The 69,390-nt window shown below is 41.8% G+C and overlaps 7 protein-coding genes across 7 annotated transcripts; 4 read left to right on the top strand and 3 right to left on the bottom strand.

Annotated features, from left to right (window-relative positions):
- Positions 1 to 7,105: 7,105 nt before the first annotated feature.
- On the top strand, positions 7,106 to 10,621 carry LOC148099950 (collagen alpha-1(XX) chain-like). Its single transcript, XM_087849736.1, has 5 exons — positions 7,106 to 7,214; positions 8,356 to 8,501; positions 8,647 to 8,776; positions 9,200 to 9,323; positions 10,366 to 10,621. The coding sequence occupies exons 1-5, from the start codon at positions 7,106 to 7,108 to the stop codon at positions 10,619 to 10,621; spliced, it is 765 nt and encodes a 254-aa protein (XP_087705862.1).
- Positions 10,622 to 22,238: 11,617 nt separating this feature from the next.
- On the top strand, positions 22,239 to 23,972 carry LOC148099949 (collagen alpha-1(XII) chain-like). Its single transcript, XM_087850290.1, has 3 exons — positions 22,239 to 22,347; positions 23,499 to 23,644; positions 23,790 to 23,972. Exons 1-3 carry the CDS (start codon positions 22,239 to 22,241, stop codon positions 23,970 to 23,972), a joined length of 438 nt encoding a protein of 145 aa, XP_087706416.1.
- A 1,942-nt stretch (positions 23,973 to 25,914) lies between these two features.
- LOC148099948 (filamin-A-like) lies at positions 25,915 to 26,804 on the bottom strand. Its single transcript, XM_087850291.1, has 4 exons — positions 26,621 to 26,804; positions 26,415 to 26,517; positions 26,285 to 26,380; positions 25,915 to 26,084 (listed from the first exon to the last, which is right to left on the bottom strand). The coding sequence occupies exons 1-4, from the start codon at positions 26,663 to 26,665 to the stop codon at positions 25,915 to 25,917; spliced, it is 414 nt and encodes a 137-aa protein (XP_087706417.1). The 5' UTR covers positions 26,666 to 26,804.
- A 12,331-nt stretch (positions 26,805 to 39,135) lies between these two features.
- On the top strand, positions 39,136 to 40,867 carry LOC148099947 (collagen alpha-1(XX) chain-like). Its single transcript, XM_087849735.1, has 3 exons — positions 39,136 to 39,244; positions 40,394 to 40,539; positions 40,685 to 40,867. The coding sequence occupies exons 1-3, from the start codon at positions 39,136 to 39,138 to the stop codon at positions 40,865 to 40,867; spliced, it is 438 nt and encodes a 145-aa protein (XP_087705861.1).
- Positions 40,868 to 42,339: 1,472 nt separating this feature from the next.
- Positions 42,340 to 45,422, bottom strand: LOC148099946 (uncharacterized). The gene is made up of 5 exons (XM_087850508.1): positions 45,392 to 45,422; positions 44,056 to 44,591; positions 43,564 to 43,797; positions 42,631 to 42,939; positions 42,340 to 42,408 (listed from the first exon to the last, which is right to left on the bottom strand). The coding sequence occupies exons 1-5, from the start codon at positions 45,420 to 45,422 to the stop codon at positions 42,340 to 42,342; spliced, it is 1,179 nt and encodes a 392-aa protein (XP_087706634.1).
- Positions 45,423 to 46,204: 782 nt separating this feature from the next.
- Positions 46,205 to 46,951, bottom strand: LOC148099945 (filamin-A-like). Its single transcript, XM_087849734.1, has 4 exons — positions 46,907 to 46,951; positions 46,705 to 46,807; positions 46,575 to 46,670; positions 46,205 to 46,374 (listed from the first exon to the last, which is right to left on the bottom strand). Exons 1-4 carry the CDS (start codon positions 46,949 to 46,951, stop codon positions 46,205 to 46,207), a joined length of 414 nt encoding a protein of 137 aa, XP_087705860.1.
- An 18,909-nt stretch (positions 46,952 to 65,860) lies between these two features.
- On the top strand, positions 65,861 to 67,595 carry LOC148099944 (collagen alpha-1(XII) chain-like). The gene is made up of 3 exons (XM_087849732.1): positions 65,861 to 65,969; positions 67,122 to 67,267; positions 67,413 to 67,595. The coding sequence occupies exons 1-3, from the start codon at positions 65,861 to 65,863 to the stop codon at positions 67,593 to 67,595; spliced, it is 438 nt and encodes a 145-aa protein (XP_087705858.1).
- Positions 67,596 to 69,390: the final 1,795 nt, after the last annotated feature.

Genomic DNA, 69,390 nt, shown 5'->3' with positions numbered 1-69,390 from the left:
AGCTGCTGCCAAGATTGAATGATGCTCTGCCTCTGTGGTCAAGTTCAGACATAGGCTTTAAGCAACCATGAGCCACTGATAAGCATGATAGATTAATAAGCATGTATAAAGTGGGCTTGTTAAACAGTCTGATAGGAGAAAGTCAATGAGCACGCAATAAAGTGGACTTGTTAGGGACAGTTTACCATCAAACTTGATAAAGTTTAACTTCATTTGTATTGAAAGACAGACTTTAAAGAAGATTCTTATTTGAAACTGGTGATAAAATCCAGGTCAGATACAGTTACATACAAGCATACAGTACAGACTACTGCTCAAAGGTCAGAGGTCAGTTAGAAAAGTCCCTGATTTTAATAGAAAATTGGCTTTAATGTAACATCACATGAAGTTTATCAATAATGTTTCACAGCTTTAATCAAATCCTTCATCATCCATAAGTTGTGATGGAAAAATGTCTGCAAGCGTGCAGGAGCCCATTTTTAAAAACAATCACTCCTGTGTTATAATGTTCATTGAAGTTTATCAGGTCAGACGACCAACAGATGATAAGAAATATAATCTTACTAATTATTAGAGCTGAAAAGTACTTTGCTAAGCAAAATTCAATGAGGTCAGGCTGGAGCTTGAGACGTTAACATAAAAGGTTCAGTTGGTGATGCATGAAAGAAAATAATTTTCTTCTACAAATCTATTGGAGAATTCTGATTGTAAGAAATGAAAAATATTCAAAGACTGAAAGAGTTGCACACAGTAGAAATTTTGTATTCATCGTTTATCTTGGTTTTCTTCTGATTTTAGTATCTATTTGTGAGTGTAGTTTTTATTTGCATGATTTTATTCTGTTTGTATCGCATGTTTTTAGTGTGTCATTCTACGTTGTTTTAATCCACTGTGGATTAGCTGGGCATTGGAAAAATTAGCTGATAGTGATCACATGTTGAGGTATGGGTGTGTCCAGAGGTGTCCTTTCAGCTGTTTTATAGGTCGTATTAAAAGGAAGCAAGCTGAGCACTGGAAGGAGAGAGGCCCTAGATTGGAAGAGGAACGCATGAAGTCCAGGTGGAAAAGAGGGAGCCGCTGCGTGATCGTGGGGGGTGCGACGCCTCGTCTGGAGACCGGTCAGCGTGATGTGGTGACCCAGTCCCGACAGCAGGAACGGCGACAGTAGGAGTGTGTGATTGACATCAGGGCAGATGTATACCACTGCCTGCATTTGTCAGCAGCGTCTCACTGTTGTTCACTGGGTGACTGGGTGGAATTTCTGTGCATGAAGAGAATTGTATTTTGACCAGTTTTAGAATAATCTTATCCAGTCTCAGTGGGAATTTTAGCATATCGAGAAAGTTTCATTGTATACTTTATTTCTTAGTATCTGGTTTGTTTTATTCCTGCTGTCCACCTCGTGGAATAAACATGAATGAAACAATACTTTCCTGTCAAAAACAATATTTTAGTCAAGGCTAGCGGAAAGTTTCATATATATCATGAACATCTTTCCTCTTTGTCTTCCTATAGTTTAGTTTCATTTTCTTACCCCAACCGGTGGAGGCAGATGGCCCCTCCCTGATTCTGGTTCTGCCGAAAATGGAGTTTTTCCTTCCCACTGTTGCCAAGTTCTTGCTCATAGGGGGTCATTTGATTGTTGGGGCTTTCTCTGTATTATTGCACAACCTTTATCTTACCATATATTTCAAGTTTATATGTTGTGAATTGGCTTGATTTAAATCAAATTGAACTCATTCAATTAAAACCAAATATAACTTGTAATCCAATCTATTCAAATGTAAAGTCATCTCACTCAATGTGGACTAGCACTGAAAAATACACTGACATCTTCTGTTTCCCAATTAGCAGATCAGAGGTTGATGTTTTATTCATGACTCAATACTTGAATGGTTTTATCCTGTTTATAAATAAACATTTAAAAAGGACATTGCTTCATTGTCTGATTCATTCTTTGTCTGTGTCAGTCCTTAATACACACACATGTATACAATAATTCTAGTTGCCACAGTCTCCGGAGATCCTATGCTCTGTTTTCTTATACTTTTCTTCACTGTTTACCTCATTTTGCCCAATAAAATGTACATTTTTGTAAACAATGACTTGTTTTGGCCTATTAAAAAAACTGTCTCCATATGAGGACGTACTTGAAGAGAAAAAGTCACCACTTTGTATTTTACAAATCAAGTAAACAAACACGGGGCTGTTTATCATATAACTAACTTTTAGGTCTGTGGGATGGAAGGATGGGAGCTTTAAATGTTGTGCCTCCATAATTATTCTAGAGTCTTTACAATGTTCAGCGACTGCTGTGATTTGGTGCTACATACATAAACTTGAAATGAATTAATCCACCTGTTCACAGGAGATCACAGGAAGATGACACCAAACATCAGACGATCTTATTGTGCGCCACAGTAAAAGGGTGGTTTCTTGGGGCTAAAAGCACATAATAAACTACAGCAGAAGCTCAAATAAAGCAGGAAATAAGCAGGCAGCACTTGATCTGCTAATGCACGTTTCCCACTTTTATTGTTGCCTCATTCACTAACAGTTCAATGGTGCAAGATTACCATACACAGAATTAGGATATCTGCATGACACATCTATGCTGTACAGCGAATGGATTATAATTATTACAAATACAGTAAACATATTTACATTTTAGTTCAAGCTCCATACAACATAGATATTTACAAAGTATGAAAATGAAACCGGTCTGACAAATAATAAACAGCGTTAATGACGTTTTTTTTTTTCTTTTCTTTTGGTGAACAAATCTGAAAGGGGGCGGGGTTAACTGATATTAATTGTCTGAGGTGGAAAATATCATGGCTAGTTTTGTTTGAAAGGCATCAACAGAAAAACACACACAGATGTATATGAGGTAGATTTGAGACTTGATCTGTGCATAGGTGCATCTTTGATGTGCAGCTCAGAGATCCACAATCCAACACGTTTCTGTTTCTCTGACCGTCAGGCTGGCTGACCCGAGGTCACGTCAGAGCTTTATTTTTCATCTATATGTAACAGACAGTTGGTACCTCTCCTACCACGCATTTCATACGACACAGCAGACAGACTGCTGGTTGGTTGACCAGAGTTTTTCAATACCTTTCTGCATTAACACATCTCGAGAGGCGTAGGCGCCAAAAAGTGAATCCGAAGCCAAATGTAGCAGCTGCAGCACGGCACACAGAGCAAATATTTTCATGGGGTAGTATCAGAAATAAGACCTTTGAATATGTAGTCCCTTTAACTTCTTTCCTTCTATTAAACCATTCATTCATTCTTTTTCCTTACGTCCTTCTAACCTTTTCACTGTGTTTTCTTTGCGTCTTTACAACAAGAGTGTAAAGTTAATAGCAGTAAATGTCAAGGCTTTCTGATTCTCAGTGAGATAGAGCGAGCTAGAGGAGCAGAGAGGGATGTGTTAAATGAGGTTTAACTACCACACTCATCCCAGAACAGACTAACCCTGTTAGTGAGTCAGTATTTTACTGACTCACTAACTGACACTGGCACTATCGGGGGTTTAGAGGCGGCGTATGTACACAGATTGAGGAGGATCTAAGTATGACGTGGATGACAGAGGAAATCGGGCGTGGCCCTCCTGTCAAAGTTCCATAAAGCCTTTGAATGAAAACAAACGTCGTTGTGACAGTGATGTACACTGTCTTGTTGGTACATATGTATCAATCTAATAAACTTAAACCTACACCATCCTCCCTATTCTGGTATTCTAAACAGTACTTAGCCGAAACCCAAAGACTGCTTGAGTTAACTTCCTGAACGATCTACAACATATGGTGGAAACCTGAAATTAAGACAGAGAAGACTAGAGGTGAGACATGACCATTACTGAATATTAAAAATAATAAATGACAGATTTAGTGATATTTTCATAAACTATTTATTTACCACATCAATAAACAGCATGGCAGGGCAAAATATGTTTTTCTAACATGGCAACCTTTGGCACCGTGGCAGCACGGTGGTTAGCACTGTTGCCGCACAGCAAGAAGCTCCTGAGTTCAATTCCAACATCAGGCCGGGGTCTTTCTGTGTGGAGTTTGCATGTTCTCCCCGTGTTTGCGTGGGTTCCCTCCGGGTACTCCGGCTTCCTCCCACCGTCCAAAGACATGCAGCTTGTGGGGATAGGTTAATTGGATAATCCAAATTGTCACTAGGTGTGAGTGCGAATGATTGTTTGTTCCTGTGTGTTGGCCCTGCGACAGACTGGCGACCTGTCCAGGGTGTACCCTGCCTCTCGCCCTATGATAGCTGGGATAGGCTCCAGCGACCCTGGAAAGGATAAGCGGAAGTGAATGAATGGATGGCAACCTTTTAAAAGTGAAAGGAGACAGAAAGACAGGTGAGAAAGAATAAAACTTAACTGACTTTTTGATGGCATTTTACACAAAGTACTAGTACAGTATCTAGAAAATGTGGGAAAATACTGGCATCATGTACAGTACTTTCTTCTGAAGAAATTATGTTGGGACCCTGAAAAAAACTTACTATGTACAATAATGGATTTCTATACATTTGACATCAGATGAAAACTTTGGTTGTAAGATTTGGATAATTATTTATTAAAAGCTAGAAATTTTAAATGAGAATAAGAAAGAAAAGTATTTCTTTGTGCCCCCCTTTCCCTGTTAATGCTCTACCTGGCCTTTTTATGTTTCCCTCTCACCAGATAACCAGCAGCTTTTATGGCTCCAACAAACATCAGCTGATACTAGAAAGTAATATTAAATCAATTCTAACAACAGCTTATCAAGTTTAAAGGCGCTTCTGCTGTTTAACACGACCTCCGCTAGTTTCCTCTTTCTGGCGCAAAGCGGGAGATAAACAAGCAAGAAAGACGGGACTTGCGGCAGAAACGCTGATCAGCTGATCATTGATCAGTTTCATGATTGAAGTAGCAGCAGGAGAGGGAGGGGGGAGAATGAGAGCAGAAGAGGCAGCTGACAGCGTAAAGACACAGAATAACTCCAGCTTTTTGTCTTTTTTTTAATTGTAGCTGAAGTATGGGACAAATCCGTGTATTTTCAGCTCAATACGAAACATGTAATATTAACTCTGAATACCAGAGGATTCCGTTTTTTACAGGATGGTAGGCAACTCTACTAACTAACCATATGAATAAAATAAAGTTCACCAGTAACATATAGCACCCACCCAACTGTATAGAAACTCCATCATGCTAGCTAGTACACAGTACGAGTTATTGTAACTGACTGTAAAAAGTTAGCACAACGAAAATAAACTACACCTAAACTTGGTTTGACCCAGATAGACTGCAGGTCATAACTTCTTACCTGAAGCTCATTTCACCTGACAGTCGGACCCGCGGCCGCCTTGGGTCTCTCCACCTCCGCCTCCCCTTTCCCCCATCCACCTGCTGGCTTCCACCACTTGCTAATTTTACTGAAGCTGTGAAAGCTCCACCACAGCCACTACCAAACAATTGAGTTATTTTTACACGTCTGCCAGCATCTGTCCAATCCGCCACCTTTCACTGTTTACACGGTTAAGAAAAAAAGACAACAACAACAAAACATCGGCCCATTTAAAACGAAAAATTACCATCGGCCCACCCGGCAAATACCCAGTATGCCCGATGGCCAGTCCAGCTATGCCCCACAGACAGACTGAGGCCCCGCAGCTATTTTTCGGTAAGTTAAATGTGTTTGTGGCCACTGTCCTTAGCTAGGTCCTGAAATCTAGGCAGCTAAGATGAGAAGTGGGCTCTTCGGGGAAACTTGTTTTGAAAAGTTGGTTTCGCTAATCCGTAGAGGCGAATGACTTGAGCGTGACTAAAGAAATGATGAGAAAAGCACTGTGTTGCTCTTTTGTCCAGTCATTGATGCTAGCTAAGAGGATGTAATAAATATGTAATAAAGGCAAGATAACAGAGATGAAAAAGGAGTGGTTGTTGAGAAATAAGTGGTGTGCAGGCAAAAAAAAAACCAGGTGTGAGTGTGTAAAATTTGGTGAGTATTTGAGTGCAAAAATGTGTGGTCTCCAACTAATGGAAAAGGCTGGTCACGGGATGTGCACGTAGTGTTCTTTAAATAGAAGAACTTTTCCCGTTTTCATAGCCCGTCATGTGGCGACATGTGGCGGGCTAGCAGGTTAGTAACATACAGGCCCGGGTTCGAGCCCTCGGTTCACCTGGCTCTGTATGTTCACCTGCTAGAGGGAGGTCCAGGCAGGTGATCTTGGAGTGAAAACTCTAAGGGATGAACCTTGTTCAGCCTGGGCTTCCCCTGACTTTTTTCTTTTCTTTCTTTTTTTTCTTTTACCTGCCACAAACAAACAGACCTCCTTGTTGTCATGGCTACCAAGGACCACTCTTCTTGTGCCAACAAGTCATTGCCTCACAAAACATTATTTCCTATGTTTCCCTGCGTTTTTTTTTTTTTTTTTTTATCTCTTGTGTTTTAGACAACAAAAAGAAAAGAAAAAGATCTACAGATTCAGGCTTTTCTTTACCTGTGGTAGTCGTTTAGAATGACGTCACTGACACTGGTTTAATATGAAAACAAACTTTCTCAAACAAAAAAAAAAAAAGAAGAAGTGGGTCGGCGTGTCATCTTTACCGAGCACCATACATGTTTTGCCTTACATTAAAATTATTATTTTTCCTTTTCAAAAGTAATTCAGAGAGAAAAAAACAGAGAAGTCAAATATATCAAATTTGCACTAATTCTACAGCCCGGCAGGTGGCGCAGAGCACTTGTCGGCCCCTGGCAGGTTGAAGCACAAACAGGCGCCAGTTCGATTCTCACTCAATCAGCTAGGGGGATTCCTGGTCTGCGCAGGGAATCCCGATGTTTTTTTCTTTTTTGGGGTGTTGGGGCCTTTATTTATAAAGCTGGGACTATCTCCGTTGTCATGGCTACCAAGAACAACGCCAGCTTGGGGGAGAGCGGAGAGCGATAAGCACAGACTCATTCATCCTTTCTCCACTTTCTTTTCACAGCTGCTGCGGTGGGAAACGCTGGGACTTGTGTGGCTATGCAGTTTTTGCGTTGTTGGGAGCTTTTAAGGACCAGCCTTGAATTTTACACATTTGATAAGTGAAGACTGGATGTTTAGTGACGAGAGCTGGGATAATCTGGACAGAATCTGCAGGCTGCATCTCCAAATCAGAAATGGCTTTAGATCTGATGCTAGCAGACAGGCATGCATGTCTCAGGGTGATTACACACTAACACATTGTGATTAATCACACACATTTGTATACATTTTATTCACAAGATAAAAAAAAAAACACTGTACAAAATGTGTTTTTGCTGCTAGTAACAAAGTGCTTAAAGATTTAAAATTGGTTCTTTCCCAAGTTTTCTGTTATGTGCACACACATTCCTCGACTTAGGTGCTTTTTAGTTGTCCAATAATGGTCAGTGCAAAGTGTTTACACAAACAAAAAACAAACAAACAAAAACATTACTCAGAAAATGGTCAGGTACAAGAACTGGACTAAAAAGGAGTGGAAAAACCAGATAATGTCCAAAGAAATACTTTAGCGTGTGGCTCACGACTTTTGCACAGTACTGTAAATGTTATTAATAATGAAAGATGTCAAAATGTAGCTTTGTCATTTTTAAAAAATTCCCGTACACATTATTCTTTTCTTCTAGTGAAGGTGCCTCCTCCTTCTGACCTTAGGGTAAGTAATTTCTCAGACAGTCAATGCTAATGTGCTAAGTCACATTAGCAGCAGTGTTCAGCCTAAAAAATACACAAGTTAAAAGTCATGCATTTGAGTCATGCATCCATATTATTTGTTTATTTATTAAATTATTTTTGAGACACTGTTAGTTGTTAGAAGCCAGTGTTTTAATGATAGGACATATATGACAGTAATGAGACAACCTAAGATATCCAAGATTACCACAAAAACACAAATAGAATCACAGAAAGCTTGTTTGTCTCCTGTTAGTCTTTAGGCCCAGTTAGCTTTTACTTTTCTGTGGTCAGTAGCCCTTCATGTCATATTCTGTCTCTATGTACAATATAGCATTACTAATACAATAACCTGTACATAAATGAACTTGATTGCGTAATTGATGGCAGTTGTCAAAGTACTAGTCACTTAAAGGTTAAATTTCACATCTAAATTCTCATCTTTGAATAACTAGAACTCTGAGCTATGAAATAAATGTAGTGAGGTTAAAGTATCAAATCAAAGTATCAAATTCTCTGTTATACTTTACATTTATTTTCTATAAAAACACTTTGCTCTGCTGCCAAAATAATTTCCTTCTTTAAAGGAACAAAGTGAGGGTTAAGTGTCATTAGCTGTGGTACTTTATCTCTTCTATGATGTTGCTGCAGTGTCTGGTGGAGGCCCAACCAGCCTCACGGTTTCTGATGAGACTGCCGTCAGCATGGTGATCAGCTGGGTACCTCCCAATGCTCATGTCCTCCAGTATCACATGTCCTACATGGCTTTAACTGGAGCTGATAGCCAGGATCACACTGTGAGTGGGTCGTAGTCATTACATCTTCACCTCTTCTGGGCTTCAGCCGGCTGTCATGTGTCAGAATTCCAGAAATTCCATAAGTCCCAAAACTTTAAATGAGTTCTGACTGTGTTGGGATGATAGTGTTGTTTGTTGTCTGCAGGTGCTGGTCCCTGGTGGAGAGAAGCAGGTGATGCTGGAGTCATTGCAGCCAGATACACGTTACAACATGTTGGTCACCGCTGAGTACCACAACAGAGAAGGAGGCAGCGATTCAGCTCAGGGCAAAACTGGTGAGTCAAACAAGGAAAGATGCCAAGACAGCTCAAGTGCAACTTCCAGTTAAGACCAACAGGCTTACATGCAAAAAGTGCAAATGTCCCATTACTTTACCCTTACAGGAGGACATGCATACTTGAAGGTTTCCACATATAGAAACATCAAGGTTTTTGGGCAGTATTGTTTCTACAGCACTACACGTACAGTCATTTTGGTCCAGAGACACAGATTCCTTTCTCTGCATAATGATGGGCTCTCTGAACAATGAGACAGCAGCCAGTACCGGTACAATGACAGTACTGCTCTTGATACTTGGTTGGAAGTTCAAAAATGACTGGGTGCACTGTGTCTGCGTTTATTGTCCATGCTAGTGTGCAGATGACATTCTTTGGCTTTGTGTTTTTTGTTTGTTTTCTGGCTTTTTTCTGTCTCTCTAGACACTTTGTGGGTAAGCAGTGCGAGTGTGGTCAGGTCAGACCACTCCAGTATCTGTGTGTCATGGAGACCAGTATCTGCCGTTGATGGATATCCTATTGTAATCCAGGATGTAAAAGGTATTCTGTAATCACGTCTACAGTGATGTGAAAAGGTGTTTGCCCCCTTCCTGATTTCCTAGTGGTTTGCATATTTATCACACTTACATGTTTCAGATGATCAAACTCATTTTAATATTAGACACAGATAAGACAAGTTAATACAAAATGCAGTTTTTAAATGATGATTTCATAGATTAGGGAGAAAGATTATCCAAACCTCCCTGGTCCTGTGTAAAAACAAATTGCCCCTCTTGTTAAATCACGAGTTAACTGTGATTAACCAATTTTGGAAACCTCAGTTCAGTGTTACTAAACACACTCAGGCCTGATTAATTGCAGACTTGTGAATCAAGAAATCAGTTAAATAGAAGCTGTCTGACAAAGTGAAACAGGCTAAAAGACCTCAAAAAGCAACACATTGTGTCACCAGCCATCCTCCTGGTCCTCAGTGTTAATGCCCACTTAACTGGGTCCTTCAGTGGAAAGGCTCAAGCAGATGAAGCCTAATATAACAAGATGAGACTGACAAATATTCTATTTGAATGTTTAAAAAGAAAAATATCACAGTATCTAAGCTTTCACTGAGCATATACCTGCATCAATGATGAACTCTCAAGGCTGAAAAGTCCTGGCCTCGGTCAGCCACGGTCCACTCACACGGCTCACATCACCAATCCCTGACTGCTTGATCATAACAGCAATTGGGCTGCTGGGAACATGACGGCCGTTCTTCTTGATGTTAACAAGGTTCTCACCAATCTCTCTGGGAACAAACAAGATTCCTAAGACAGACAAAACAGATGTTAACAACGCTTATTCTTGTGTGTGCATGCAGCCCGTTTCAGTTGCTCCTGCTTCTTTCTCCACGCTTGAACTTTTATTACTTTCCCCCTCTGTCTTTTACTTAGGGGTTAATAAAGTATTTGGATTCTGATGAGTCTCACTGTTTAGCAAGCTTCTCACTTATCAGACGGACGCTCACCAATGTGAGCGTTACGCAGCATCTTCAGCAGGCAGGGCTCCTCTGAGCCTGAGGGTGTTGTAAGAGGGGCTGTCAGCTGGCTGAGGTCAAGCTCTCCTATGTCCAGTGGAAGATCTGCAGCAGAGCCCACCTTCAGTGAAGTATGTTGGCTGGAAGGCTTTGAGGCCCGTCTTTGCCACTGCAGGGTCAGAGACCTTCACCTTGTTTGGATGACAGCCTGCTCCGATATTCATCTGTGGGCACAAACACCAAAACTCAAGAGACTTTTCAGTGAGAAGAAAAGGCAAACCTTGCATGCCAGAGTGAAAGTGAGAGAGTGTGTGAGTGCATACTCACCCTGAATGGACTCTCAGGGATGTTTGATTGGTAATTGATTTGATTGGTAATTTATTTCAACATGTGAACAATATACAAGTACATTTAGAAAAGAAAATAAGAAAAAAAAATACTGTACAAATTACATACAAAAAAAATTATTAATTTACATGTTGAAAGGGAGTTGGAAGAAGTAAACACTTATTTAATCCCACCCCTTTGCTATAAATTATCAGTTAATATTTAGTCAGCTTCCTTACTGATATAATTTGTAATAAAAACAGTGAACAGATTTATGATATACTATATACTATAATATCACATCATGAGTTGTTTTGTTTTTTTTTTTTGTTTTTTTTAAATAGAGACATTCACTTAATTTCAATATTTTCCTTTTCTTTATAGTTTGAGAAGATCATATTTTTATAACTCTTTTTGAACAGTTTTATGTTTGGACATTGCTTTAATTCCATATTCAGACTGTTCCATAGTTTCACTCCATGAACAGAAACACAAAAGCCTTTTCTTGTGGTACATACCTTCATTGTTTTGAAAGTTACAAAAACCCCTTAAATTATAACTTCCTTCTTTCAAAAAAAACATACTCTGAATATTACCTGGCAGTTCTTTATTTTTTGCTTTGAATAGAATTTGTGCTGTTTGGAATTTCACTAGATCGTCAATTTTCAATATTTCAGACTGCAAAAATAGTGAGTTTGTATGTTCCCTATAACCTGCATTGTGGATGATTCGAATTGCTTTTTTTTGAAGAGTAAAAAGTGAATGTAATGTGGTTTTATAGTTATTGCCCCAGACCTCTGCACAATAGCTTAAGTATGGTGAAACCAGTGAACAGTATAGAATATGAAGTGATGTTCTGTCGAATACCTGTTTTGCCTTGTTTAGTATTGCAATGCTACGTGATACTTTGGAATGAATATATCTTAAGTGAGCTCTCCAGTTAAGTTTTTCATCTATTATTACCCCCAGAAATTTATTTTCACTGACTCTTTCAATATCAACACCATTTATTTGAATATTTGCATTTGTATTTAAACTACTATTTCCAAATAACATAAGTTTAGATTTATTCAAATTTAATTATAATTTATTTTTATCAAGCCAGAACTTCACTTTACTTATTTCATTAGTCATATCCTCCAATAAATTCTGCAGATCATCACCAGAGCAAAAAATGTTTGTATCGTCAGCAAAGAGAACCATTTTTAATACTTTGGACACTTTACAGATGTCGTTAATGTACAAGTTGAAGAATTTTGGACCCAAAACTGACCCTTGGGGTACACCACAAGCAATGTCCATACATAAGGAACAACCACCATTTATTTTCATAAACTGCTTTCTGTCACTTAAATAACTCCGGACCCAATCTAAAACTACCCCTCTGACACCATAACGTTCCAGTTTTCTTATTAATATATCATGATCTATAGTGTCAAATGCCTTTGTCAAGTCTATGAATAACCCAGCCACATATTGCTTTTTGTCTATGGAATTTGTGATGTATTCTATTGAATCTAATAGTGCCAATGATGTTGATCTGCTTGATCTGAATCCGTACTGACTCTCAGTGAGTAGTTTATGTTTATCTGTAAATTTTTCCAGTCGGTTTTTAAACAGTTTTTCAAGAACTTTTGAGAATTGAGGTAGTAAAGAGACGGGCCTGTAGTTTGTGAAATGGTGTTTGTTTCCAGATTTGTATAGAGGTATAACTTTTGCTATTTTCATTCTGTCTGGAAATCGACCAGTTTGAAATGATAAATTACAGATGTATGTAAATGGTTTTATAATAGCCTCAATGACTCTTTTAACCACTATCATATCAATATCATTACAATCCAAAGATTTCTGATTTTTACATTTTTTGACAATTTCAAAAACTTCACTTTCATCAACGGCTGTGAGAAACATAGAATATGGATTTCTGTCTATCAGTGTATCCGGTTTTTCCTGTGCTTTCCCAGGATGAGTGATTGTTCTTGCTAAATTTGGTCCAGCAGTTACAAAGAATTCATTGAGACTATTTGCCACAACATCCATATTGTATTCTTCATGGTCATTACAAATGAAATACTTGGGATAGTTCTTTTGTCCAGTCCCACGTTTTATAACACTGTTCAGGATTTCCCATAATCTTTTATTATTATTTCTATTTATATCTAATTGCTTCATATAGTATTCCTTTTTACTAAATCTAAGTATATTAGTTAACCTATTTTTATATCTTTTGTATCTGATTTCAGCATCTTTAGTTCTCGTTCTTAAGAACTCTCTATATAGAGCATTTTTCTTTATACATGCATTTTGCAGACCTTTTGTTATCCATGGACAGTCTATATATTTATGTTTCCTACTATATTGCTTTATTGGACAGTTGGTATTGTACAGTAATGTAAATATTCTAAGGAATTCATTATAAGCACAATTAACGTCCTGTTCCTGATATACTTCACCCCAGTTCTCTTTCAATAAATCTTTTTTAAATGCATTCATTCTTTCTTCTGTTCTTACTCGTCTGTACTCTTTTTTACTGTCCATTTTATTGATCTTGTACTTCCTATCATTGATTGTAAAAATTGGAAGATGGTCACTTATATCGTTAATCAGGAGTCCACTTACAGTCTTATTTTCAATGTCATTTGTAAAAATGTCGTCTATGAGAGTTGCACAATGTGATGTAATCCTGGTAGGTTTAGTAATTTTAGGGAATAGATTCATACAGTGCATTGTGTTTATAAATTCCTCAGTGGTTATATGTTTATTTGGGTTTAGCAAATCAATATTGAAGTCTCCACAAATGAAAACTTTTTTGTGAGCTAGTTCAATAAATGTTTCTTCTATCCAGTCTTTAAATGTCTCAATACTACTACCTGGAGCTCTGTATATACAGCTAATGATTACATTTTTACTTTTTTCTTTACAAATTTCAACTGTAATACATTCTAGTACATTATCAATCACCATCGTCATCTTTTCCACCACATTAAATTTCAAGAATTTGTCCACATACAAGGCCACTCCTCCTCCTCGGCAGGTGTGTTGTTGATCGGGAGGAAGCAAACAGTTTGTGACCGCTGTGCTGCTATGTTCAATCCTGGAAATAAAGAATCTGAAGGACAAGATGAGTAAGGCTGGAGTTATTGGACTGTATCAAGTTTAATAAGTTCATGCATACCAGTGACATCGCGTCACCCCCGCCAACGAACACCCCAGTGGCTTCAAGCCTAGGCTTAGCCTCTACAGGAGAGCTTTCAGCCATGAAAAGTGTGTCCATCACAAGCCCACCACCATGATCTTGAGGCAACAATCGTGAAAACTGATCTTAACTGAGAGTGTTGGATGTCCTCATTGTTGCAGAGCACATGGACAGCATACTCACCTGGTTCTGTGGGCCAGCAGCACATGTCACACCATCCATCACCCTTGTCATCACATTCAATCTTGGTCTGAGAGAAACCTGAAGAGAAATAGAGCAACTTCAGAGAAGAAACTCATGACATATATATGTATAAATATAAATATAAATATATATATATATATAAAACTAGACTTTATGTATATTATGTAAGGTGTGGATATATAAATATATGTACAACTCTGTGTATATATGTTTATGGACAGGCATGCAATGTAGTGACAAGGATTGACAAGAACTAATATTGCATAATAGTGCACATAAAAGCTACTACTAATATGGTGTATTGTAGGCTGCAGGTACTTTGTTGTGAGTCTGACAACGATTGGAAGGACAGACCTTCTCCTGGTTCTCTCTTGTCTCCTGAATCTCTCCTGGTTGGGGGTTGGGGAAGGGTATATTTGCACAACAAAAGCAGGAGAACAATGGAGCTGAAGGCCTCTCAGCGGGGTGCTGGGAGGTGTTAGGTTCAGGGGAATTTACGCAAATTTGCGCAGGGTCAGTAAATCTAGTCTATCAGACACAGGCTTTAAGCAACCATGAGCCACTGATAAGCGTGATAGATTAATAAGCATGTATAAAGTGGGCTTGTTAAACAGTCTGATAGGAGAAAGTCAATGAGCACGCAATAAAGTGGACTTGTTAGGGACAGTTTACCATCAGCCTTGATAAAGTTTAACTTCATTTGTATTGAAAGACAGACTTTAAAGAAGATTCTTATTTGAAACTGGTGATAAAATCCAGGTCAGATACAGTTACATTCAAGCATACAGTACACACTACTGCTCAAAGGTCAGAGGTCAGTTAGAAAAGTCCCTGATTTTAATAGAAAATTGGCTTTAATGTAACATCACATGAAGTTTATCAGTAATGTTTCACAGCTTTAATCAAATCCTTCATCATCCATAAGTTGTGATGGAAAAATGTCTGCAAGCGTGCAGGAGCCCATTTTTAGAGACAATCACTCCTGTGTTATAATGTTCATTGAAGTTTATCAGGTCAGACGACCAACAGATGATAAGAAATATAATCTTACTAATTATTAGAGTTGAAAAGTACTTTGCTAAGCAAAATTCAATGAGGTTAGGCTGGAGATTGAGACGTTAACATAAAAGGTTCAGTTGGTGATGCATGAAAGAAAATAATTTTCTTCTACAAATCTATTGGAGAATTCTGATTGTAAGAAATGAAAAATATTCAAAGACTGAAAGAGTTGCACACAGTAGAAATTTTGTATTCATCGTTTATCTTGGTTTTCTTCTGATTTTAGTATCTATTTGTGAGTGTAGTTTTTATTTGCATGATTTTATTCTTTTTGTATCGCATGTTTTTAGTGTGTCATTCTACGTTGTTTTAATCCACTGTGGATTAGCTGGGCATTGGAAAAATTAGCTGATAGTGATCACATGTTGAGGCATAGGTGTGTCCAGAGGTGTCCTTTCAGCTGTTTTATAGGTCGTATTAAAAGGAAGCAAGCTGAGCACTGGAAGGAGAGAGGCCCTTGATTGGAAGAGGAACGCATGAAGGCCAGGTGGAAAAGAGGGAGCCGCTGCGTGATCGTGGGGGGTGCGACGCCTCGTCTGGAGACCGGTCAGCGTGATGTGGTGACCCAGTCCCGACAGCAGGAACGGCGACAGTAGGAGGCAACGTGTGTGATTGACATCAGGGCAGATGTATACCACTGCCTGCATTTGTCAGCAGCGTCTCACTGTTGTTCACTGGGTGCAGCCGTGTTGGGAGAGGGTCGCCATGGCTATAAGCCAGGGCAGCTTCCGGGATGATGGTTCTGGCTCCTATTTGTTTTTACTTACAGGTGATGACGTGAGGGGAGCCGCGGTGGTATCGAGTGACGGACTCCAATGCAGAATGCGAACTGGGCTGGGATGTGATGGGCCCAGTGGACGGACGAGACTGGGAAAGGAGGCTCCTCGTCTGCCTGACACGAGGCTGGCGTGGACCCCGCTCAGCAAGAGGAATTTCTGTCCAGCTCAAGAACACACAAGGAATATTCGTCCTGGGTTGTGGGACTGGGTGGAATTTCTGTGCATGAAGAGAATTGTATTTTGACCAGTTTTAGAATAATCTTATCCAGTCTCAGTGGGAATTTTAGCATATCGAGAAAGTTTCATTGTATACTTTATTTCTTAGTATCTGGTTTGTTTTATTCCTGCTGTCCACCTCGTGGAATAAACATGAATGAAACAATACTTTCCTGTCAAAAACAATATTTTAGTCAAGGCTAGCGGAAAGTTTCATATATATCATGAACATCTTTCCTCTTTGTCTTCCTATAGTTTAGTTTCATTTTCTTACCCCAACCGGTGGAGGCAGATGGCCCCTCCCTGATTCTGGTTCTGCCGAAAATGGAGTTTTTCCTTCCCACTGTTGCCAAGTTCTTGCTCATAGGGGGTCATTTGATTGTTGGGGCTTTCTCTGTATTATTGCACAACCTTTATCTTACCATATATTTCAAGTTTATATGTTGTGAATTGGCTTGATTTAAATCAAATTGAACTCATTCAATTAAAACCAAATATAACTTGTAATCCAGTCTATTCAAATGTAAAGTCATCTCACTCAATTTGGACTAACACTGAAAAATACACTGACATCCTCTGTTTCCCAATTAACAGATCAGAGGTTGATGTTTTATTCATGACTCAATACTTGAATGGTTTTATCCTGTTTATAAATAAACATTTAAAAAGGACATTGCTTCATTGTCTGATTCATTCTTTGTCTGTGTCAGTCCTTAATACACACACATGTATACAATAATTCTAGTTGCCACAGTCTCCGGAGATCCTATGCTCTGTTTTCTTATACTTTTCTTCACTGTTTACCTCATTTTGCCCAATAAAATGTACATTTTTGTAAACAATGACTTGTTTTGGCCTATTAAAAAAACTGTCTCCATATGAGGACGTACTTGAAGAGAAAAAGTCACCACTTTGCATTTTACAAATCAAGTAAACAAACACGGGGCTGTTTATCATATAACTAACTTTTAGGTCTGTGGGATGGAAGGATGGGAGCTTTAAATGTTGTGCCTCCATAATTATTCTAGAGTCTTTACAACGTTCAGCCCCTGCTGTGATTTGGTGCTACATACATAAACTTGGAATGAATTAATCCACCTGTTCACAGGAGATCACAGGAAGATGACACAAAACATCAGAAGATCTTATTGTGCGCCACAGTAAAAGGGTGGTTTCTTGGGGCTAAAAGCACATAATAAACTACAGCAGAAGCTCAAATAAAGTAGGAAATAAGCAGGCAGCACTTGATCTGCTAATGCACGTTTCCCACTTTTATTGTTGCCTCATTCACTAACAGTTCAATGGTGCAAGATTACCATACACAGAATTAGGATATCTGCTTGACACATCTATGCTGTACAGCGAATGGATTATAATTATTACAAATACAGTAAACATATTTACATTTTAGTTCAAGCTCCATACAACATAGATATTTACAAAGTATGAAAATGAAACCGGTCTGACAAATAATAAACAGCGTTAATGACGTTTTTTTTTTTCTTTTCTTTTGGTGAACAAATCTGAAAGGGGGCGGGGTTAACTGATATTAATTGTCTGAGGTGGAAAATATCATGGCTAGTTTTGTTTGAAAGGCATCAACAGAAAAACACACACAGATGTATATGAGGTAGATTTGAGACTTGATCTGTGCATAGGTGCATCTTTGATGTGCAGCTCAGAGATCCACAATCCAACACGTTTCTGTTTCTCTGACCGTCAGGCTGGCTGACCCGAGGTCACGTCAGAGCTTTATTTTTCATCTATATGTAACAGACAGTTGGTACCTCTCCTTCCACGCATTTCATACGACACAGCAGACAGACTGCTGGTTGGTTGACCAGAGTTTTTCAATACCTTTCTGCATTAACACATCTCGAGAGGCGTAGGCACCAAAAAGTGAATCCGAAGCCAAATGTAGCAGCTGCAGCACGGCACACAGAGCAAATATTTTCATGGGGTAGTATCAGAAATAAGACCTTTGAATATGTAGTCCCTTTAACTTCTTTCCTTCTATTAAACCATTCATTCATTCTTTTTCCTTACGTCCTTCTAACCTTTTCACTGTGTTTTCTTTGCGTCTTTACAACAAGAGTGTAAAGTTAATAGCAGTAAATGTCAAGGCTTTCTGATTCTCAGTGAGATAGAGCGAGCTAGAGGAGCAGAGAGGGATGTGTTAAATGAGGGTTAACTACCACACTCATCCCAGAACAGACTAACCCTGTGAGTGAGTCAGTATTTTACTGACTCACTAACTGACACTGGCACTATCGGGGGTTTAGAGGCGGCGTATGTACACAGATTGAGGAGGATCTAAGTATGACGTGGATGACAGAGGAAATCGGGCGTGGCCCTCCTGTCAAAGTTCCATAAAGCCTTTGAATGAAAACAAACGTCGTTGTGACAGTGATGTACACTGTCTTGTTGGTACATATGTATCAATCTAATAAACTTAAACCTACACCATCCTCCCTATTCTGGTATTCTAAACAGTACTTAGCCGAAACCCAAAGACTGCTTGGTTGAGTTAACTTCCTGAACGATTTACAACATATGGTGGAAACCTGAAATTAAGACAGAGAAGACTAGAGGTGAGACATGACCATTACTGAATATTAAAAATAATAAATGACAGATTTAGTGATATTTTCATAAACTATTTATTTACCACATCAATAAACAGCATGGCAGGGCAAAATATTTTTTCTAACATGGCAACCTTTGCCACCGTGGCAGCACGGTGGTTAGCACTGTTGCCACACAGCAAGAAGGTCCTGAGTTCAATTCCAACATCAGGCCGGGGTCTTTCTGTGTGGAGTTTGCATGTTCTCCCCGTGTTTGCGTGGGTTCCCTCCGGGTACTCTGGCTTTCTCCCACCGTCCAAAGACATGCAGCTTGTGGGGATAGGTTAATTGGATAATCCAAATTGTCACTAGGTGTGAGTGCGAATGGTTGTTTGTTCCTGTGTGTTGGCCCTGCGACAGACTGGCGACCTGTCCAGGGTGTACCCTGCCTCTCGCCCTATGACAGCTGGGATAGGCTCCAGCGACCCTGGAAAGGATAAGCGGAAGTGAATGAATGGATTGCAACCTTTTAAAAGTGAAAGGAGACAGAAAGACAGGTGAGAAAGAATAAAACTTAACTGACTTTTTGATGGCATTTTACACAAAGTACTAGTACAGTATCTAGAAAATGTGGGAAAATACTGGCATCATGTACAGTACTTTCTTCTGAAGAAATTATGTTGGGACCCTGAAAAAAAATTACTATGTACAATAATGGATTTCTATTCATTTGACATCAGATGAAAACTTTGGTTGTAAGATTTGGATAATTATTTATTAAAAGCTAGAAATTTTAAATGAGAATAAGAAAGAAAAGTATTTCTTTGTGCCCCCCTTTCCCTGTTAATGCTCTACCTGGCCTTTTTATGTTTCCCTCTCACCAGATAACCAGCAGCTTTTATGGCTCCAACAAACATCAGCTGATACTAGAAAGTAATATTAAATCAATTCTAACAACAGCTTATCAAGTTTAAAGGCGCTTCTGCTGTTTAACACCACCTCCGCTAGTTTCCTCTTTCTGGCGCAAAGCGGGAGATAAACAAGCAAGAAAGACGGGACTTGCGGCAGAAACGCTGATCAGCTGATCATTGATCAGTTTCATGATTGAAGTAGCAGCAGGAGAGGGAGGGGGGAGAATGAGAGAAGAAGAGGCAGCTGACAGCGTAAAGACACAGAATAACTCCAGCTTTTTGTCTTTTTTTAAATTGTAGCTGAAGTATGGGACAAATCCGTGTATTTTCAGCTCAATACGAAACATGTAATATTAACTCTGAATACCAGAGGATTCCGTTTTTTACAGGATGGTAGGCAACTCTACTAACTAACCATATGAATAAAATAAAGTTCACCAGTAACATATAGCACCCACCCAACTGTATAGAAACTCCATCATGCTAGCTAGTACACAGTACGAGTTATTGTAACTGACTGTAAAAAGTTAGCACAACGAAAATAAACTACACCTAAACTTGGTTTGACCCAGATAGACTGCAGGTCATAACTTCTTACCTGAAGCTCATTTCACCTGACAGTCGGACCCGCGGCCGCCTTGGGTCTCTCCACCTCCGCCTCCCCTTTCCCCCATCCACCTGCTGGCTTCCACCACTTGCTAATTTTACTGAAGCTGTGAAAGCTCCACCACAGCCACTACCAAACAATTGAGTTATTTTTACACGTCTGCCAGCATCTGTCCAATCCGCCACCTTTCACTGTTTACACGGTTAAGAAAAAAAGACAACAACAACAAAACATCGGCCCATTTAAAACGAAAAATTACCATCGGCCCACCCGGCAAATACCCAGTATGCCCGATGGCCAGTCCAGCTATGCCCCACAGACAGACTGAGGCCCCGCAGCTATTTTTCGGTAAGTTAAATGTGTTTGTGGCCACTGTCCTTAGCTAGGTCCTGAAATCTAGGCAGCTAAGATGAGAAGTGGGCTCTTCGGGGAAACTTGTTTTGTAAAGTTGGTTTAGCTAATCCGTAGAGGCGAATGACTTGAGCGTGACTAAAGAAATGATGAGAAAAGCACTGTGTTGCTCTTTTGCAGTGTTGCCAACTCCTCAGTAAGGAAAATCGCTATTGGCTGTCCTAAAAGTCGCTAGAAGTCGCTAAATGACGTCATCACCTAATTTGCATAATTGGTCATGCTAATGTAATTGTAATCTATGTTGTTGGAGAGAGAAATAACATCGTGGAAGAGACATAAAGTGAGTAAAAAACATCCTAAATGCATTTAGAATTTATTTAGAACTACAAATTAAATTTATTTTAGCAATTATTGTTTTTTTAATGTCACAATTCCAACCTTGCTCCTTTACCCGGGCTTGGACCGGCAAAAGTGACCCGAAATAGGCACTCTGGTGGAGTTAGTTTGTGTGTGTGTGTTTATAAGTAGTTTTAAACCTTGTGATCCACAAAACAGCATAAGAGTAAAAGAGTAAAAGAAGAACTGACTGCGTTACAGCATCTGCTGCTTGTTGAGAGTAAAAGCGATATGAGCTTTCACGTCTTTTTTAGCAACTTTTTTTTAGAAAAAAAGTCGCTAGGGGGTCTGAAAACTCACTAAATATAGCGACAAAGTCGATAAGTTGGCAACACTGCTCTTTTGTCCAGTCATTGATGCTAGCTAAGAGGATGTAATAAATATGTAATAAAGGCAAGATAACAGAGATGAAAAAGGAGTGGTTGTTGAGAAATAAGTGGTGTGCAGGCAAAAAAAACCAGGTGTAAGTGTGTAAAATTTGGTTAGTATTTGAGTGCAAAAATGTGTGGTCTCCAACTAATGGAAAAGGCTGGTCACGCGATGTGCACGTAGTGTTCTTTAAATAGAAGAATTTTTCCTGTTCTCACAGCCCGTCATGTGGCGACATGTGGCGGGCTAGCAGGTTAGTAATATACAGGCCCGGGTTCGAGCCCTCAGCTCACCTGGCTCTGTATGTTCACCTGCTAGGGGGAGGTCCAGGCAGGTGATCTTGGAGTGAAAACTCTAAGGGATGAACCTTGTTCAGCCTGGGCTTCCCCTGACTTTTTGGTTTTGTTTCTTTTTTTTCTTTTACCTGCCACAAACAAACAGACCTCCTTGTTGTCATGGCTACCAAGGACCACTCTTCTTGTGCCAACAAGTCATTGCCTCACAAAACATTATTTCCTATGTTTCCCTGTGGTTTTTTTTCTTTTTATTTTTCACTAATTCTACGGCCCGGCAGGTGGCGCAGAGCACTTGCCGGCCCCTGGCAGGTTGAAGCACAGACAGGCACCAGTTCGATTCTCACTCAATCACTCCAAGTCCTCTCTGTAGCTTCGGTCTGCTAGTGGGATTCCTGGTCTGCGCAGGGAATCCCGATGTGTTTTTCTTTTTTGGGGTGTTGGGGCCTTTATTTATAAAGCTGGGACTATCTCCGTTGTCATGGCTACCAAGAACAACGCCAGCTTGGGGGAGAGCGGAGAGCGATAAGCACAGACTCATTCATCCTTTCTCCACTTTCTTTTCACAGCTGCTGCGGTGGGAAACGCTGGGACTTATGTGGCTTTGCAGTTTTTGCGTTGTTGGGAGCTTTTAAGGACCAGCCTTGAATTTTACACATTTGATAAGTGAAGACTGGATGTTTAGTGACGAGAGCTGGGATAATCTGGACAGAATCTGCAGGCTGCATCTCCAAATCAGAAATGGCTTTAGATCTGATGCTAGCAGACAGGCATGCATGTCTCAGGGTGATTACACACTAACACATTGTGATTAATCACACACATTTGTATACATTTTATTCACAAGATAAAAAAAAAAAAAACACTATACAAAATGTGTTTTTGTGACAGGCTGCTAGTAACAAAGTGCTTAAAGATTTAAAATTGGTTCTTTCCCAAGTTTTCTGTTATGTGCACACACATTCCTCGACTTAGGTGCTTTTTAGTTGTCCAATAATGGTCAGTGCAAAGTGTTTACACAAACAAAAAACAAACAAACAAAAACATTACTCAGAAAATGGTCAGGTACAAGAACTGGAGTAAAAAGGAGTGGAAAAACCAGATAATGTCCAAAGAAATACTTCAGCGTGTGGCTCACGACTTTTGCACAGTACTGTAAATGTTATTAATAATGAAAGATGTCAAAATGTAGCTTTGTCATTTTGAAAAAATTCCCGTACACATTATTCTTTTCTTCTAGTGAAGGTGCCTCCTCCTTCTGACCTTAGGGTAACTAATTTCTCAGACAGTCAATGCTAATGTGCTAAGTCACATTAGCAGCAGTGTTCAGCCTAAAAAATACACAAGTTAAAAGTCATGCATTTGAGTCATGCATCCATATTATTTGTTTATTTATGAAATTATTTTTGAGACACTGTTAGTTGTTAGAAGCCAGTGTTTTAATGATAGGACATATATGACAGTAATGAGACAACCTAAGATATCCAAGATTACCACAAAAACACAAATAGAATCACAGAAAGCTTGTTTGTCTCCCGTTAGTCTTTAGGCCCAGTTAGCTTTTACTTTTCTGTGGTCAGTAGCCCTTCATGTCATATTCTGTCTCTATGTACAATATAGCATTACTAATACAATAACCTGTACGTAAATGAACTTCATTGTGTAATTGATGGCAGTTGTCAAAGTACTAGTCACTTAAAGGTTAAATTTCACATCTAAATTCTCATCTTTGAATAACTAGAACTCTGAGCTATGAAATAAATGTAGTGAGGTTAAAGTATCAAATCAAAGTATCAAATTCTCTGTTATACTTTACATTTATTTTCTATAAAAACACTTTGCTCTGCTGCCAAAATAATTTCCTCCTTTAAAGGAACAAAGTGAGGGTTAAGTGTCATTAGCTGTGGTACTTTATCTCTTCTATGGTGTTGCTGCAGTGTCTGGTGGAGGCCCAACCAGCCTCACGGTTTCTGATGAGACTGCCGTCAGCATGGTGATCAGCTGGGTACCTCCCAATGCTCATGTCCTCCAGTATCACATGTCCTACATGGCTTTAACTGGAGCTGATAGCCAGGATCACACTGTGAGTGGGTCGTAGTCATTACATCTTCACCTCTTCTGGCCTTCAGCCGGCTGTCATGTGTCAGAATTCCAGAAATTCCATAAGTCCCAAAACTTTAAATGAGTTCTGACTGTGTTGGGATGATAGTGTTGTTTGTTGTCTGCAGGTGCTGGTCCCTGGTGGAGAGAAGCAGGTGATGCTGGAGTCATTGCAGCCAGATACACGTTACAGCATGTTAGTCACCGCTGAGTACCACAACAGAGAAGGAGGCAGCGATTCAGCTCAGGGCAAAACTGGTGAGTCAAAGAAGGAAAGATGCCAAGACAGCTCAAGTGCAACTTCCAGTTAAGACCAACAGGCTTACATGCAAAAAGTGCAAATGTCCCATTACTTTACCCTTACAGGAGGACATGCATATGTAACGGAGGGAAGGTGATGTTTTTCAGTGTTCGTTTAAAGGAGGGGAAACCTTCCTCCAAAACGGACAGAGCAGTGGAGCCGCCAAGGGAAAGCACACAACTTTAAAACTATAAAATTAAAATATAATTTATTATATTTAAATAGTTAAAAGTGTAAAATGAATTAAAACAACCCTGGCCAGGGGACAACACAATAAAAATCAATAAAACACAACATTAAAAATCCGGTGGCGTCCGCCACGATATAAGAGTCACTAAAAAGTTAAAAATCCAGCGGAGTGGTGCAGGAGGGGAACCCGGCGGCGTCCTCGCCTTCCTTCCCACGTTCTGCGCCCCGGTGCGCTAAAAGAGGGAGGCAGCGGCAGTTACTATTCTTCCAGGCAGCTTTCAATCGTTAAAAGGGGAAAGTCCAGAGACTTACCCCGGGTGGGCAGAGCTCTCAACTCCGCCCGCCGCTTCTTTGTAGCTGTCACTCGGCACCGGCCCGTCTCGTCGCCTCCAATTCTCTACAGACGCGTACTCTGGCCTCGTGTTGCTGCAGCAATCGACCCGCTCGCTCTGCGTCTATCGTTGCCGGCGCTGGATCCTCCTCTCTCTTGACGCCAAGCTCCAGCCTTATGTGTCCCTGCGCACTCTGTAAATTACTACTGCCGTTCCTCTCAGGTGTGTCAAATTAATAAAAAGGGGGAAAAGGGCGGAGTCTCTCCAGGACGAGTTGACTGATGCAAGCAAAACATGCGGCATAAATAAAAACACTCCACAAGATACAAAACATGCAATATAAAAAAATAAATAAGCACACTTCACATTAAAACACAGCAAAGTAAAATAACATCCGTCTTCCCCTGGATGACACATACTTTAAGGTTTCCACATATAGAAACATCAAGGTTTTTGGGCAGTATTGTTTCTACAGCACTACACGTACAGTCATTTTGGTCCAGAGACACAGATTCCTTTCTCTGCATAATGATGGGCTCTCTGAACAATGAGACAGCAGCCAGTACCGGTACAATGACAGTACTGCTCTTGATACTTGGTTGGATGTTCAAAAATTACTGGGTGCACTGTGTCTGCATTTATTGTTCATGCTAGTGTGCAGATGACATTCTTTGGCTTTGTGTTTTTTGTTTGTTTTCTGGCTTTTTTCTGTCTCTCTAGACACTTTGTGGGTAAGCAGTGCGAGTGTGGTCAGGTCAGACCACTCCAGTATCTGTGTGTCATGGAGACCAGTATCTGCCGTTGATGGATATCCTATTGTAATCCAGGATGTAAAAGGTATTCTGTAATCACGTCTACAGTGATGTGAAAAGGTGTCTGCCCCCTTCCTGATTTCCTAGTGGTTTGCATATTTATCACACTTACATGTTTCAGATCATCAAACTCATTTTAATATTAGACACAGATAAGACAAGTTAATACAAAATGCAGTTTTTAAATGATGATTTCATAGATTAGGGAGAAAGATGATCCAAACCTCCCTGGTCCTGTGTAAAAACAAATTGCCCCTCTTGTTAAATCACGAGTTAACTGTGATTAACCAATTTTGGAAACCTCAGTTCAGTGTTACTAAACACACTCAGGCCTGATTAATTGCAGACTTGTGAATCAAGAAATCAGTTAAATAGAAGCTGTCTGACAAAGTGAAACAGGCTAAAAGACCTCAAAAAGCAACACATCGTGTCACCAGCCATCCTCCTGGTCCTCAGTGTTAATGCCCACTTAACTGGGTCCTTCAGTGGAAAGGCTCAAGCAGATGAAGCCTAATATAACAAGATGAGACTGACAAATATTCTATTTGAATGTTTAAAAAGAAAAATATGACAGTATCTAAGCTTTCACTGAGCATATACCTGCATCAATGATGAACTCTCAAGGCTGAAAAGTCCTGGCCTCGGTCAGCCACGGTCCACTCACACGGCTCACATCACCAATCCCTGACTGCTTGCTCATAACAGCAATTGGGCTGCTGGGAACATGACGGCCGTTCTTCTTGATGTTAACAAGGTTCTCACCAATCTCTCTGGGAACAAACAAGATTCCTAAGACAGACAAAACAGATGTTAACAACGCTTATTCTTGTGTGTGCATGCAGCCCGTTTCAGTTGCTCCTGCTTCTTTCTCCACGCTTGAACTTTTATTACTTTCCCCCTCTGTCTTTTACTTAGGGGTTAATAAAGTATTTGGATTCTGATGAGTCTCACTGTTTAGCAAGCTTCTCACTTATCAGACGGACGCTCACCAATGTGAGCGTTACGCAGCATCTTCAGCAGGCAGGGCTCCTCTGGGCCTGAGGGTGTTGTAAGAGGGGCTGTCAGCTGGCTGAGGTCAAGCTCTCCTATGTCCAGTGGAAGATCTGCAGCAGAGCCCACCTTCAGTGAAGTATGTTGGCTGGAAGGCTTTGAGGCCCGTCTTTGCCACTGCAGGGTCAGAGACCTTCACCTTGTTTGGATGACAGCCTGCTCCGATATTCATCTGTGGGCACAAACACCAAAACTCAAGAGACTTTTCAGTGAGAAGAAAAGGCAAACCTTGCATGCCAGAGTGAAAGTGAGAGAGTGTGTGAGTGCATACTCACCCTGAATGGACTCTCAGGGATGTTAACGTCTCCCCTGGAGACCATCACAATGTGCTTCACAGGCTTACGTGGGGTGTGGGTGCAGGTGTATGTGCTGTTGCTATTATCCTTAACCTGGACATCCACAGAATTGACTTCACCATCCTGTGCAGAAGACGAGGGATTATAGTTCAATCAGATTTAACACACCGTATTTTTCGGACCATAAGGCGCACTGTTCGAGTCGAAGGTCGAAGGTCAAGATGGCGCCTGTGTTTGGCTGTGCCGCTGCCTTCGTCCGTGTGTTTGTTTATTTTTTATGCTATGCATGTGTTTTTGTTACAGTTTTTTCTGGTGTCACCTCCCTTCGGATTTATGATCGTCATGCGTTGCTAGCGATCAAATCTGCAATGGATATCCTTCAGAGTCAACGAAACGAGGCTGTTTTCCTACCGCCGTTAGAGCGCGACGCAGCACCAGGTCTACCTCCACTCTTGCCGGTCAGCTCACTTTTGCTTCAGAGGTCGGAGAAAGCGAGGGAAGCGAGCCGGCTTTCACGTCCTGCTCCGTCATCTTCGGAAAGAGATGGACCTTCGGGGGCTTTATTCCTGGGTTGCTACCGGTGAGATTCGGCTGGAACTTGTCGGAACTGGATTAATCCCCACAGCCCACTATGTTTACCACCCATGCTGTCATCTGAAAGCTTGGAAAGCCAAGCCTCATCGCGGCAGGAACCCTGCTTTGCTGCGTGGCTTACCGCATAGCGCGGACTCTGTCCTTGGAAACTCTACCCCTGTCCTGGTGAGTCGCAGCCTTAAATGGATGTTAATTAATGCCCGCTCAATCGCCAATAAGTCCTATATTTTAAATGACTTGTTCTGCTCTGAGAAGCTTGACTTCATGTTTATCTCTGAGACGTGGCAGCGTGAGAATGAAGTCTCACATCTTTTAGAGCTTTGTCCCGCTGACTGCTCATTTCTCTGTGCACCTTGGATATCTGGACGAGGAGGTGGAACAGCTGTAATTTTTAAAAATACTTTTTTATGCCAGATGATTTCTTCAAGCTGCTACAACTCCTTTGAGATGCTTATGATAAAAATTGGAAGAGAACAGCCCATATACGGCATTCTTATTTATCGTCCACCTGGGTCTGCTGCATCTTTTTTGTCAGACCTACAAGACTTTTTAACTTCCACTATTAAAATGGGCAAGGTCATCATTGTTGGAGATTTCAACATTCATGTGGATGACTTAACAAACAGTACCACTAAGGAGTTCCTGAGCATTATGGACTCTTTCAACTTTGTTCAGCATGTAGCAGGGCCTACTCATACGGCTGGGCACACTCTGGACTTGGTCTTCACCTATGGTGTTTCCCTTGACCACATGAATTTAAATGAAGTTGTTTTTAGTGACCATAAGTCAGTTTCTTTTACTGTATCTGTTAATTCAGAGTCCCATCCTCAAGGTTCTACTAGGCGCAGGCGCTTTATTGATGACTCTGTCATTTTAAAGTTTTCTTCTCTTTTTAATTTTAAAAGTTCCTCTAACGAGGTTGAGCTTTTAACTAATTATTTTAATGAACACTGTCTTGCCATTCTAAATCAGGTTGCTCCTCTCAAAACCAGTTATTGCTCTGTTAATTCCCGGACACCATGGTTAGATAATCAGACTCGTGGTCTTCGACGCTCCTATCGAAAAGCAGAGCGTCTGTGGAAGTCCACCGGTCTGACTGTCCATCGTGATCACTTCAAAGAACTACTTTACCTATATAATGAATCAGTCAAAGAGGCCAGATCCTCTTACTTCAATAAGCTTATAAATCGTCACAAAAATAATTCAAGAATTCTATTTGATACCATCAACAGTATTGTTTCTCCTCCAACCCAGCATGCTCTGTTGCTTTCTGATGAAGATTGTAATACTTTCCTTAATTACTTTGTAAATAAGGTGATGGACTTGAAATCCAAAATTTCCTCCAATGCCTCCCCTTATGAAGATACCCCTTGCTGTCTTGGATCATTTACCTCCTTTTCTCCAATCACACTAAATGACCTAATTATAGTTTTAGGTAAAATGAAATCCTCATCATGCTCTGTAGATATATTACCTCCCTCTGTCCTGTCTGGGTCTATCACCAGCATTGGTCCTACATTACTATCCATCATCAACAGTTCACTGAGGCAAGGCTGTGTTCCATCTTATTTTAAACATGCTGAGGTAACTCCTCTGTTAAAAAAACAGAATCTTGATCCTACCTCTGCTAGTAATTACCGACCTATTTCAAAATTGCCATTTGTAAGTAAAGTACTTGAAAAAATTGTTGAAAATCAGTTCAGGTCTCTATTATGTAAATTACACATCCTTGACCCTTTTCAGTCTGGCTTTCAAAAGCAGCACTCTACAGAGACCGCTCTCTTAAGAGTCTATAATGATCTGTTAATGGCATCTGACGCAGGGAACTGTTCTGTGATCATTTTGCTTGATCTCAGCGCTGCCTTTGACACCATCGACCACAAAATCCTACTTAACAGGCTCAAGGTTTTGGCTGGTATATCTGGCTCTGCCCTAGACTGGTTTTCTTCATATTTATCAGACAGGACCTTTTCTGTTAGGACTGATAGGTTCTCCTCTAACACTGCTGCCCTGACCTGTGGTGTCCCACAGGGCTCAGTTTTAGGTCCATTACTATTTTCTTTTTATATGCTTCCTTTAGCTGGTATCATTCAATCTTTTAGCGACCTGTCTTATCATTTTTATGCTGATGACATTCAGCTCCATGTGTCCTTTAAGCCTCATCAGCTGGATAGGCTGTCCACCCTAGTCCAGTGCTTAACCCAGGTTTCTGATTGGCTTTCAAGCAACTACCTCGTTCTAAATACTAACAAGACCGAGACCATGATCGTAGCTCCTCCTGAGCTACATTCTAAAATCAGTCAGGTTCTTGCCTCTTTCTGTCCATCTGTCAAGTCAAATATTCGAAATCTCGGTGTAATATTTGACTCTTCTCTGGGCCTTGACTCTCATGTAAAATCTTTGTCTCGTTCCTGTTTCTATCATTTAAGAAACATATCTAAACTGCGACACATGGTTTCCTCAGCTGAATTGGAAAAACTCATTCATGTTTTTGTGTCATCACGCTTAGACTACTGTAATTCCCTGTTTACTAGCTTGGATAAATCATCTCTTTCTCGCCTCCAAGCCATACAAAACGCAGCAGCCAGATTACTGACTCGCTCTACCAAGCGTGTTCACATTACTCCTGTGAACACGCTTGTTATATATATATATATATATATATGTATATATATATTTATATATATATATATATATACACATATATATATATATGTGTATATATATATATATATATATATATATATATATATGTGTGTGTGTATATATATATATATATATATATAGACATATATATATAAAAAAACTATATATATATAAAACTATATATATATATAAAACTAGACTTTATGCATATTATGTAAGGTGTGGATATATAAATATATGTACAACTCTGTGTATATATGTTTATGGACAGGCATGCAATGTAGTGACAAGGATTGACAAGAACTAATATTGCATAATAGTGCACATAAAAGCTACTAATAATATGGTGTATTGTAGGCTGCAGGTACTTTGTTGTGAGTCTGACAACGATTGGAAGGACAGACCTTCTCCTGGTTCTCTCTTGTCTCCTGAATCTCTCCTGGTTGGGGGTTGGGGAAGGGTATATTTGCACAACAAAAGCAGGAGAACAATGGAGCTGAAGGCCTCTCAGCGGGGTGCTAGGAGGTGTCAGGTTCAGGGGAATTTACGCAAATTTGCGCAGGGTCAGTAAATCTAGTCTTTCAGACACAGGCTTTAAGCAACCATGAGCCACTGATAAGCGTGATAGATTAATAAGCATGTATAAAGTGGGCTTGTTAAACAGTCTGATAGGAGAAAGTCAATGAGCACGCAATAAAGTGGACTTGTTAGGGACAGTTTACCATCAGCCTTGATAAAGTTTAACTTCATTTGTATTGAAAGACAGACTTTAAAGAAGATTCTTATTTGAAACTGGTGATAAAATCCAGGTCAGATACAGTTACATTCAAGCATACAGTACACACTACTGCTCAAAGGTCAGAGGTCAGTTAGAAAAGTCCCTGATTTTAATAGAAAATTGGCTTTAATGTAACATCACATGAAGTTTATCAATAATGTTTCACAGCTTTAATCAAATCCTTCATCATCCATAAGTTGTGATGGAAAAATGTCTGCAAGCGTGCAGGAGCCCATTTTTAGAGACAATCACTCCTGTGTTATAATGTTCATTGAAGTTTCAGGTCAGACGACCAACAGATGATAAGAAATATAATCTTACTAATTAATAGAGTTGAAAAGTACTTTGCTAAGCAAAATTCAATGAGGTTAGGCTGGAGCTTGAGACGTTAACATAAAAGGTTCAGTTGGTGATGCATGAAAGAAAATAATTTTCTTCTACAAATCTATTGGAGAATTCTGATTGTAAGAAATGAAAAATATTCAAAGACTGAAAGAGTTGCACACAGTAGAAATTTTGTATTCATCGTTTATCTTGGTTTTCTTCTGATTTTAGTATCTATTTGTGAGTGTAGTTTTTATTTGCATGATTTTATTCTGTTTGTATCGCATGTTTTTAGTGTGTCATTCTACGTTGTTTTAATCCACTGTGGATTAGCTGGGCATTGGAAAAATTAGCTGATAGTGATCACATGTTGAGGCATGGGTGTGTCCAGAGGTGTCCTTTCAGCTGTTTTATAGGTCGTATTAAAAGGAAGCAAGCTGAGCACTGGAAGGAGAGAGGCCCTAGATTGGAAGAGGAACGCATGAAGGCCAGGTGGAAAAGAGGGAGCCGCTGCGTGATCGTGGGGGGTGCGACGCCTCGTCTGGAGACCGGTCAGCGTGATGTGGTGACCCAGTCCCGACAGCAGGAACGGCGACAGTAGGAGACAACGTGTGTGATTGACATCAGGGCAGATGTATACCACTGCCTGCATTTGTCAGCAGCGTCTCACTGTTGTTCACTGGGTGCAGCCGTGTTGGGAGAGGGTCGCCATGGCTATAAGCCAGGGCAGCTTCCGGGATGATGGTTCTGGCTCCTATTTGTTTTTACTTACAGGTGATGACGTGAGGGGAGCCGCGGTGGAATCGAGTGACGGACTCCAATGCAGAATGCGAACTGGGCTGGGATGTGATGGGCCCAGTGGACGGACGAGACTGGGACAGGAGGCTCCTCGTCTGCCTGACACGAGGCTGGCGTGGACCCCGCTCAGCAAGAGGAATTTCTGTCCAGCTCAAGAACACACAAGGAATATTCGTCCTGGGTTGTGGGACTGGGTGGGATTTCTGTGCATGAAGAGAATTGTATTTTGACCAGTTTTAGAATAATCTTATCCAGTCTCAGTGGGAATTTTAGCATATCGAGAAAGTTTCATTGTTTACTTTCTTTCTTAGTATCTGGTTTGTTTTATTCCTGCTGTCCACCTCGTGGAATAAACATGAGTGAAACAATACTTTCCTGTCAAAAACAATATTTTAGTCAAGGCTAGCAGAAAGTTTCATATATATCATGAACATCTTTCCTCTTTGTCTTCCTGTAGTTTAGTTTCATTTTCTTACCCCAACCGGTGGAGGCAGATGGCCCCTCCCTGATTCTGGTTCTGCCGAAAATGGAGTTTTTCCTTCCCACTGTTGCCAAGTTCTTGCTCATAGGGGGTCATTTGATTGTTGGGGCTTTCTCTGTATTATTGCACAACCTTTATCTTACCATATATTTCAAGTTTATATGTTGTGAATTGGCTTGATTTAAATCAAATTGAACTCATTCAATTAAAACCAAATATAACTTGTAATCCAGTCTATTCAAATGTAAAGTCATCTCACTCAATTTGGATTAGCACTGAAAAATACACTGACATCCTCTGTTTCCCAATTAACAGATCAGAGGTTGATGTTTTATTCATGACTCAATACTTGAATGGTTTTATCCTTTTTATAAATAAACATTTAAAAAGGACATTGCTTCATTGTCTGATTCATTCTTTGTCTGTGTCAGTCCTTAATACACACACATGTATACAATAATTCTAGTTGCCACAGTCTCCGGAGATCCTATGCTCTGTTTTCTTAAACTTTTCTTCACTGTTTACCTCATTTTGCCCAATAAAATGTACATTTTTGTAAACAATGACTTGTTTTGGGCCATTAAAAAAACTGTCTCCATATGAGGACGTACTTGAAGAGAAAAAGTCACCACTTTGCATTTTACAAATCAAGTAAACAAACACGGGGCTGTTTATCTCACTGAAAAAAAGGGATTGGCCAGCTCTTGGATTTACATAAGCATCTTGGGTGTATTTAACACAATTGCCTCATGCTTTAAAGTTAAGTGTAACTATATAGTGTAGAAACTACATGATATGCAGAGAGGGTAGATTAAATTGTTCATATCATGTTCAAGTGAAGTAAGTCAATAATATAGCAATGTTAAATCCCGCGACACTGCACGGGATTTCAGTCTCGCACTCTTTGGATCGTGGTTTGAGGAAGGCATCCATCTCAGTCAAGTCAAGCAGCCACCTCTACTTTTTTTGGTATACCAAAAAAAGTAAATTGGGTGGTTGTTACATTAAAAAAGTCTACCTTGTAATTTGAACACAATAATTTCATGTTTCTATGAACGTAATTAAATCATGTAGGATCTGTATGAAATTCAACAACTTAATTTGTTCTTGTTGAGATGACATGATATAATCTAGTAAGAGTGGTTAGTTGCTGAACTCATGAAATTCACAAGATCACATGAGATTTCAAACTGCAGGAAAATCAGTGGAGTTATAAGAGGCAGAGAACTACACACACACCACGTGCATGCTATTGCTATTTATTGTGGATTAACCTGTCAAGGACAAAAACAAAAAAATTCTGCATCAAATACAGGAAATCATAGCTTTCCTGTACTTCCTAGATTGTTGGCATGGTGGTTAGTGCTGTTGCTTTATAGTAAGAAGGTCCTGGGTTCAAATCCACATTCTGGCTAGTTTGCACTGGTTTCTCTCTGGGTATTCTGGTTTCCTCCCGCAGTTATTAGAGTTAGGGTTAACTGGTGATTCTAAATTACCCGTGAATGTAAGTGCACGTGGTTGTTTGTTTCTATGTGATAGACTGGTGGGCTGTCCAGGGTGTACCCTGCCTCGTAACCTATCACTTCAGGGTTATTTCCCAGCTCTCCTGCAACCCGGAGAATGGTAGTCATTGTAAATCCATTCAATTTTTATGGTAACCAGGATCTAGACTTTGTTGAACATTATGTAATATGAAGACAACATGTAGTATTTAAGTGACCAAGTAGTACTGGGGTAAAAGTTATTGAATAGTGTTGAAATAAAATGACAAAATTGTGAAGGATTAAAATATTCCAAGAGCTCAACTTACTTCATCTAAACATGTTTCAATCGCGTTTTAGAAACACAAAATGCACAGGTTTATTGAATATGAAAAAGTTGTGTTGATTTAACTCAGTTTTTTAAGTTTCTGCCAAAGCAAAACATTTGTGTGCAACAAATGTCCACTATTGAATCAAGTAAATCCAACATGGCCTTTTTTTCAGTGCATATAACTAACTTTTAGGTCTGTGGGATGGAAGGATGGGAGCTTTAAATGTTGTGCCTCCATAATTATTCTAGAGTCTTTACAATGTTCAGCCCCTGCTGTGATTTGGTGCTACATACATAAACTTGAAATGAATTAATCCACCTGTTCACAGGAGATCACAGGAAGATGACACAAAACATCAGAAGATCTTATTGTGCGCCACAGTAAAAGGGTGGTTTCTTGGGGCTAAAAGCACATAATAAACTACAGCAGAAGCTCAAATAAAGCAGGAAATAAGCAGGCAGCACTTGATCTGCTAATGCACGTTTCCCACTTTTATTGTTGCCTCATTCACTAACAGTTCAATGGTGCAAGATTACCATACACAGAATTAGGATATCTGCATGACACATCTATGCTGTACAGCGAATGGATTATAATTATTACAAATACAGTAAACATATTTACATTTTAGTTCAAGCTCCATACAACATAGATATTTACAAAGTATGAAAATGAAACCGGTCTGACAAATAATAAACAGCGTTAATGACGTTTTTTTTTTTCTTTTCTTTTGGTGAACAAATCTGAAAGGGGGCGTGGTTAACTGATATTAATTGTCTGAGGTGGAAAATATCATGGCTAGTTTTGTTTGAAAGGCATCAACAGAAAAACACACACAGATGTATATGAGGTAGATTTGAGACTTGATCTGTGCATAGGTGCATCTTTGATGTGCAGCTCAGAGATCCACAATCCAACACGTTTCTGTTTCTCTGACCGTCAGGCTGGCTGACCCGAAGTCACGTCAGAGCTTTATTTTTCATCTATATGTAACAGACACTTGGTACCTCTCGTTCCACGCATTTCATACGACACAGCAGACAGACTGCTGGTTGGTTGACCAGAGTTTTTCAATACCTTTCTGCATTAACACATCTCGAGAGGCGTAGGCGCCAAAAAGTGAATCCGAAGCCAAATGTAGCAGCTGCAGCACGGCACACAGAGCAAATATTTTCATGGGGTAGTATCAGAAATAAGACCTGTGAATATGTAGTCCCTTTAACTTCTTTCCTTCTATTAAACCATTCATTCATTCTTTTTCCTTACGTCCTTCTAACCTTTTCACTGTGTTTTCTTTGCATCTTTACAACAAGAGTGTAAAGTTAATAGCAGTAAATGTCAAGGCTTTCTGATTCTCAGTGAGATAGAGCGAGCTAGAGGAGCAGAGAGGGATGTGTTAAATGAGGGTTAACTACCACACTCATCCCAGAACAGACTAACCCTGTTAGTGAGTCAGTATTTTACTGACTCACTAACTGACACTGGCACTATCGGGGATTTAGAGGCGGCGTATGTACACAGATTGAGGAGGATCTAAGTATGACGTGGATGACAGAGGAAATCGGGCGTGGCCCTCCTGTCAAAGTTCCATAAAGCCTTTGAATGAAAACAAACGTCGTTGTGACAGTGATGTACACTGTCTTGTTGGTACATATGTATCAATCTAATAAACTTAAACCTACACCATCCTCCCTATTCTGCTATTCTAAACAGTACTTAGCCGAAACCCAAAGACTGGTTGAGTTAACTTCCTGAACGATCTACAACATATGGTGGAAACCTGAAATTAAGACAGAAGACTAGAGGTGAGACATGACCATTACTGAATATTAAAAATAATAAATGACAGATTTAGTGATATTTTCATAAACTATTTATTTACCACATCAATAAACAGCATGGCAGGGCAAAATATTTTTTCTAACATGGCAACCTTTGCCACCGTGGCAGCACGGTGGTTAGCACTGTTGCCGCACAGCAAGAAGCTCCTGACTTCAATTCCAACATCAGGCCGGGGTCTTTCTGTGTGGAGTTTGCATGTTCTCCCCGTGTTTGCGTGGGTTCCCTCCGGGTACTCCGGCTTCCTCCCACCGTCCAAAGACATGCAGCTTGTGGGGATAGGTTAATTGGATAATCCAAATTGTCACTAGGTGTGAGTGCGAATGTGTGTTGGCCCTGCGACAGACTGGCGACCTGTCCAGGGTGTACCCTGCCTCTCGCCCTATGATAGCTGGGATAGGCTCCAGCGCCCCCCGCGACCCTGGAAAGGATAAGCGGAAGTGAATGAATGGATAGCAACCTTTTAAAAGTGAAAGGAGACAGAAAGACAGGTGAGAAAGAATAAAACTTAACTGACTTTTTGATGGCATTTTACACAAAGTACTAGTACAGTATCTAGAAAATGTGGGAAAATACTGGCATCATGTACAGTACTTTCTTCTGAAGAAATTATGTTGGGACCCTGAAAAAAACTTACTATGTACAATAATGGATTTCTATACATTTGACATCAGATGAAAACTTTGGTTGTAAGATTTGGATAATTATTTATTAAAAGCTAGAAATTTTAAATGAGAATAAGAAAGAAAAGTATTTCTTTGTGCCCCCCTTTCCCTGTTAATGCTCTACCTGGCCTTTTTATGTTTCCCTCTCACCAGATAACCAGCAGCTTTTATGGCTCCAACAAACATCAGCTGATACTAGAAAGTAATATTAAATCAATTCTAACAACAGCTTATCAAGTTTAAAGGCGCTTCTGCTGTTTAACACCACCTCCGCTAGTTTCCTCTTTCTGGCGCAAAGCGGGAGATAAACAAGCAAGAAAGACGGGACTTGCGGCAGAAACGCTGATCAGCTGATCATTGATCAGTTTCATGATTGAAGTAGCAGCAGGAGAGGGAGGGGGGAGAATGAGAGAAGAAGAGGCAGCTGACAGCGTAAAGACAGAATAACTCCAGCTTTTTGTCTTTTTTTTAATTGTAGCTGAAGTATGGGACAAATCCGTGTATTTTCAGCTCAATACGAAACATGTAATATTAACTCTGAATACCAGAGGATTCCGTTTTTTTACAGGATGGTAGGCAACTCTACTAACTAACCATATGAACAAAATAAAGTTCACCAGTAACATATAGCACCCACCCAACTGTATAGAAACTCCATCATGCTAGCTAGTACACAGTACGAGTTATTGTAACTGACTGTAAAAAGTTAGCACAACGAAAATAAACTACACCTAAACTTGGTTTGACCCAGATAGACTGCAGGTCATAACTTCTTACCTGAAGCTCATTTCACCTGACAGTCGGACCCGCGGCCGCCTTGGGTCTCTCCACCTCCGCCTCCCCTTTCCCCCATCCACCTGCTGGCTTCCACCACTTGCTAATTTTACTGAAGCTGTGAAAGCTCCACCACAGCCACTACCAAACAATTGAGTTATTTTTACACGTCTGCCAGCATCTGTCCAATCCGCCACCTTTCACTGTTTACACGGTTAAGAAAAAAAGACAACAACAACAAAACATCGGCCCATTTAAAACGAAAAATTACCATCGGCCCACCCAGCAAATACCCAGTATGCCCGATGGCCAGTCCAGCTATGCCCCACAGACAGACTGAGGCCCCGCAGCTATTTTTCGGTAAGTTAAATGTGTTTGTGGCCACTGTCCTTAGCTAGGTCCTGAAATCTAGGCAGCTAAGATGAGAAGTGGGCTCTTCGGGGAAACTTGTTTTGTAAAGTTGGTTTAGCTAATCCGTAGAGGTGAATGACTTGAGCGTGACTAAAGAAATGATGAGAAAAGCACTGTGTTGCTCTTTTGTCCAGTCATTGATGCTAGCTAAGAGGATGTAATAAATATGTAATAAAGGCAAGGTAACAGAGATGAAAAAGGAGTGGTTGTTGAGAAATAAGTGGTGTGCAGGCAAAAAAACCAGGTGTGAGTGTGTAAAATTTGGTGAGTATTTGAGTGCAAAAATGTGTGGTCTCCAACTAATGAAAAAGGCTGGTCACACGATGTGCACGTAGTGTTCTTTAAATAGAAGAATTTTCCCCATTCTCATAGCCCGTCATGTGGCGACATGTGGCGGGCTAGCAGGTTAGTAACATACAGGCCCGGGTTCGAGCCCTCGGTTCACCTGGCTCTGTATGTTCACCTGCTAGGGGGAGGTCCAGGCAGGTGATCTTGGAGTGAAAATTCTAAGGGATGAACCTTGTTCAGCCTGGGCTTCCCCTGACTTTTTTTCTTTTCTTTCTTTTTTTTCTTTTACCTGCCACAAACAAACAGACCTCCTTGTTGTCATGGCTACCAAGGACCACTCTTCTTGTGCCAACAAGTCATTGCCTCACAAAACATTATTTCCTATGTTTCCCTGTGGTTTTTTTTTAATCTCTTGTGTTTTAGACAATAAAAATAAAAGAAAAAGATCTACAGATTCAGGCTTTTCTTTACCTGTGGTAGTCGCGTAGAATAACGTCACTGACACTGGTTTAATATGAAAACAAACTTTCTCAAACAAAAAAAAAAAAAAGAAGAAGTGGGTCGGCGTGTCATCTTTACCGAGCACCATACATGTTTTGCCTCACATTAAAATTATTATTTTTCCTTTTCAAAAGTAATTCAGAGAGAAAAAAACAGAGAAGTCAAATATATCATATTTGCCGGCAGGTGGCGCAGAGCACTTGACGGCCCCTGGCAGGTTGAAGCACAGACAGGCGCCAGTTCGATTCTCACTCAATCACTCCAAATCCTCTCTGTAGCTTCGGTCTGCTAGGGGGATTCCTGGTCTGCGCAGGGAATCCCGATGTATTTTTCTTTTTTGGGGTGTTGGGGCCTTTATTTATAAAGCTGGGACTATCTCCGTTGTCATGGCTACCAAGAACAACGCCAGCTTGGGGGAGAGCGGAGAGCGATAAGCACAGACTCATTCATCCTTTCTCCACTTTCTTTTCACAGCTGCTGCGGTGGGAAACGCTGGGACTTGTGTGGCTATGCAGTTTTTGCGTTGTTGGGAGCTTTTAAGGACCAGCCTTGAATTTTACACATTTGATAAGTGAAGACTGGATGTTTAGTGACGAGAGCTGGGATAATCTGGACAGAATCTGCAGGCTGCATCTCCAAATCAGAAATGGCTTTAGATCTGATGCTAGCAGACAGGCATGCATGTCTCAGGGTGATTACACATTAACACATTGTGATTAATCACACACATTTGTATACATTTTATTCACAAGATAAAAAAAAAACACCACTATACAAAATGTGTTTTTGTGACAGGCTGCTAGTAACAAAGTGCTTAAAGATTTAAAATTGGTTCTTTCCCAAGTTTTCTGTTATGTGCACACACATTCCTCGACTTAGGTGCTTTTTAGTTCTCCAATAATGGTCAGTGCAAAGTGTTTACACAAACAACAAACAAACAAACAAAACATTACTCAGAAAATGGTCAGGTACAAGAACTGGACTAAAAAGGAGTGGAAAAACCAGATAATGTCCAAAGAAATACTTCAGCGTGTGGCTCACGACTTTTGCACAGTACTGTAAATGTTATTAATAATGAAAGATGTCAAAATGTAGCTTTCTCATTTTTAAAAAATTCCCGTACACATTATTCTTTTCTTCTAGTGAAGGTGCCTCCTCCTTCTGACCTTAGGGTAACTAATTTCTCAGACAGTCAATGCTAATGTGCTAAGTCACATTAGCAGCAGTGTTCAGCCTAAAAAATACACAAGTTAAAAGTCATGCATTTGAGTCATGCTTCCATATTATTTGTTTATTTATTAAATTATTTTTGAGACACTGTTAGTTGTTAGAAGCCAGTGTTTTAATGATAGGACATATATGACAGTAATGAGACAACCTAAGATATCCAAGATTACCACAAAAACACAAATAGAATCACAGAAAGCTTGTTTGTCTCCCGTTAGTCTTTAGGCCCAGTTAGCTTTTACTTTTCTGTGGTCAGTAGCCCTTCATGTCATATTCTGTCTCTATGTACAATATAGCATTACTAATACAATAACCTGTACGTAAATGAACTTGATTGTGTAATTGATGGCAGTTGTCAAAGTACTAGTCACTTAAAGGTTAAATTTCACATCTAAATTCTCATCTTTGAATAACTAGAACTCTGAGCTATGAAATAAATGTAGTGAGGTTAAAGTATCAAATCAAAGTATCAAATTCTCTGTTATACTTTACATTTATTTTCTATAAAAACACTTTGCTCTGCTGCCAAAATAATTTCCTCCTTTAAAGGAACAAAGTGAGGGTTAAGTGTCATTAGCTGTGGTACTTTATCTCTTCTATGATGTTGCTGCAGTGTCTGGTGGAGGCCCAACCAGCCTCACGGTTTCTGATGAGACTGCCGTCAGCATGGTGATCAGCTGGGTACCTCCCAATGCTCATGTCCTCCAGTATCACATGTCCTACATGGCTTTAACTGGAGCTGATAGCCAGGATCACACTGTGAGTGGGTCGTAGTCATTCCATCTTCACCTCTTCTGGCCTTCAGCCGGCTGTCATGTGTCAGAATTCCAGAAATTCCATAAGTCCCAAAACTTTAAATGAGTTCTGACTGTGTTGGGATGATAGTGTTGTTTGTTGTCTGCAGGTGCTGGTCCCTGGTGGAGAGAAGCAGGTGATGCTGGAGTCATTGCAGCCAGATACACGTTACAACATGTTAGTCACCGCTGAGTACCACAACAGAGAAGGAGGCAGCGATTCAGCTCAGGGCAAAACTGGTGAGTCAAAGAAGGAAAGATGCCAAGACAGCTCAAGTGCAACTTCCAGTTAAGACCAACAGGCTTACATGCAAAAAGTGCAAATGTCCCATTACTTTACCCTTACAGGAGGACATGCATACTTGAAGGTTTCCACATATAGAAACATCAAGGTTTTTGGGCAGTATTGTTTCTACAGCACTACACGTACAGTCATTTTGGTCCAGAGACACAGATTCCTTTCTCTGCATAATGATGGTGTCACGGTCCTGGGTCGGTGACCCAGCGCTTTGAGTTTTGTTATTAGTATTTTCTAGTTTATTCTGTTTTGTATTGGTGGTTGGGGTTTGGTTGTGTTTATTTTCCCTACCTGCGTCTCCCTCGGTGCTCTGTTCATGTCCCCGTGTTGTTATGTAAAACAGTCTGTGTGTTTCCTGTTTTACTTTGTAGGGTTGTGTCTCGTTATGTCCATTAGTTCCAGCTGTGTCCCCGCCTTTCTGCCATTACCCGATTACCCTGTGTGTGTGTATATATAGTGGGTGTCGGTCTGTGTTGGTTGTCGGCTCGTCTGTGTTTCATGGTGTCTGTTCCTCGTCTGTGTCTCTCTGCCTCCCACCCCATTTGTATGATCCGGTTGTTATTTAGCTCACCCAGTTTAGGTTTATGTTCTGTCCTGCCCTCAGTTCTGTTATTTGTACGCTGTAAATTAATCCCTCACTCTTATCATCAAATCGGCTGTCTGCATTTTGGGTCCTCCGTTTCCTCCACACCACACGGCTCACCCCGCCAGCCGTGACAGTACGAGCCGACCACAAGATGGATCCAGCAGCTTTGTCTGGGGAGAGCGACCTCGCACGCATCCAACGCCTCATGGACTGGGTAACCCACACCACCAACGCAAGTGCGAAAGTGGTGGGGTTAAAAGCCATCGAGGCAATTCTGGAAGGGAATTCCTACCTCTGCCAGTTCGAGGGACTTTCGGACTTAATTCGCAACCTGCGTAAAGCCCGGGAGGTGGTGCAAGCCCGGGAATCCACAGACTTTGTCCAGCAGCAGCGGACTACGGCCGCCCCGGAACAGCCACGTCAGCTTCTCCCACCGGAGGTTTTGCCCGGCCCGCCGGAGGTTTTGCCCGGCCCGCCGGAGGTTTTGCCCGGCCCGCCGGAGGTTTTGCCCGGCCCGCCGGAGGTTTTGCCTGGCCCGCCGGAGTCGTCCGCAGGGAGGAGGCGACGATCGCGCCGTCGGCGCGTCACCCCACAGCCGGATACTAGGACTATAGCACTACAGGCTGTGGTGAGTGGACAAGACACTCTTTTGGTTTCACCGGAACTAGTGACTGTTTATACCGGGGCTGTGTTTTTTGAGCCTGCTGCACAGCCGCAAGCTCGTTTAGCTGCACAGCCGCAAGCTCGTTTAGCTGCACAGCCGCAAGCTCGTTTAGCTGCACAGCCGCAAGCTCGTTTAGCTGCACAGCCGCAAGCTCGTTTAGCTGCACAGCCGCAAGCTCGTTTAGCTCGGCCCCCGGTATCCCCACTAGCCCAGTCATCTATGCCATCTTCACCGACTCCCTCTGTACAGCAGGCTGCGTCTCTGCCTCCCGTTTTGGACTCTTTTTCTAAGTATTTTTTGCAGAGAGACAAACCACACAATCCTGAAAACACTCCTCAAGAGCTGGCCAGTTCTGAGATGCACTCCAGGGCCTCCCCAGAGGCTGGGTTTCAGCCCCCAGCAGACTCTGGACCCCTGGAGGTAAAGAAGCCAGCTGAGGACTGCACCCGGCTGTCGCTGCCTGAGCTGAGTCAATGTTCGGTGCAGCTGCAGTCAGCCTTGTGTTTGCCAGAGGCCCGTGCGCCTGCTGGTTCTGAATTGTCCCTGCCAGAGGCCCGTGCGCCTGCTGGTTCTGATCTGTTCCTGCCAGAGGCCCGTGCGCCTGCTGGTTCTGATCTGTTCCTGCCAGAGGCCCGTGCGCCTGCTGGTTCTGATCCGTCCCTGCCAGGGGCTCCAGTGCCCACTGGTTCTGCGACTGTTTTTGCTGGGGGGCCCGAGGAGCCCGTCCAGCCTCCTGTCTCGTCAGCTGGAGGGCCCGAGGAGCCCGTCCAGTCTTCTGCCTCGTCAGCTGGAGGGCCCGAGGAGCCCGTCCAGCCTTCTGTCTCGTCCGCTGGAGGGCCCGAGGAGCCCGTCCAGCCTCCTGTCTCGTCCGCTGGAGGGCCCGAGGAGCCCGTCCAGCCTCCTGCCTCGTCAGCTGGAGGGCCCGAGGAGCCCGTCCAGTCTTCTGCCTCGTCAGCTGGAGGGCCCGAGGAGCCCGTCCAGCCTTCTGTCTCGTCCGCTGGAGGGCCCGAGGAGCCCGTCCAGCCTCCTGCCTCGTCAGCTGGAGGGCCCGAGGAGCCCGTCCAGTCTTCTGCCTCGTCAGCTGGAGGGCCCGAGGAGCCCGTCCAGTCTTCTGCCTCGTCAGCTGGAGGGCCCGAGGAGCCCGTCCAGCCTTCTGTCTCGTCCGCTGGAGGGCCCGAGGAGCCCGTCCAGCCTCCTGCCTCGTCAGCTGGAGGGCCCGAGGAGCCCGTCCAGTCTTCTGCCTCGTCAGCTGGAGGGCCCGAGGAGCCCGTCCAGCCGCCAGCTGCAGCCTCATCATCCTCGCCGGCTGCCGCTCCATCCACGCCGCCGGCAGCAACAGCAGCTTCATCCACACCACCGGCAGCAACAGCAGCTTCATCCTCGCCAGCTGCAGCAGCCGTGTCTTCATCCTCGCCGGCAGCAACAGCAGCTTCATCCTCGCCAGCTGCAGCAGCCGTGTCTTCATCCTCGCCAGCTGCAGCAGCCGTGTCTTCATCCTCGCCAGCTGCAGCAGCCGTGTCTTCATCCTCGCCAGCTGCAGCCTCCGTGTCTTCATCCTCGCCAGCTGCAGCCTCCGTGTCTTCATCCTCGCCAGCTGCAGCCTCCGTGTCTTCATCCTCGCCAGCTGCAGCCTCCGTGTCCTCAGCTTCACCCACGCCGTCGCCTGGTCCAGCTCCGGCTTCTTCGTCGCCTGGTCCAGCTCCGGCTTCTTCGTCGCCTGGTCCAGCTCCGGCTTCTTCGTCGCCTGGTCCAGCTCCGGCTTCTTCGTCGCCTGGTCCAGCTCCGGCTTCTTCGTCGCCTGGTCCAGCCTCTGCATCAGCCTCGCCTGGTCCAGCTCCGGCATCCGCTTTGCCTGGTCCAGCTCCGGCATCCGCTTTGCCTGGTCCAGCTCCGGCATCCGCCTCGCCTGGTCCAGCCTCTGCATCAGCCTCGCCTGGTCCAGCCTCTGCATCCGCTTCGCCTGGTCCAGCCTCTGCCTCCGCTTCGCCTGGTCCAGCCTCTGCCTCCGCTTCGTCTGGTCCAGCCTCTGCTTCCGCTTCGTCTGGTCCAGCCTCTGCCTCAGCTTCGTCTGGTCCAGCTTCAGCTCCTGCCTCGTCTGGTCCAGCGAAGGCCACGCAGCCTTCAGGTTCCCAACTGCCGCCTCAACATCGTCGGTCATCTGCCGGGCCGCATGTTGGGCATCTACGCCGCCGCTGCCGTGTGCACGGCCGGCCTCCTGAACTGTTTCCCCGTCGCCGCCGTTGCTGTCCACACGGTCGGCCGCCTGAACTGTTTCCCCGTCGCCGCCGTTGCTGTCCGCACGGTCGGCCGCCTGAACTGTTTCGCCGCCGTTGCTGTCCGCACGGTCGGCCGCCTGAACTGTTTCCCCGTCGTCGCCACTGCCGTGTGCACGGCCGGCCTCCTGAACTGTTTCCCCGTCGTCGCCGCTGCCGTGTGCATGGCCGGCCTCCTGAACTATGTTTTGGGACCCTGTTCTTGGACTCCAGCATGTGTGTTTGTGTTTTGGACAATTCGCTTGGTTCGCTGGAGCTTGTTTTTGTTCGGTGTTGGTCCCTCCGTCCTGATCCCCCCGCCGCCCGCCCTGGGTTGGTCGTCTGTTTTTGTTTTGGGCTGTCTGGAGCCAGCCCTTGAGGGGGGGGTACTGTCACGGTCCTGGGTCGGTGACCCAGCGCTTTGAGTTTTGTTATTAGTATTTTCTAGTTTATTCTGTTTTGTATTGGTGGTTGGGGTTTGGTTGTGTTTATTTTCCCTACCTGCGTCTCCCTCGGTGCTCTGTTCATGTCCCCGTGTTGTTATGTAAAACAGTCTGTGTGTTTCCTGTTTTACTTTGTAGGGTTGTGTCTCGTTATGTCCATTAGTTCCAGCTGTGTCCCCGCCTGTCTGCCATTACCCGATTACCCTGTGTGTGTGTATATATAGTGGGTGTCGGTCTGTGTTGGTTGTCGGCTCGTCTGTGTTTCATGGTGTCTGTTCCTCGTCTGTGTCTCTCTGCCTCCCACCCCATTTGTATGATCCGGTTGTTATTTAGCTATCCAAGTTTAGGTTTATGTTCTGTCCTGCCCTCAGTTCTGTTATTTGTACGCTGTAAATTAATCCCTCACTCTTATCATCAAATCGGCTGTCTGCATTTTGGGTCCTCCGTTTCCTCCACACCACACGGCTCACCCCGCCAGCCGTGACAGTTGGGCTCTCTGAACAATGAGACAGCAGCCAGTACCGGTACAATGACAGTACTGCTCTTGATACTTGGTTGGAAGTTCAAAAATTACTGGGTGCACTGTGTCTGCGTTTATTGTCCATGCTAGTGTGCAGATGACATTCTTTGGCTTTGTGTTTTTTGTTTGTTTTCTGGCTTTTTTCTGTCTCTCTAGACACTTTGTGGGTAAGCAGTGCGAGTGTGGTCAGGTCAGACCACTCCAGTATCTGTGTGTCATGGAGACCAGTATCTGCCGTTGATGGATATCCTATTGTAATCCAGGATGTAAAAGGTATTCTGTAATCACGTCTACAGTGATGTGAAAAGGTGTTTGCCCCCTTCCTGATTTCCTAGTGGTTTGCATATTTATCACACTTACATGTTTCAGATCATCAAACTCATTTTAATATTAGACACAGATAAGACAAGTTAATACAAAATGCAGTTTTTAAATGATGATTTCATAGATTAGGGAGAAAGATGATCCAAACCTCCCTGGTCCTGTGTAAAAACAAATTGCCCCTCTTGTTAAATCACGAGTTAACTGTGATTAACCAATTTTGGAAACCTCAGTTCAGTGTTACTAAACACACTCAGGCCTGATTAATTGCAGACTTGTGAATCAAGAAATCAGTTAAATAGAACCTGTCTGACAAAGTGAAACAGGCTAAAAGACCTCAAAAAGCAACACATTGTGTCACCAGCCATCCTCCTGGTCCTCAGTGTTAATGCCCACTTAACTGGGTCCTTCAGTGGAAAGGCTCAAGCAGATGAAGCCTAATATAACAAGATGAGACTGACAAATATTCTATTTGAATGTTTAAAAAGAAAAATATCACAGTATCTAAGCTTTCACTGAGCATATATCTGCATCAATGATGAACTCTCAAGGCTGAAAAGTCCTGGCCTCGGTCAGCCACGGTCCACTCACACGGCTCACATCACCAATCCCTGACTGCTTGATCATAACAGCAATTGGGCTGCTGGGAACATGACGGCCGTTCTTCTTGATGTTAAGAAGGTTCTCACCAATCTCTCTGGGAACAAACAAGATTCCTAAGACAGACAAAACAGATGTTAACAACGCTTATTCTTGTGTGTGCATGCAGCCCGTTTCAGTTGCTCCTGCTTCTTTCTCCACGCTTGAACTTTTATTACTTTCCCCCTCTGTCTTTTACTTAGGGGTTAATAAAGTATTTGGATTCTGATGAGTCTCACTGTTTAGCAAGCTTCTCACTTATCAGACGGACGCTCACCAATGTGAGCGTTACGCAGCATCTTCAGCAGGCAGGGCTCCTCTGGGCCTGAGGGTGTTGTAAGAGGGGCTGTCAGCTGGCTGAGGTCAAGCTGTCCTATGTCCAGTGGAAGATCTGCAGCAGAGCCCACCTTCAGTGAAGTATGTTGGCTGGAAGGCTTTGAGGCCCGTCTTTGCCACTGCAGGGTCAGAGACCTTCACCTTGTTTGGATGACAGCCTGCTCCGATATTCATCTGTGGGCACACCAAAACTCAAGAGACTTTTCAGTGAGAAGAAAAGGCAAACCTTGCATGCCAGAGTGAAAGTGAGAGAGTGTGTGAGTGCATACTCACCCTGAATGGACTCTCAGGGATGTTAACGTCTCCCCTGGAGACCATCACAATGTGCTTCACAGGCTTACGTGGGGTGTGGGTGCAGGTGTATGTGCTGTTGCTATTATCCTTAACCTGGACATCCACAGAATTGACTTCACCATCCTGTGCAGAAGACGAGGGATTATAGTTCAATCAGATTTAACACAGCGTATTTTTCGGACCATAAGGCGCACTGTTGATGAACAGGTCTGGTTTCATACACGAGGCGCACTGGACTATAAAACGCATTAAGCGAAAGAAAACAGCCAGATAAGATAAGTCAAACTTTACTCAACTCTTTCTTCTTGCTTCCTCCACTTCCGTACCATTGATTCATTGATGTTGAAATCTCTCGCAGCTGCTCTATTCTCATGTTCTACTGCGTGACCGACAGCCTTGACTTTGAAATCCGCTTCGTCAGCATGTCTCTTAACAGGTGGCATTTTGGGGTCATTATCCACACACAATACAGTAATATTATGTTGAAGCACAGTACGTATCCGCGAGGCTCCTGACTACGTAGCCGTAATGCTCCGACAAGCCATCAAGCGGTGCGACTTCGTGGCTTACCAAAGTCGTACTAAAACATTTTTTGACAGATTTTTGAGCGCCGTGTATTACATAAAATCGGTTCATGGTCAGTAAGCACAACCAGAATTCATACATAAGGCGCACTGTCGATTTTTGAGATAATTAAAGGATTTTGTAATCTCGTAATCTGGAGAGGAAATGGCGTGTCACAAATTTAGAGGATCATCATTTAGCCTGGAGAAATAGTTTGTTGCTTTATAAGAAAGCCCTCCGCAAAGCCAGAACAGCTTACTACTCATCACTGATTGAAGAAAAGAAGAACAACCCCAGGTTTCTCTTCAGCACTGTAGCCAGGCTTACAAAAAGTCAGAGTGCTTTTGAGCCAACCATCCCTTTGACGTTAACTAGTGATGACTTCATGAACTTCTTCACAAATAAAATTTTTATCATTAGAGAAAAAATTACCAATAATCATCCCACAGATGTAATATTATCTACAGCTACTCTTAGTACCATTGATGTTAAGTTAGACTCTTTTTCTCCAATCGATCTTTCTGAGTTAACTTCAATAATTACTTCCTCCAAACCATCAACGTGTCTTTTAGACCCCATTCCTACAAAACTGCTCAAAGAAGTCCTGCCATTGATTAATTCTTCGATCTTATATATGATCAACCTATCTCTAATAATCGGCTATGTACCACAGTCCTTCAAGGTGGCTGCAGTTAAACCTTTACTCAAAAAGCCATCTCTAGACCCAGCAGTCTTAGCTAATTATAGGCCAATCTCCAACCTTCCTTTCATATCAAAAATCCTTGAAAGAGTAGTTGTCAAACAGCTAACAGATCATCTGCAGAGGAATGGTTCATTTGAAGAGTTTCAGTCAGGTTTCAGAGTTCATCACAGCACAGAAACAGCTTTAGTGAAGGTTACAAATGATCTTCTTATGGCCTCTGACAGTGGACTCATCTCTGTGCTTGTCCTTCTTGACCTTAGTGCAGCATTCGATACTGTTGACCATAATATCCTATTAGAGCGATTAGAACATGCTGTAGGTATTACAGGTATTGCACTGCAGTGGTTTGTATCATATCTATCTAATAGACTCCAATTTGTGCATGTAAATGGAGAGTCCTCTTCACACACTGAGGTTAATTATGGAGTTCCACAGGGTTCAGTGCTAGGACCAATTCTGTTTACATTATACATGCTTCCCTTAGGCAGCATCATTAGAAGACATAGCATACATTTTCACTGCTATGCAGATGACACCCAGCTCTATCTGTCCATGAAGCCAGATAACACACACCAATTAGTTAAACTGCAGGAATGTCTTAAAGACATAAAGACTTGGATGGCCGCTAACTTTTTGCTTCTTAACTCAGATAAAACTGAGGTCATTGTACTCGGCGCTGAAAAGCTTAGAAATATGGTATCTAAGCAGATTCTTACTCTGGATGGCATTACCTTGGCTTCCAGTAACACTGTGAGGAACCTTGGAGTCATTTTTGACCAGGATATGTCCTTCAACGCACATATTAAACAAATATGTAAGACTGCATTCTTCCATTTGCACAACATCTCTAAAATTAGAAATATCCTGTCTCAGAGTGACGCTGAAAAACTAGTTCATGCATTTATTACTTCCAGGCTGGACTACTGCAATTCATTATTATCAGGATGTCCAAAAAACTCACTGAAAAGCCTTCAGCTAATCCAAAATGCTGCAGCAAGAGTACTGACAGGGACTAGAAAGAGAGAGCATATTTCTCCTGTTTTGGCTTCCCTTCATTGGCTTCCTGTTAAATCCAGAATTGAATTCAAAATCCTGCTCCTCACATACAAGGTCGTAAATAATCAGGCCCCATCTTATCTTAATGACCTTGTAGTACCATATCACCCTATTAGAGCACTTCGCTCTCGCTCTGCAGGCCTACTTGTTGTTCCTAGAGTATTTAAAAGTAGAATGGGAGGGAGAGCCTTCAGTTTTCAGGCCCCTCTTCTGTGGAACCAGCTTCCAGTTTGGATTCGGGAGACAGACACTATCTCTACTTTTAAGATTAGGCTTAAAACTTTCCTTTTTGCTAAAGCATATAGTTAGGGCTGGACCAGGTGACCCTGAATCCTCCCTTAGTTATGCTGCAATAGATGTAGGCTGCCGGGGGATTCCCATGATGCATTGAGTTTTTCCTTTCCAGTCACCTTTCTCGCTCACTATGTATTAACAGACCTCTCTGCATTGAATCATATCTGTTATTAACCTCTGTCTCTCTTCCACAGCATGTCTTTTATCCTGTCTTCCTTCTCTCACCCCAACCGGTCGCAGCAGATGGCCGCCCCTCCCTGAGCCTGGTTCTGCCGGAGGTTTCTTCCTGTTAAAAGGGAGTTTTTCGTTCCCACTGTCGCCAAAGTGCTTGCTCATAGGGGGTCATATGATTGTTGGGTTTTTCTCTGTATCTATGAAGCGCCTTGAGGCGACTTTTGTTGTGATTTGGCGCTATATAAATAAAATTGAATTGAATTGAATTGAATTGAATTTTAAGTGCGACTCATAATCCGAAAAATACGGTACATACAATATATTTAACATATTTGTGATCATATACAAAGCCAGATATACCTGGGCTATAATTTTCAGAGGAGCTTTTCCTCCTTGCTTGGCATCAACTGTGAATTCAGTGGGTTTTCCAACAGCCAGACCACTGCTCTGAAGGCCTGGACCGTACGCCTTAACCTAGAGAAAACTATTTTAAACAAACAATTAAAAAAGGAACAAGTCAAAGATCTACTATAGCCAAAAGATCATTTACAGACTATAGCGCTGTGAAAAAATATTTGCCTCCTTTCTGATTTCGTATCTTATTCCATATTTGTCACACTTACACGTTTCAGATCAATCCATTTTTAATATTAGACAAGAATGTCTAATATTAAACGGCAGTTTTGAAGGGGAAAAAGCTATCCAAACATACTTGGTCCTATATGAAAAAGTAATTGCACCGAAAACCCGATACCTTGTGTGTCACCTCTGACACCAAGAACTGCAGCAAGCGTTTGGTGCTAGGGGTCACATTTTGAGTTTGTGAAGATATTTAAGGTAGACACGCGTAATAAGCGGCAGGTGTGTTTTTGATCGGGAGGAAGCAAACAGTTTGTGACCGCTGTGCTGCTATGTTCAATCCTGGAAATAAAGAATCTGAAGGACAAGATGAGTAAGGCTGGAGTTATTGGACTGTATCAAGTTTAATAAGTTCATGCATACCAGTGACATCGCGTCACCCCGCCAACGAACACCCCAGTGGCTTCAAGCCTAGGCTTAGCCTCTACAGGAGAGCTTTCAGCCATGAAAAGTGTGTCCATCACAAGCCCACCACCATGATCTTGAGGCAACAATCGTGAAAACTGATCTTAACTGAGAGTGTTGGATGTCCTCATTGTTGCAGAGCACATGTACAGCATACTCACCTGGTTCTGTGGGCCAGCAGCACATGTCACACCATCCATCACCCTTGTCATCACATTCAATCTTGGTCTGAGAGAAACCTGAAGAGAAATAGAGCAGCTTCAGAGAAGAAACTCATGACATATATATGTATGTGGATATATAAATATATGTACAACTCTGTGTATATATGTTTATGGACAGGCATGCAATGTAGTGACAAGGATTGACAAGAACTAATTTTGCATAATAGTGCACATAAAAGCTACTACTAATATGGTGTATTGTAGGCTGCAGGTACTTTGTTGTGAGTCTGACAACGATTGGAAGGACAGACCTTCTCCTGGTTCTCTCTTGTCTCCTGAATCTCTCCTGGTTGGGGGTTGGGGAAGGGTATATTTGCACAACAAAAGCAGGAGAACAATGGAGCTGAAGGCCTCTCAGCGGGGTGCTAGGAGGTGTTAGGTTCAGGGGAATTTACGCAAATTTGCGCAGGGTCAGTAAATCTAGTCTATCAGACACAGGCTTTAAGCAACCATGAGCCACTGATAAGCGTGATAGATTAATAAGCATGTATAAAGTGGGCTTGTTAAACAGCTCTGATAGGAGAAAGTCAATGAGCACGCAATAAAGTGGACTTGTTAGGGACAGTTTACCATCAGCCTTGATAAAGTTTAACTTCATTTGTATTGAAAGACAGACTTTAAAGAAGATTCTTATTTGAAACTGGTGATAAAATCCAGGTCAGATACAGTTACATACAAGCATACAGTACACACTACTGCTCAAAGGTCAGAGGTCAGTTAGAAAAGTCCCTGATTTTAATAGAAAATTGGCTTTAATGTAACATCACATGAAGTTTATCAGTAATGTTTCACGGCTTTAATCAAATCCTTCATCATCCATAAGTTGTGATGGAAAAATGTCTGCAAGCGTGCAGGAGCCCATTTTTAGAGACAATCACTCCTGTGTTATAATGTTCATTGAAGTTTATCAGGTCAGACGACCAACAGATGATAAGAAATATAATCTTACTAATTATTAGAGTTGAAAAGTACTTTGCTAAGCAAAATTCAATGAGGTTAGGCTGGAGCTTGAGACGTTAACATAAAAGGTTCAGTTGGTGATGCATGAAAGAAAATAATTTTCTTCTACAAATCTATTGGAGAATTCTGATTGTAAGAAATGAAAAATATTCAAAGACTGAAAGAGTTGCACACAGTAGAAATTTTGTATTCATCGTTTATCTTGGTTTTCTTCTGATTTTAGTATCTATTTGTGAGTGTAGTTTTTATTTGCATGATTTTATTCTGTTTGTATCGCATGTTTTTAGTGTGTCATTCTACGTTGTTTTAATCTACTGTGGATTAGCTGGGCATTGGAAAAATTAGCTGATAGTGATCACATGTTGAGGCATAGGTGTGTCCAGAGGTGTCCTTTCAGCTGTTTTATAGGTCGTATTAAAAGGAAGCAAGCTGAGCACTGGAAGGAGAGAGGCCCTAGATTGGAAGAGGAACGCATGAAGGCCAGGTGGAAAAGAGGGAGCCGCTGCGTGATCGTGGGGGGTGCGACGCCTCGTCTGGAGACCGGTCAGCGTGATGTGGTGACCCAGTCCCGACAGCAGGAACGGCGACAGTAGGAGACAACGTGTGTGATTGACATCAGGGCAGATGTATACCACTGCCTGCATTTGTCAGCAGCGTCTCACTGTTGTTCACTGGGTGCAGCCGTGTTGGGAGAGGGTCGCCATGGCTATAAGCCAGGGCAGCTTCCGGGATGATGGTTCTGGCTCCTATTTGTTTTTACTTACAGGTGATGACGTGAGGGGAGCCGCGGTGGAATCGAGTGACGGACTCCAATGCAGAATGCGAACTGGGCTGGGATGTGATGGGCCCAGTGGACGGACGAGACTGGGACAGGAGGCTCCTCGTCTGCCTGACACGAGGCTGGCGTGGACCCCGCTCAGCAAGAGGAATTTCTGTCCAGCTCAAGAACACACAAGGAATATTCGTCCTGGGTTGTGGGACTGGGTGGGATTTCTGTGCATGAAGAGAATTGTATTTTGACCAGTTTTAGAATAATCTTATCCAGTCTCAGTGGGAATTTTAGCATATCGAGAAAGTTTCATTGTATACTTTATTTCTTAGTATCTGGTTTGTTTTATTCCTGCTGTCCACCTCGTGGAATAAACATGAATGAAACAATACTTTCCTGTCAAAAACAATATTTTAGTCAAGGCTAGCGGAAAGTTTCATATATATCATGAACATCTTTCCTCTTTGTCTTCCTATAGTTTAGTTTCATTTTCTTACCCCAACCGGTGGAGGCAGATGGCCCCTCCCTGATTCTGGTTCTGCCGAAAATGGAGTTTTTCCTTCCCACTGTTGCCAAGTTCTTACTCATAGGGGGTCATTTGATTGTTGGGGCTTTCTCTGTATTATTGCACAGCCTTTATCTTTGAAAGGAGAAAAACCTCTGGAAAGCAAAGAATCACGGGCCCAGAGTTAATTCATGTACATGGGCGAATCCTATGCAGGAAAGCGCGCCAGGTATTCACTCAGAGTTTATTATATACTGCCCTCTCACGTAACACTCATGGGTGGAGTACAAGTTAGGAAAAAACAACTTCTTATCTGCTGCTTGCATACGAGGCTGCACAGGATGCAAGCTTGCAAGACGAAGAGGAACAAGTTGATTAACGATCTTGTAGTGGGTTAGAACAATACATGTGGGTGTTTGTCTAAACTTGAGCAGACACTTTGTTTTTGCTGACACGCTATATACAGGCATTACTGTGCAATTCAAATATAGCTGAACATAAAGGTAATAAGGTAAAATCTTTTCACATTCCAGCCTGTGTTTAGCAATTTGAATTGTACGGCAAAACGCATATCATTTATCAGGACATAAATTCTTACAACATGTATTTTCAGTTAGTTTATCATAAAATGCATTTGCTGGTTTTTATGGGCAACTTAGACACTTGTATCAGAGTCTACATCATAGTCATCAGTAAGTAACTACTTGTCTTTCACATTTTCAGTTACTACATAATTAGTTGCACTTCATCTTCATTTAACAAATAGGGAAAGAAGTCTTCATAATCTTCATCAGTTTGTGGTACATCTGCGTATGTTGTGAGTGATAAACTTATCATCTGTGAAATTACAGCCTTTAAACAAGGTATAACACAAGTAAAGAAAAGCAAAATAAAATAAAATATAATAAAGTAAAATAAAACCAGGAAAACTCCAACGCCGATCAACAGTCTCTTTAGAATCTGAAGCCATGTTTAAAGAATGTACATTATCTGGTATGTAGGTGCAGCACATGGTGTTGAATAAGACACACAATCCTCCTTTCTCAGCCAGGATCATGTCCAGTGCTACACGATATTGCATTACAGCAATTCAGAGAGCGTCCATTTCTTGGTTATGTCCCTCGTTGACCTTGCAGGATGCATTGAGGAACAAGCCGAATCTATAGTCCAGTGTCTCACTTCCGAGAGCATGTTTTCCAGTCCCTATCCATGGGGAAAGGGCGTGGAGAACTTTCTGTCCTGTGATAGGAATACTTATGACTCTTCTACTGCAGAAAAAACCCCTCTGTGGAAAGGGTGGTGGGTCCAGTTATCTTACTGCTGTTATGATCCCAGCAGTCTTCAGAGTGTCATCGTATGCACAGTACAGTGACACAGCATTAGGTGATGTTCATAGGAAACTGCTGTCATCACCACCATAGCTTCTGGTTCCTGTGCTTTTCACAGAATCATGATGTCATCCTCGGACTCCCCCTGCGCTGTCGATGGAGCTTGGCACGCTCCCCTCATCCTTCAGGTGCCCGTCTGTTGTCCAAAATCTCCTCTGTTGGCCTCTGGAAATCCCCCTTGGCACAGTTCTCATTCCAACGCAGCTTCGTGGTCCTTGCTGCGGCTCCAAAGTCCAATCTCATGATGGGCCCCAATCAGCTCGACCTTTGACCTCAACCACTGCCTGGGCTGTCAGCTATGCCTGGAATGGTTCTTGCTTCTCACCAGGCCTCTGAAGATTTCTCAGGAGATGACTGCTGCACCTATATTTCCTTGCTAAGAGGAAAAACTTCTATTTGGAGAGCATGTCAACAATCATCAAACCACATTCTTTAGTTCAGTGAACTTCACTTATAGGCCATCAAAGCCTCATCTGAACATGGATGCACCACTTGCATAGGTTTGATGCCCGTTGAATGAACTGTTAATCACACAAATCGCTGCAAAAATCATATAAAATATAGTTTAATGTTAATTCATTGTTTCATGTTAATCCTGGGCCCCTCCTCTTGACGCATGGACACTCCCATGAGTCAACTCATCAAAACCAGATTCCTGTCTTAAAGAAAAAGGTTAGCTAGATCATGTCCCAGGCAACATCAGGGCATCTCCCCCTCTGGAGCAGCACCACTTCGGACCTATAATCCTGCAATAAAAGATGTTAGTGTGTTTGCATATTAAGTTTGCTTAAAAACTGGCTCCGCCAGGAGCCTGCATACACACCATCATGGCCTGAAAAACAAGATCTGGAAGTGAAATCAAAATAACCTTCACATTTTCCCCAAAACACAGTGTAACAGCATCACCACTCATAACCTATAAACACAGTTTCTTCACACATAAACCCAGAAATCTTGTAGTAGAAAAACATTAACTAGTTGTTCTGGTATAAATCACATGATCAAATCACAAGAAGAATTGTAATGCTGTAGAAAAGAAATATAAATGTTAGCGCTGCGCAGGTGTATACACTCTTTCTCACAGTAATCTCTGTGAACAACACAAACCCATGAATAACACACCCCTGGTAGATTCACAAACACAGAAAGTGGCATTTAAAAGTTAAATCGGTATGCAACCTCGGATCTTTCTGCTCCTGTAAAAAGAAACACATAAATTCATCCACCCTTTTGGCCTGTCTAGGTGGAGGTTAACTTTGAGTCGTGGTCAAGTCTTGTCAGCTTTTATCAGTCAGTCAGTTTGTTTTTATTTCCATTTATTCATTCATTCATCCATTCTTTCTTTGCTGATAGTGGAAACTATCGCCGCATTTGATTTCCACCCTCAGCAAAATGACGTCATTTCAAAAGAAAAAAGAAGAATTTTAGATCGGATTACCTCGCTGAATCCTTTTTAGGCAGGGACTCTCATTTTCTAATCGTCCCAAATAAGTGGCTTTCTCCTGAGCCCATTTTAATGTGGAGAAACTCACTTGTAACAATTTTCTTGACGACGTATCGTATAGCGCTTCTAATCGTGCAGATCTGCTGAGAGAGATTATCGAACAAAACTTTCAGTGCACTGTAAAAGTATCAAAATAAAAAGGCCTTGTTACGTCATGACACAAGCTCCTCATCTCAGGAGGGTAAATCATACCATTACCATGGTTTATCATACTATCATACTAATTGGCAGGCTCAACTTCACAACAAAAGAAAAATCATCAGCTAGATTCACTCCGAACCAACCATCAGCTGCACAACACACAACATAAGCCTAATATGTTATTAGCTATGAGTTTAATCCCCAGATCTGTGCTTCTCACTCATTTAGGCCACACACACCCATTTTATTCAGTTTTCCTTTTTTCCTGTCATCATAAAACATGTGACATGTTGTCATGCACTTCACAAAAGAAGTTTATTCTGACGTATTCAGAGTTGTGTATCTAAGTACAGGATACACTCACACATCAAAACAGGAAACTCAGTGTTTTAGAGTCTCCACTCTAACAAACTCCAACACATCTCATTCACTCGTGCTAAGATTCAGTCACCTTTCCTCAATCTAAGAACGATCAACTAATTTGCATATCAGCTATTAACCCACTAAGATGACAGGACAACAGAAATGCATGTTCAAAATGTAATCACAAAAATAGAATTTCCCTCATACAGTAAATTACTTGTGCTGCATCAAACAAGCAGAAAACATCTCCCAATTTACTGTATTAACAACTAAATTTATTGTCTGATTACTGGTTGGTCAAACCAGAATCTTTTTTCCCACAAAAGTTAAACTGTTGTCCTGCAACCTAGAGAGTCAATTTTTTTTATTTTTGGATAAATTCAGCATTTGATAACAAGTGTCTGTTAAATTTATCCTATTTTAACACTGATGAGAGATAACAAGCTGATCTTCATTGCATGGGTGTTTGTGTTATTAGGCAGGTTTAATGCATGTCTGTGGAGCTGCATATCCAGCAGAACATGTTCTTAAAGCTGCCTGTCCTACACATTTCTCTGCTATTATTTAATCATTTTGTAACTAATGTGCTATGAGTCCATTGATCTTTGCATCACACTAAGTGACTTGGACAAGATAGTAAACAGACTCACATGCTTAAGATGTTGTCTAATCTTCATGAGCTCTCTTGTATTTGGAAGTGTTAGTAGGGTTAATGCATGTTCTGCTTGTGTGTGTGTGATTTTGTATGTTTCTTTTTGCAGTGTTTCAGACTCCTTCACAATTTTCCCACTTAAGCAGTCAGTTTTCTTTTCCCAGGTTTGCTAACCCAAATTTTGATTTCCCAGATTAAACAACAAAATTCCTATGTGTTCTCACCACTCCTCTCACTCTGTTGTCCTCTCCCACTTCAACAGTCCAATAGCAGGCAGTTCTCCTTCAGCTTCGTCCTGTGTTTCACTGTCTCTTCTTGCCATTTTCTCCAAAGGTGGCAAATGTCAAACTCCAACAGTCTCCTCAGTTCTCCTCAAACGTTCTTTTCACATGCACAGTGAATTTGCAGCTTGTTGGGAACACAGTGCCATTCATCCAATCAGGCAGGATGATGGGTTTGCTCTTCTTCTCTGATGCTGTTTGTCCACACTGCTGCTGCTTGCTGGGACTCTTTGCCCAGGACTTTGCTGCTGTCTCTTTATCTGCCATGTCATTGCTCTTTGGAGCTGCATTCCTTGTCTTCAGGGAGGAGTGAGAGCTCACTTGTGAGTTTAAGAGACACATGGTGCTGTAAATAAGTTAGCCAGAAACTTGGCCTGAATGTTTCTAATGATGTTAAACTATAACTTTCTTCCGACCGCTGCATGTGGAAAATTGATTCAGGTCTGCTTGTCACCTGAAAGTGACAAACTAAAACATGTTCATTATTATTATCACTGCTTAACCAACACACACAACTCTCTCTCTCTGTTTTTGTGAATTGTCCTTTCTTAAAAGCAGAAAATGAGATTGTAGTTGTTCTTGGCTGATCAACACAAAACCTTTTTCCTATGATTATTTTTCATCTACAATGTAAACTTTGTCTCTTTTTTACTCTTTTTTTTTTTTTTTTTTTTTTTAATAGCTGGTGACCTGCAGAATCACCGCTCTCACAATCAGAGGCAATTATTTTTACACAGCGCACAAAAACACTGTGACGTCAGACACATTAACACTCACTTTTTTCATCTCCGTAAATAAATCTTTTGGCCAATGGTATGTGCTATCGTGATCCATAAATATGATCACAAGTTTATTTAACTATTTTTCAACCCTCCAAAACAAATAAACAAAAACATGATGCTATGAACGCTCTACACACATGAGTCAAGATGCAGGAAAACTGCTCAGGAAACTCTGCACATTCCAGTTATCACAGTTATCACAGTTCTATTTCCCTCTCTTTGAAGAGTTCTCAGCCAGCTTCTGATCTAATAATGTGTAGCTTGCTCATCAGCTCAGAAAAAACCAAAACGTAACCTCACACAGTGGTTGCGTGCTTTGCCCCACAGTGGCAAAGACTTGCACTTTCATATTCAATTCAGCTTCTCCGTCATGTAGTTTTCAGCTGTTTCATACAGGGTTCAGCATATTAGTTGTTATTATAGGTCTGCTCTATATCTCAGCAAAGTCTCATCCAGGATGACAAGTTTTCAAGCAGGTCAAGTGCCTCTATGCACTTAATTAGTTCAAATATTTACCTATTTTACTTCATATGTCATTGTACTGAATTTGAGCAACCCTAAGCTTAATGCAGATTACTTTCAACAATTATCTACCTCGCATCATGACTGACTGAGGTACCTCTTCATATTAATATTATTTCATCATTAACACCAGTTTACAGGTTATTATCCTTGCTATTATTAGTATGAATACATTAAAGATAAGTTGTAATTTAATTTTGCCGTTCGTTTATTTTTCATTATTCAGTCGGGTCTGTTTCCAACCCTTTTTAAACTTCTTTAAACTACTTTGATCTCCATGTATAAACACTAATTTGTCCGGCGCCTGGACATTTTTTCTCTAGCCACTGCTCATCAGCAGTGAGTTTGGTGGGCTGATTAAATAAAAAGACAGTAACAAAGGAAGTAGTTCAGCAACTTAATGTGCTGTCAAAAAAGTTAACTTACTTCCGACACACAAACATTTATACACAGTCGCGCAGATCCTTACGGCGGATCACTCCTAAACCCTTACGGCGGGTGAGACCTTTAACGTGTTTTACTTTACAATCCTTTCAGCGGATTAGTCCTATGAGCTCCTTATTACACGTATTTTTAGAAATCCGTACAGTGGATTAGACTGTCAACCCTTTCATTTTACGCGAGTGTGATTGAGTGGATTCTTTACCTTCCAAGATCTCTCCGTCTATGCTTGAGGTCTTTCACTGGATCCCAGCGTCATGGACCACTGATAAGAACACCGGCCACTCCTTCCATAGAGGAGGGTGTCAAAAAAACCTCAGTGCGGGGTCCCAATGACGACAGGATACAGCGTAGATCTCTGGTTTGGAGTCACAACAATCGAGTTGCTTTTTCCAACTCCGACTCGGAGGACCAAGAAATGAAAGGAGAAAAACCTCTGGAAAGCAAAGAATCACGGGCCCAGAGTTAATTCATGTACATGGGCGAATCCTATGCAGGAAAGCGCGCCAGGCATTCACTCAGAGTTTATTATATACTGCCCTCTCACGTAACACTCATGGGTGGAGTACAAGTTAGGAAAAAACAACTTCTTATCTGCTGTTTGCATATGAGGCTGCACAGGATGTAAGCTTGCAAGACGAAGAGGAACAAGTTGATTAACGATCTTGTAGTGGGTTAAAACAATACATGTGGGTGTTTGTCTAAACTTGAGCAGACACTTTGTTTTTGCTGACACGCTATATGCAGGCATTACTGTGCAATTCAAATAACGCTGAACATAAAGGTAATAAGGTAAAATCTTTTCACAATCTTACCATATATTTCAAGTTTATATGTTGTGAATTGGCTTGATTTAAATCAAATTGAACTCATTCAATTAAAACCAAATATAACTTGTAATCCAGTCTATTCAAATGTAAAGTCATCTCACTCAATTTGGACTAGCACTGAAAAATACACTGACATCCTCTGTTTCCCAATTAGCAGATCAGAGGTTGATGTTTTATTCATGACTCAATACTTGAATGGTTTTATCTTGTTTATAAATAAACATTTAAAAAGGACATTGCTTCATTGTCTGATTCATTCTTTGTCTGTGTCAGTCCTTAATACACACACATGTATACAATAATTCTAGTTGCCACAGTCTCCGGAGATCCTATGCTCTGTTTTCTTATACTTTTCTTCACTGTTTACCTCATTTTGCCCAATAAAATGTACATTTTTGTAAACAATGACTTGTTTTGGCCTATTAAAAAAACTGTCTCCATATGAGGACGTACTTGAAGAGAAAAAGTCACCACTTTGCATTTTACAAATCAAGTAAACAAACACGGGGCTGTTTATCATATAACTAACTTTTAGGTCTGTGGGATGGAAGGATGGGAGCTTTAAATGTTGTGCCTCCATAATTATTCTAGAGTCTTTACAATGTTCAGCCCCTGCTGTGATTTGGTGCTACATACATAAACTTGGAATGAATTAATCCACCTGTTCACAGGAGATCACAGGAAGATGACACCAAACATCAGAAGATCTTATCGTGCGCCACAGTAAAAGGGTGGTTTCTTGGGGCTAAAAGCACATAATAAACTACAGCAGAAGCTCAAATAAAGCAGGAAATAAGCAGGCAGCACTTGATCTGCTAATGCACGTTTCCCACTTTTATTGTTGCCTCATTCACTAACAGTTCAATGGTGCAAGATTACCATACACAGAATTAGGATATCTGCATGACACATCTATGCTGTACAGCGAATGGATTATAATTATTACAAATACAGTAAACATATTTACATTTTAGTTCAAGCTCCATACAACATAGATATTTACAAAGTATGAAAATGAAACCGGTCTGACAAATAATAAACAGCGTTAATGACGTTTCTTTTTTTTCTTTTCTTTTGGTGAACAAATCTGAAAGGGGGCGGGGTTAACTGATATTAATTGTCTGAGGTGGAAAATATCATGGCTAGTTTTGTTTGAAAGGCATCAACAGAAAAACACACACAGATGTATATGAGGTAGATTTGAGACTTGATCTGTGCATAGGTGCATCTTTGATGTGCAGCTCAGAGATCCACAATCCAACACGTTTCTGTTTCTCTGACCGTCAGGCTGGCTGACCCGAGGTCACGTCAGAGCTTTATTTTTCATCTATATGTAACAGACAGTTGGTACCTCTCCTTCCACGCATTTCATACGACACAGCAGACAGACTGCTGGTTGGTTGACCAGAGTTTTTCAATACCTTTCTGCATTAACACATCTCGAGAGGCGTAGGCGCCAAAAAGTGAATCCGAAGCCAAATGTAGCAGCTGCAGCACGGCACACAGAGCAAATATTTTCATGGGGTAGTATCAGAAATAAGACCTTTGAATATGTAGTCCCTTTAACTTCTTTCCTTCTATTAAACCATTCATTCATTCTTTTTCCTTACGTCCTTCTAACCTTTTCACTGTGTTTTCTTTGCGTCTTTACAACAAGAGTGTAAAGTTAATAGCAGTAAATGTCAAGGCTTTCTGATTCTCAGTGAGATAGAGCGAGCTAGAGGAGCAGAGAGGGATGTGTTAAATGAGGGTTAACTACCACACTCATCCCAGAACAGACTAACCCTGTTAGTGAGTCAGTATTTTACTGACTCACTAACTGACACTGGCACTATCGGGGGTTTAGAGGCGGCGTATGTACACAGATTGAGGAGGATCTAAGTATGACGTGGATGACAGAGGAAATCGGGCGTGGCCCTCCTGTCAAAGTTCCATAAAGCCTTTGAATGAAAACAAACGTCGTTGTGACAGTGATGTACACTGTCTTGTTGGTACATATGTATCAATCTAATAAACTTAAACCTACACCATCCTCCCTATTCTGCTATTCTAAACAGTACTTAGCCGAAACCCAAAGACTGCTTGAGTTAACTTCCTGAACGATCTACAACATATGGTGGAAACCTGAAATTAAGACAGAGAAGACTAGAGGTGAGACATGACCATTACTGAATATTAAAAATAATAAATGACAGATTTAGTGATATTTTCATAAACTATTTATTTACCACATCAATAAACAGCATGGCAGGGCAAAATATTTTTTCTAACATGGCAATCTTTGCCACCGTGGCAGCACGGTGGTTAGCACTGTTGCCGCACAGCAAGAAGCTCCTGACTTCAATTCCAACATCAGGCCGGGGTCTTTCTGTGTGGAGTTTGCATGTTCTCCCCGTGTTTGCGTGGGTTCTCTCCGGGTACTCCGGCTTCCTCCCACCGTCCAAAGACATGCAGCTTGTGGGGATAGGTTAATTGGATAATCCAAATTGTCACTAGGTGTGAGTGCGAATGGTTGTTTGTTCCTGTGTGTTGGCCCTGCGACAGACTGGCGACCTGTCCAGGGTGTACCCTGCCTCTCGCTCTATGATAGCTGGGATAGGCTCCAGCGCCCCCCGCGACCCTGGAAAGGATAAGCGGAAGTGAATGAATGGATGGCAACCTTTTAAAAGTGAAAGGAGACAGAAAGACAGGTGAGAAAGAATAAAACTTAACTGACTTTTTGATGGCATTTTACACAAAGTACTAGTACAGTATCTAGAAAATGTGGGAAAATACTGGCATCATGTACAGTACTTTCTTCTGAAGAAATTATGTTGGGACCCTGAAAAAAACTTACTATGTACAATAATGAATTTCTATACATTTGACATCAGATGAAAACTTTGGTTGTAAGATTTGGATAATTATTTATTAAAAGCTAGAAATTTTAAATGAGAATAAAAAAGAAAAGTATTTCTTTGTGCCCCCCTTTCCCTGTTAATGCTCTACCTGGCCTTTTTATGTTTCCCTCTCACCAGATAACCAGCAGCTTTTATGGCTCCAACAAACATCAGCTGATACTAGAAAGTAATATTAAATCAATTCTAACAACAGCTTATCAAGTTTAAAGGCGCTTCTGCTGTTTAACACGACCTCCGCTAGTTTCCTCTTTCTGGCGCAAAGCGGGAGATAAACAAGCAAGAAAGACGGGACTTGCGGCAGAAACGCTGATCAGCTGATCATTGATCAGTTTCATGATTGAAGTAGCAGCAGGAGAGGGAGGGGGGAGAATGAGAGAAGAAGAGGCAGCTGACAGCGTAAAGACACAGAATAACTCCAGCTTTTTGTCTTTTTTTTAATTGTAGCTGAAGTATGGGACAAATCCGTGTATTTTCAGCTCAATACGAAACATGTAATATTAACTCTGAATACCAGAGGATTCCGTTTTTTACAGGATGGTAGGCAACTCTACTAACTAACCATATGAATAAAATAAAGTTCACCAGTAACATATAGCACCCACCCAGCTGTATAGAAACTCCATCATGCTAGCTAGTACACAGTACCAGTTATTGTAACTGACTGTAAAAAGTTAGCACAACGAAAATAAACTACACCTAAACTTGGTTTGACCCAGATAGACTGCAGGTCATAACTTCTTACCTGAAGCTCATTTCACCTGACAGTCGGACCCGCGGCCGCCTTGGGTCTCTCCACCTCCGCCTCCCCTTTCCCCCATCCACCTGCTGGCTTCCACCACTTGCTAATTTTACTGAAGCTGTGAAAGCTCCACCACAGCCACTACCAAACAATTGAGTTATTTTTACACGTCTGCCAGCATCTGTCCAATCCGCCACCTTTCACTGTTTACACGGTTAAGAAAAAAAGACAACAACAACAAAACATCGGCCCATTTAAAACGAAAAATTACCATCGGCCCACCCGGCAAATACCCAGTATGCCCGATGGCCAGTCCAGCTATGCCCCACAGACAGACTGAGGCCCCGCAGCTATTTTTCGGTAAGTTAAATGTGTTTGTGGCCACTGTCCTTAGCTAGGTCCTGAAATCTAGGCAGCTAAGATGAGAAGTGGGCTCTTCGGGGAAACTTGTTTTGTAAAGTTGGTTTAGCTAAACCGTAGAGGCGAATGACTTGAGCGCGACTAAAGAAATGATGAGAAAAGCACTGTGTTGCTCTTTTGCAGTGTTGCCAACTCCTCAGTAAGGAAAATCGCTATTGGCTGTCCTAAAAGTCGCTAGAAGTCGCTAAATGACGTCATCACCTAATTTGCATAATTGGTCATGCTAATGTAATTGTAATCTATGTTGTTGGAGAGAGAAATAACATCGTGGAAGAGACATAAAGTGAGTAAAAAACATCCTAAATGCATTTAGAATTTATTTAGAACTACAAATTAAATTTATTTTAGCAATTATTGTTTTTTTAATGTCACAATTCCAACCTTGCTCCTTTACCCGGGCTTGGACCGGCAAAAGTGACCCGAAATAGGCACTCTGGTGGAGTTACTTTGTGTGTGTGTGTTTATAAGTAGTTTTAAACCTTGTGATCCACAAAACAGCATAAGAGTAAAAGAGTAAAAGAAGAACTGACTGCGTTACAGCACCCGCTGCTTGTTGAGAGTAAAAGCGATATGAGCTTTCACGTCTTTTTTAGCGACTTTTTTTTAGAAAAAAAGTCGCTAGGGGGTCTGAAAACTCACTAAATATAGCGACAAAGTCGATAAGTTGGCAACACTGCTCTTTTGTCCAGTCATTGATGCTAGCTAAGAGGATGTAATAAATATGTAATAAAGGCAAGATAACAGAGATGAAAAAGGAGTGGTTGTTGAGAAATAAGTGGTGTGCAGGCAAAAAAACCCAGGTGTGAGTGTGTAAAATTTGGTGAGTATTTGAGTGCAAAAATGTGTGGTCTCCAACTAATGGAAAAGGCTGGTCACGCGATGTGCACGTAGTGTTCTTTAAATAGAAGAATTTTTCCCGTTCTCACAGCCCGTCATGTGGCGACATGTGGCGGGCTAGCAGGTTAGTAACATACAGGCCCGGGTTCGAGCCCTCGGCTCACCTGGCTGTGTATGTTCACCTGCTAGGGGGAGGTCCAGGCAGGTGATCTTGGAGTAAAAACTCAAAGGGATGAACCTTGTTCAGCCTGGGCTTCCCCTGACTTTTTGGTTTTGTTTCTTTTTTTTCTTTTACCTGCCACAAACAAACAGACCTCCTTGTTGTCATGGCTACCAAGGACCACTCTTCTTGTGCCAACAAGTCATTGCCTCACAAAACATTATTTCCTATGTTTCCCTGTGGTTTTTTTTCTTTTTATTTTTCACTCGTTCTACGGCCGGCAGGTGGCGCAGAGCACTTGCCCGCCCCTGGCAGGTTGAAGCACAGACAGGCACCAGTTCGATTCTCACTCAATCACTCCAAATCCTCTCTGTAGCTTCGGTCTGCTAGTGGGATTCCTGGTCTGCGCAGGGAATCCCGATGTGTTTTTCTTTTTTGGGGTGTTGGGGCCTTTATTTATAAAGCTGGGACTATCTCCATTGTCATGGCTACCAAGAACAACGCCAGCTTGGGGGAGAGCGGAGAGCGATAAGCACAGACTCATTCATCCTTTCTCCACTTTCTTTTCACAGCTGCTGCGGTGGGAAACGCTGGGACTTGTGTGGCTTTGCAGTTTTTGCGTTGTTGGGAGCTTTTAAGGACCAGCCTTGAATTTTACACATTTGATAAGTGAAGACTGGATGTTTAGTGACGAGAGCTGGGATAATCTGGACAGAATCTGCAGGCTGCATCTCCAAATCAGAAATGGCTTTAGATCTGATGCTAGCAGACAGGCATGCATGTCTCAGGGTGATTACACACTAACACATTGTGATTAATCACACACATTTGTATACATTTTATTCACAAGATAAAAAAAAAAAAAACCACTATACAAAATGTGTTTTTGTGACAGGCTGCTAGTAACAAAGTGCTTAAAGATTTAAAATTGGTTCTTTCCCAAGTTTTCTGTTATGTGCACACACATTCCTCGACTTAGGTGCTTTTTAGTTGTCCAATAATGGTCAGTGCAAAGTGTTTACACAAACAAAAAACAAACAAACAAAAACATTACTCAGAAAATGGTCAGGTACAAGAACTGCAGTAAAAAGGAGTGGAAAAACCAGATAATGTCCAAAGAAATACTTCAGCGTGTGGCTCACGACTTTTGCACAGTACTGTAAATGTTATTAATAATGAAAGATGTCAAAATGTAGCTTTCTCATTTTGAAAAAATTCCCGTACACATTATTCTTTTCTTCTAGTGAAGGTGCCTCCTCCTTCTGACCTTAGGGTAACTAATTTCTCAGACAGTCAATGCTAATGTGCTAAGTCACATTAGCAGCAGTGTTCAGCCTAAAAAATACACAAGTTAAAAGTCATGCATTTGAGTCATGCATCCATATTATTTGTTTATTTATTAAATTATTTTTGAGACACTGTTAGTTGTTAGAAGCCAGTGTTTTAATGATAGGACATATATGACAGTAATGAGACAACCTAAGATATCCAAGATTACCACAAAAACACAAATAGAATCACAGAAAGCTTGTTTCTCTCCCGTTAGTCTTTAGGCCCAGTTATCTTTTACTTTTCTGTGGTCAGTAGCCCTTCATGTCGTATTCTGTCTCTATGTACAATATAGCATTACTAATACAATAACCTGTACGTAAATGAACTTCATTGTGTAATTGATGGCAGTTGTCAAAGTACTAGTCACTTAAAGGTTAAATTTCACATCTAAATTCTCATCTTTGAATAACTAGAACTCTGAGCTATGAAATAAATGTAGTGAGGTTAAAGTATCAAATCAAAGTATCAAATTCTCTGTTATACTTTACATTTATTTTCTATAAAAACACTTTGCTCTGCTGCCAAAATAATTTCCTCCTTTAAAGGAACAAAGTGAGGGTTAAGTGTCATTAGCTGTGGTACTTTATCTCTTCTATGGTGTTGCTGCAGTGTCTGGTGGAGGCCCAACCAGCCTCACGGTTTCTGATGAGACTGCCGTCAGCATGGTGATCAGCTGGGTACCTCCCAATGCTCATGTCCTCCAGTATCACATGTCCTACATGGCTTTAACTGGAGCTGATAGCCAGGATCACACTGTGAGTGGGTCGTAGTCATTACATCTTCACCTCTTCTGGCCTTCAGCCGGCTGTCATGTGTCAGAATTCCAGAAATTCCATAAGTCCCAAAACTTTAAATGAGTTCTGACTGTGTTGGGATGATAGTGTTGTTTGTTGTCTGCAGGTGCTGGTCCCTGGTGGAGAGAAGCAGGTGATGCTGGAGTCATTGCAGCCAGATACACGTTACAGCATGTTAGTCACCGCTGAGTACCACAACAGAGAAGGAGGCAGCGATTCAGCTCAGGGCAAAACTGGTGAGTCAAAGAAGGAAAGATGCCAAGACAGCTCAAGTGCAACTTCCAGTTAAGACCAACAGGCTTACATGCAAAAAGTGCAAATGTCCCATTACTTTACCCTTACAGGAGGACATGCATATGTAACGGAGGGAAGGTGATGTTTTTCAGTGTTCGTTTAAAGGAGGGGAAACCTTTCTCCAAAACGGACAGAGCAGTGGAGCCGCCAAGGGAAAGCACACAACTTTAAAACTGTATAATTGAAATATAATTTATTATATTTAAATAGTTAAAAGTGTAAAATGTATTAAAACAACCCTGGCCAGGGGACAACACAATAAAAAATCAATAAAACACAACATTAAAAATCCGGTGGCGTCCGCCACGATATAAGAGTCACTAAAAAGTTAAAAATCCAGCGGAGTGGTGCAGGAGGGGAACCCGGCGGCGTCCTCGCCTTCCTTCCCACGTTCTGCGCCCCGGTGCGCTAAAAGAGGGAGGCAGCGGCAGTTACTATTCTTCCAGGCAGCTTTCAATCGTTAAAAGGGGAAAGTCCAGAGACTTACCCCGGGTGGGCAGAGCTCTCAACTCCGCCCGCCGCTTCTTTGTAGCTGTCACTCGGCACCGGCCCGTCTCGTCGCCTCCAATTCTCTACAGACGCGTACTCTGGCCTCGTGTTGCTGCAGCAATCGACCCGCTCGCTCTGCGTCTATCGTTGCCGGCGCTGGATCCTCCTCTCTCTTGACGCCAAGCTCCAGCCTTATGTGTCCCTGCGCACTCTGTAAATTACTACTGCCGTTCCTCTCAGGTGTGTCAAATTAATAAAAAGGGGGAAAAGGGCGGAGTCTCTCCAGGACGAGTTGACTGATGCAAGCAAAACATGCGGCATAAATAAAAACACTCCACAAGATACAAAACATGCAATATAAAAAAATAAATAAGCACACTTCACATTAAAACACAGCAAAGTAAAATAACATCCGTCTTCCCCTGGATGACATCCCCCCACACTGAAATATTAGCAGTCCCTGCTAATGCTCCATCTCCCTATAACGCTCTGGTGGAATCCCACGCGTGGTCCTAGTGGACCGCCTAAAGGACATACCTGAGTCACGCTGGTGAGATGACACACAGTCAGTAGGGGGTAAAAACCCATAAAACACTGGCACTGGGAAATCCGAAGGGCCTGTGGTCGGCTCCTCCGTAGGAGGGGTAAAGTCTGGTTGAGGAGCAATGCACACTTTTAAGGCATTCCTATGTAAAGTTTGTATATTACCCCCCTTTTCTGGTTTGGCCTTATACACTAAGCCCGTATCTCCCACCTGTTCCAGCACCACATACGGCTCAGGAGACCACCAGGAACACAGTTTTCCTCTGCCCTGTCTGTTTCGATCCCGTACCCAGACTCTCTCCCCGGGCAACAATGGGAGGGTACAACCTCTCTTCTCATACTGGTTTTTTTGTTGGGAGGCCGCACTATACATCCTCTGCCCAGCCAAACGGTAAGCTAGGGAGAGTTTCTGTTGATGAGAACACACCCACTCACTTACATCCTGCCTCGCCTGCTGGGGGGCCACGCCTAATGCCACGTCCACGGGAAGTCTCAAGTGTCGACCAAACATCAAATAGGCAGGCGCATAACCTGTGGAACTATGGATAGTATTGTTATAAGCATGGACGAGTTCTGGCAGATTTCCTACCCACTGACTCTGTCTTACGGATTCTAGTGAGCGAAGCATGTTTAATAGGGTCTGATTGAAACGTTCTACACTACCATTCCCTGCAGGGTGGTAAGGTGTCGTGCGGCTTTTAGTTATACCATAGGTATCACAGAGCTGTTTCATTAATGCAGATTCGAAATTAGACCCA

The sequence above is a fragment of the Neolamprologus brichardi genome, chromosome 13, assembly GCF_056152115.1.
Source record: "Neolamprologus brichardi isolate AB-2024 chromosome 13, ASM5615211v1, whole genome shotgun sequence".
In the NCBI taxonomy this organism is placed as follows: domain Eukaryota; kingdom Metazoa; phylum Chordata; class Actinopteri; order Cichliformes; family Cichlidae; genus Neolamprologus; species Neolamprologus brichardi.
Note: the sequence above shows the minus strand (reverse complement) of the source record. Positions and strands in the feature narration are given on the sequence as shown.

What these genes read in the sequence shown, in the direction of transcription:
- LOC148099950 (XM_087849736.1), top strand. Translation starts at nt 7,106, where the DNA reads ATGTTTAGTGACGAGAGCTGGGATAATCTGGACAGAATCTGCAGGCTG. An exon ending in TTCAGCTCAGGGCAAAACTG is followed by an intron (nt 8,777 to 9,199) that starts GTGAGTCAAACA and finishes CTGTCTCTCTAG; the next exon opens with ACACTTTGTGGGTAAGCAGT. An exon ending in CAGGATGTAAAAGGTATTCT is followed by an intron (nt 9,324 to 10,365) that starts GTAATCACGTCT and finishes CAGCTGGCTGAG; the next exon opens with GTCAAGCTCTCCTATGTCCA.
- LOC148099949 (XM_087850290.1), top strand. Translation starts at nt 22,239, where the DNA reads ATGTTTAGTGACGAGAGCTGGGATAATCTGGACAGAATCTGCAGGCTG. An exon ending in ACAGGCATGCATGTCTCAGG is followed by an intron (nt 22,348 to 23,498) that starts GTGATTACACAC and finishes GTGTTGCTGCAG; the next exon opens with TGTCTGGTGGAGGCCCAACC. An exon ending in CTGATAGCCAGGATCACACT is followed by an intron (nt 23,645 to 23,789) that starts GTGAGTGGGTCG and finishes TGTTGTCTGCAG; the next exon opens with GTGCTGGTCCCTGGTGGAGA.
- LOC148099946 (XM_087850508.1), bottom strand. Translation starts at nt 45,422, where the DNA reads ATGGACAATAAACGCAGACACAGTGCACCCA. An exon ending in ACGCAGACACAGTGCACCCA is followed by an intron (nt 44,592 to 45,391) that starts GTAATTTTTGAA and finishes GTCCAAGAACAG; the next exon opens with GGTCCCAAAACATAGTTCAG. An exon ending in AGCAGGCGCACGGGCCTCTG is followed by an intron (nt 42,409 to 42,630) that starts GCAAACACAAGG and finishes AAAAATACTTAG; the next exon opens with AAAAAGAGTCCAAAACGGGA.
- LOC148099947 (XM_087849735.1), top strand. Translation starts at nt 39,136, where the DNA reads ATGTTTAGTGACGAGAGCTGGGATAATCTGGACAGAATCTGCAGGCTG. An exon ending in ACAGGCATGCATGTCTCAGG is followed by an intron (nt 39,245 to 40,393) that starts GTGATTACACAT and finishes ATGTTGCTGCAG; the next exon opens with TGTCTGGTGGAGGCCCAACC. An exon ending in CTGATAGCCAGGATCACACT is followed by an intron (nt 40,540 to 40,684) that starts GTGAGTGGGTCG and finishes TGTTGTCTGCAG; the next exon opens with GTGCTGGTCCCTGGTGGAGA.
- LOC148099944 (XM_087849732.1), top strand. Translation starts at nt 65,861, where the DNA reads ATGTTTAGTGACGAGAGCTGGGATAATCTGGACAGAATCTGCAGGCTG. An exon ending in ACAGGCATGCATGTCTCAGG is followed by an intron (nt 65,970 to 67,121) that starts GTGATTACACAC and finishes GTGTTGCTGCAG; the next exon opens with TGTCTGGTGGAGGCCCAACC. An exon ending in CTGATAGCCAGGATCACACT is followed by an intron (nt 67,268 to 67,412) that starts GTGAGTGGGTCG and finishes TGTTGTCTGCAG; the next exon opens with GTGCTGGTCCCTGGTGGAGA.
- LOC148099948 (XM_087850291.1), bottom strand. Translation starts at nt 26,665, where the DNA reads ATGGTCTCCAGGGGAGACGTTAACATCCCTGAGAGTCCATTCAGG. An exon ending in TCCCTGAGAGTCCATTCAGG is followed by an intron (nt 26,518 to 26,620) that starts GTGAGTATGCAC and finishes TTGTGCCCACAG; the next exon opens with ATGAATATCGGAGCAGGCTG. An exon ending in GCCAACATACTTCACTGAAG is followed by an intron (nt 26,381 to 26,414) that starts GTGGGCTCTGCT and finishes CACTGGACATAG; the next exon opens with GAGAGCTTGACCTCAGCCAG.
- LOC148099945 (XM_087849734.1), bottom strand. Translation starts at nt 46,951, where the DNA reads ATGGTCTCCAGGGGAGACGTTAACATCCCTGAGAGTCCATTCAGG. An exon ending in TCCCTGAGAGTCCATTCAGG is followed by an intron (nt 46,808 to 46,906) that starts GTGAGTATGCAC and finishes GTGTGCCCACAG; the next exon opens with ATGAATATCGGAGCAGGCTG. An exon ending in GCTGCGTAACGCTCACATTG is followed by an intron (nt 46,375 to 46,574) that starts GTGAGCGTCCGT and finishes TGTCTGTCTTAG; the next exon opens with GAATCTTGTTTGTTCCCAGA.